Source organism: Nicotiana tomentosiformis, chromosome 7 (assembly GCF_000390325.3).
Source record: "Nicotiana tomentosiformis chromosome 7, ASM39032v3, whole genome shotgun sequence".
NCBI lineage: Eukaryota > Viridiplantae > Streptophyta > Magnoliopsida > Solanales > Solanaceae > Nicotiana > Nicotiana tomentosiformis.
Window position 1 is genome coordinate 49758698 of NC_090818.1, and position 72089 is coordinate 49830786.

The 72089-nt window shown below is 36.8% G+C and overlaps 3 protein-coding genes and 1 long non-coding RNA gene across 5 annotated transcripts; all 4 read left to right on the top strand.

Moving 5' to 3' along the window:
- The first annotated feature begins 23976 nt into the window (after positions 1 to 23976).
- LOC104110262 (putative glycine-rich cell wall structural protein 1) lies at positions 23977 to 25332 on the top strand. Its single transcript, XM_009619714.4, has 2 exons — positions 23977 to 24166; positions 24737 to 25332. The coding sequence occupies exons 1-2, from the start codon at positions 24160 to 24162 to the stop codon at positions 25108 to 25110; spliced, it is 381 nt and encodes a 126-aa protein (XP_009618009.1). The 5' UTR covers positions 23977 to 24159; the 3' UTR covers positions 25111 to 25332.
- Positions 25333 to 29539: 4207 nt separating this feature from the next.
- On the top strand, positions 29540 to 31609 carry LOC108947528 (uncharacterized). Its single transcript, XR_011409341.1, has 3 exons — positions 29540 to 29842; positions 29921 to 30335; positions 31541 to 31609. It is a non-coding gene; the product is annotated as an uncharacterized lncRNA (long non-coding RNA).
- An 11185-nt stretch (positions 31610 to 42794) lies between these two features.
- LOC104110261 (glycine-rich cell wall structural protein-like) lies at positions 42795 to 43803 on the top strand. 2 transcript variants are annotated; one of them, XM_009619712.4, is made up of 2 exons: positions 42795 to 43022; positions 43330 to 43803. In XM_009619712.4, exons 1-2 carry the CDS (start codon positions 42845 to 42847, stop codon positions 43587 to 43589), a joined length of 438 nt encoding a protein of 145 aa, XP_009618007.1. In that variant the 5' UTR covers positions 42795 to 42844; the 3' UTR covers positions 43590 to 43803. The 2 variants fall into 2 exon arrangements, with proteins under 2 accessions (XP_009618007.1, XP_033515609.1); XM_033659718.2 differs by having other exon boundaries at positions 42795 to 43013; positions 43330 to 43777.
- Positions 43804 to 50248: 6445 nt separating this feature from the next.
- LOC138895578 (uncharacterized) lies at positions 50249 to 50794 on the top strand. Its single transcript, XM_070180285.1, has one exon. The coding sequence runs from the start codon at positions 50249 to 50251 to the stop codon at positions 50792 to 50794; it is 546 nt and encodes a 181-aa protein (XP_070036386.1).
- The last annotated feature ends 21295 nt before the right edge of the window (positions 50795 to 72089 follow it).

The window sequence follows — 72089 nt, forward strand, 5'->3', positions numbered from 1 at the left end:
CGCCTCTCATCTCATGCTTAAATATGCTGAACAAGTGTGACTCCCTTAGGCTAAATCCACATATCATTATATAATTTTTCACAACATATACCATCTTCACAATGCTACATGTTAGAATTACACATCCTATATTTATGCCGCCATCATGTTCTTAAGCCGCATATATATATATATATATATATATATATATATATATATATATATATATATATATATATATATATATATATATATGAGATTTCGTAGTATATATCTCTGAAATTATATTTCTTGCTCTTAAGTCCTTTCGTGAAATTTTATTTTGATGGTATCCCACCGAGTAGGCTAATACTTATGATAAAGATGGCATGCATGTAGGGTCTTATTACCTCATGTCTTCATCACAATGTGAACTCTTTTGGTCGTAGCGAATACCACGTATTCATATCAACACGTTTCATACGATAATTGTATACTTGCATATTTTTCCATTCTTCATGGTATTGTTGACCTCGTCCATACACATTCATATAGGGATTTATGACACATTATCATGTAGTCTTAGAATTCTTGTAACTTCTCAATCTCCAAATACGTACCGTAACAGTTTTCAATCATTGTTTTGAGCCTTACGTCATACACCTTATATGTGTAACTTTCCAACAACTTTAACTTAGCCCATGATCCATTTCTATATTTATTCTTCTTGAATCATAAGGATCCGTTCACTCACAAGTTAACTGCTCTTTCAATATCGGGCACATATAAAGTTGCTTTGAGATCATTCTTGGAAATTTTCAATTTTTTTTATCAATTCAACATAACAAAATAAGACATACCTCGACTAGAAAAACTCAAGAGTATCATTCCACGTCATTTTCTTTTTCTTCTCTAACAACTTATATTGTTTCTTATACCCTCCAAGATTATGCCTTTTGCGCATCTCATGCTTTAATATCTTCATGCTTACCCATTTAAGTTCACGTACTTTATTCCCGCATACCTTGGTATGCATAATTAGAGATTAACTTTTATTTGTATCACATTCATCATCTGGAGGAACTCAAGGTTGTCATACACATCTTTTACATATGTCATGCTTCATCTATCCTCAACTCATACTTACACGTAGTACTTTATTTCTTATGTGTCACTTATATTACGTATGACACAATCATGATGATAACCGATCATTTTCAGAGGAAACCTGATGTCTAGTATAATTAAGGTTCATGTCCCTCATCCTGTAACATTCCCTTTTTGAATGATCAAGAAAGTCTTTTTGTCATTATTGACATTGTCTTAACTATGCCAAACTTCTTATGAGTCATACTATGTTTACCACAAATTTGACTGATTCACATTCACTTATCAATTAGATCCATATCACTTCTCTATATCTTGTCATGATAGTTTAAAATGCAACATCTTCACTTACAATATTTTATTTTTGTACCTTTGCTAAACTCATTAGTGGTGATTACCGTAGTAAACAGTCCCTCCAACATCTTGACCAATGATCTTGAATTTAAATCTATGGCCTAACATATGTGCCCTTATTCGTATCCTTTAGTAAAATTCTTTATAAGTCAGGACACCGCCCTGACAATACTAGCTGATATCATCACCTTATTGTTTTCTCATGATTTCTCAGTATTCGACTGATAATTCTTATTTACCAAAGTCATACATGTTGATTGTATCAGTCCCAATCTATTCTCAACTTATCCTTCCATTTTGAACAAATCTGACACTTTCTGGCTATTAGCCCAAACATCTTGTATTATAACTTGAACATTGAGCTTCGTTCTCGTCACTTCAATATCTTCCTCAACAGGAAATCAATACGATCGAGAATCCGTACTCTCACTTCAGGAACAAATGGACAATATAGAGTATGAAAAAAAGTGAAACTCCCTAGATGTCATTGTAGCCTCCCTGATATAAGTGTGGCCGGCAACACACCGATAAGAGGGACTCTACTTGACACGGCTCCATAGCCTTCCTAGGACTCGACTTAGAACCTAGTTCTCTGATACCAAGTTTGTCACGACCCACAATCCATGTGACCGGCACCCGGCACACTACCCGACCCGAGCGAACCAATCCATATGATGCACCCAAATCATATGCATGAAAACTAATTTAATTGCAGAAGCTCCTTGAAAATCATATACATTTTCAAGTTAAATGATAAAATATTTTCTAAATTCAAAATCAAACATGATGTCTTTCATGTTAATAACAATGAGACTAAGTAAAATAAATATACTTTCATGTATGTCGTGTACAACCCCGTTATTACAATATTTTACAACTATCTATGGAGCCACTATACCAAGAATAGAACCAATGGTAGGAGTAATTCCAACAAAATAAAATAAGAAAGAACAAGATAGCTACCATGAGATAAAAGTGGTGCTTTATAATACCTCGGAATGAGAGTCATCCTAGCTTGACCGTATGCCACGTATCATATCATCCTGAAATATGTAAAGTAAGCAGGGCCCTGGAGGGCCCCCCTAAGGGCTGAGTACACCACAGCGGTACTCAATAAGTGTCATAGACTCTCTCTAACTCACGCTCTTGGGACAAACTTTATGAAAACAATGCACCAATATTTGATATAAAACGATAAGAAATTCTATCAATTCATGACCCTTGTTATTTTAAATAACAACCAAGTGAAATATTGTCACGACCCAAAACCCCACTAGTCGTGATGGCACCTAACCCAACCCGTTAGGTAAGCCAATTACCAACTATCCAATTACAATGAAATTAATTAAAAAAAAATATCTAAAACCAATACATTTTCCCAAGAACTGGTAGTACAAATCATGAGCTTCTAAGAATAGAGTTTACAAATCGGAAATGAAATAAATACATAGTCTATTTTAATAGTACATAAACAGAGCTTTTATAAATCTAACCCTACCATGAACAAGAGGCAGCCACCGCAGGTACATCTTCAGATCCGAAAACCATCGAGCACAGTAACAACAACCGCCAACATCTGCACGCAATGTGCAGAAGTGTAGTATTAGTACAACCGACCCCATATACTGAGTAAGTAATAAACCTAGCCTTAGGTTGAAAGTAGTGACGAGCTTCTACCAAGGTCGGGTCCAAAACCGCTAGTTCACAATAGTCCATAACAATATAAAGCAAATAATACCAGAAGTAACTCAGAGATAAAATGCTCAGCTAAATCATGATTTAAAAAAAAATAGTTCTTCCTTTCAAGTACATCAGTGAAAAACCAAATCGTTTACCGAAGTTGCCGAAAATATGAATAAGTTTGAAAACAATAATTTTTCCCGAATATCCTTTCAATAATAAATGAGATGTTTCATTTTTCCTTCCAGATAACCCGTGTAAAAACAAATATATCACTATGACCATCTGTCAAAATGTGTGAGAAGTCATGAATGATGTTGTACATCATGAGGAAAATACATCTCTATGCTTGTATGTCATGCGTACATGCCAATGCGATGCAACTCAGTGATAAAATCATAAACAACCCCTCAGGCAGACCTCACAATCACCCGTATACAGCCCCTCGAGCTTACCTCACAATCACTCGTAAACAGTCCCTCGGGCATACCTCACCTTCTCTCATGCCTCCCAGCCACTCAGCACTCGGCACTCACACTCAATAGGCACATGTGCTCACTGGGGGTGTGTACAGATTTTGGAGGGGTTCCTTCAGCCCAAGCGCTATAATCTGCACGGACAACTCACGTGCTGTACGGACAACTCACGTGCTATAATAATAAAGTATATGAAGCATGCTGCAGGTGGGCAGCCCCGATCTACATAATAATCCTCATAATCAGACCCTCAGTCTCACTCAGTCCTCAATCTCTCCAGTCTCTCTCTCATGGGCTAAAAATGTCATGAAATATAAAATAGCCCAAAAATGATGATATGATGTATCAATAAATAACAACAGAGACTAAGATATGATATGCATTGAAATGAATATGACTGAGTATGAATTTTCAATTTAAAATAAATAATTCACAGTAATATGACCTCTGTGGGTCCCAATAATACATGCACATAGTCTCAACATGATTTTTAATATGCTTTTCACCTCAATTTCCTTAACACATAAAACTGCATGAAAAATGCCAAGATTATTTAACTACAAAATTCCACATACACAATTATGTCACAATTTCTATAGTGCACGCCAATACGCCTGTCACCTAGCATGTGCATCATCTCCCAATAATTCACATAATACATATATACAGGGTTCATACCCTCAACTCCAAGATTAAAAAAGTTACTTACCTCGAATAAGCCGAATCCAATGTCGAGCAAGCTAAACAATGCTCCAAAAATTTCATTCTGCGCTTATCGACTTCCGAATGGCTCGAATCTACCACAATTAATTTGATTCAATCCACACAATTTATAAGAATTAATTCCATAATAAAATACTAATATTTTCTCACAAAATGCGAAATTACGCCCCAAAAATCACACGTGGGGCCCACGTCTCGAAATCTGACGAAACTCAAAAAATACGACAACCCATCCAATTACAAGTTCAACCATACTAATTTCACTCAAATCGAACTACGAATCGGTATTCAAACTCGAAAAATTGGTTTTGTGACATTATAGAAATTTTCTTATATTTCTCTTGAAGATTCAATAATCTTACACAAAAAATGAAGATTAATTCATGAAATATAATCACAAGGGAGTTAAGAACACTTACCCCAAGTTGTGTGAAAAAATTCCTCTCCAAAATCGCCCAATCCGAGCTCCAAAATTCAAAAATGGTGAAAATGTCGAACCCTCGAATTTTAAGGTTCTGTCCAGTCGATTACCGCATCTGTGGACAATATTTGCGCACCTGCGCCTCCGCTTGTGCGAGCAAAATATCGCATTTGCGGAACTAAATCGCCTGCTCAGATTTCGCTTCTGCGCGCATCCTCCCGCATCTGCGCTCACGCAGGGGTGGAATTTTCCCTTGCACCTGCGACCAATGCTTCACTGCCCTCTGCCCGCATCTGCGCTCCTTCTCGTGCAGGTGCGATTCCGCACATGGGAAGTTCCTTCCGCACCTACCCACCTCGCTTCAGCGCACCCCTGCTCGCACCTGCGACTACTGTTCCGCAGGTGCGATTACACCAAACGGCTTCATTTCCAACAGTCTTCCAAGTTAGAAAATCAATCCGTTAACCATCCGAAACTCACCCGAGGCCCCCGGGACCTTAACCAATTGTATCAACAATTCCCATAACATAACACGGACCTACTCGAGGCCTCAAATCACACAAAACAACATCGAAACGACGAATCACACCTCAATTCGAAACCATTGAACTTTGAAACTTCAAATTCTATAACTTGTGCCGAAACACATCAAATTACGTCCGATTGACCTCAAAATTTGCACACAAGTCACATTTTACATTACGGACCTATCCCAATTTCCAGAATCGGATTTCGACCCCGATATCAAAAAGTCAACCCCCCGGTCAAACTTCAAAAAAATTCAACTTTCCGCATTTCAAGCCAAATTCCACTACGTACCTCCAAAAAAAAATTCGGACATGCTCCTAAGTCTAAAATCACCATACGGAGCTATTAGATTTATCAAAACTCCCTTCGGGGGTCGTTCACACATAAGTCGACATCCGGTCACTATTTTTACTTAAGCTTTAAACCTTGAAACTAAGTATTCCAATTCATTCCAAAACCTTACCGGACCCGAACCAATTACCCCGGCAATTCACACAACAACTGTAAAGTACAATTTGAGCAGTAAATGAGGAAGCGGGGTTGTAATACTCAAAACGATTGGCCGGGTCGTTACCTTCTCCCCCACTTAAACATACGTTCGTCCTCGAATGTGCCAAGAGTTATTTTCAAGCCATCAAATCACTGTTCTATCTTACCACACACGTACCTGGGGATGATCTCACATCACCCTATTCTATATAGGCCTGACAACACAATACCACTGAAATCAATGATTTAACTTTAGTCCATAAACCTTGGAAATTAATTTCCAACCTTTAGAATTCTTTCAAGACAAAAATCTTACATTTACACACTGTATGAGTTTGAACAAGCTGTATCAAGCCATAACCATCACCATAACCACGGACATAATTACCTAATATATTACACAACTCGCATGCTCGTAGCACCATTCCTGAACACAGTGACTACTCCAAAACCAACCACATACTAGTATTAAACCCATATCGAACCAAACCTCCTCCCAAAACCTTCGTACACTATTGATAATAAAAGAAACATGCGAAATTTCATGAGCACTTACCAGATCAACAAGTCACGGAGTTCTCTCGCCTCAACCAGAACAAAAATCACTTTCTGAGCTGACTTTCAATATTATACTCCCGAATATACCGAAATCAAACCTGATAGTACCCATTCTAGGTCCAATGACCTTATATTACTAAACACAACTATTCCATAGACATGTTGCACCAATATCACTCAGAGCCACAACCTGTGCCATCCGTGCACCAATACGCAACAATTCAAATATACCGAGTCATGGAAAATGACTCAAATGAGAGAACTTCCCCTCCAGATTAACAAGTACTACCACAACCAAAAGCTGAAAATTCATCATTCACCGTAGAACCATCACTCGATTCTAACACAAGGTTCATACCTTAACATAACTCTGCCGCAATGCGTGACCCTATCCAAATGTTGGTCCATAATATATATCTCGAGACACCCCGCTCAAAATCAATAACCACAGAGAGGCAAATGACAAAAATGCCACACAAAACCTAAAAGAACATAACCATTACGCAATCGATCATGCAATACCCAAATACTCATCATGCTCAAATTCCGCTACAAAGCTCAAATAGAACCGCACCATCTGTGCACATAACCAATGAATCACACTCCTCGTAGCATAAAGGAGTAACTCACGGATCATTTCAGAACACAAATAAGTTCAACATCAACCGAATGACATATCCCTCAACAATAACAGTATGGAGCCAACCATTCCAGCTCGATGTAGAATACATATCTTAATTGGGCCTACCAATGGACCCCCAAATCAACTCAGATTACTCACAAATAGAAAAAAAATCCCTCCAAAAATCTATAATGACTGAATCATAACACATTCTATCATTTGTCTAGCTCCGGCCACAACTTCACAGTCCACAACCATGAAACAATCTGCTTCTGAGGACTCCCAATCTCCAAATCCATAGAACACGCGAATCACCATATTTGATTCCATCTCCACCGCCCGAATGCCTAACACCTCTCTCATACACGATCATCCTACGAGAAATACTTTAAAAGTTCTTCCGTGCCACTTGGAAAACAAATTTGAATATCAGCAGTCTATCAATCATGTGAGTACCGCAATACTAATTTATACTTTTGTAAGTCAAAATACAATGCGCCTTTTGAAGTCCGCCCCCTTCTTATACAACACCAGGTAGTAATAGTATTTATCTAGTTATTTGGAACCGTCCATGTTATCCAACATTCGTTACCTTCTCTTTAAGACTGTACTGCAACCTCGTACATGTAAATCTAACTTTCGCACAACACACAACATCTATCTTGCCATCATGTGAAAAACACAAGAATCTTATTAATAATTTACATTCCCTATTAGTTAGAACCCCTTCTCTTGCTTATTCCAGGAGGAAACATAATACACAACATGTTTCCCACATCGATAGAAAAGTATCCAGCTCAAACCATCCAGAGTACTTTGGAATCCATTTGTACATAATCAAAACTTTAGAACTAAATTCCTCTAACTCAACCAAGCCTCGCAGGTCTTCAAACCCAAGAATATTGCCACCAAAACATATGTAATTACCCAAAGGACCGATCCTACCATTACCATACTGCTCCAATCTACTACCCAGTTGTCCTATTTTCTCCAAGTCCCTTCCGAATTTGCCTTCAGATTGATACTTCTCCTTGCTTAAATACAAAGATCTTTAGCCACAGCTCACCCCACAAACCTAGCATGGAACCACAACTCCCTACGGCCTATAAGCAACTGTATTCTTCTTTAAGCACCTTCAAAAATACCACAACTGTAACACTCACTCTGAGAATACCTTATGTGAATCTGAAATTGTTCTTCTTACCTTTCTTATTCTAAAATATAGAATCCATAGTAATAAAGAATTTCCGCAAGTCCAGGCACCATCAAATACAAATCTCAGATTTTATCCATACGCAAGTTCGGAAACATTCTCAATTGCTATATATAATTCTCAAACCCACTAGAATTTTCTCGGCAGTCACCCATTTTGCTCGAATCTAAATTGCACCGCCCAAATGGTCCAAAAGACACGTGCCCCATTAGCACAACAACACTCAAAGAAGTAACTCTATTTTAACACCACCCATAGAATTCATACTCCGTGCGCACTACATCATTCACTAATAATAACCCACTCATCCCACGATTTTCATATACTCATACGTGCAATATAACCCGTAACCAGGAATTTCCTTATTCGAGTCATCCCCGATCTCAACTTCTGCAAGTCATAACTAACCCACCAGTATGCCTCAGCCCAAAACTAAACCTTTATATATAACCATGAAATTGAATTATTAATAGCAGGCTCCCCCACTTGGCTCAAAGCCATAGATTAAAACATTCCATAACTCACAATACTAATACTCTATTACTGCCATAATGCCACAGTCAGTACAACAAAACAAAATTTTCTCAACTCATACAACGCCAACCATAAAAATACCTCAATCGTCCGCTAGACTCGCATTCATTATCTTAACCCTCAGGTCAACTTTCTCAACCAAATTCAAATTCAAATCCCAACACATACGCGCCGTCGGCAGAAAAGAAACTCTCTACTCACATGTAAGGAACATACCTACGTAGATTACTCCGCATGGGATAACCCACCTGCTTAGCCTCAAATTAGTATCTTATTATACCCTTTCACAGTCACAATTACTACGCAATCACTTAATCTTTCCAAGTCCAAACTTATTAACAAGACATGAGAATTTAGTTTGTCCCAAAACTTAATAATGTTAAAAATCCTTCAAAACATTCATACTTGAGACTGTAAGTCACATCAAATCGAAAATCAAGTACCCAATGGCCTTTCCTTTACATTTCAAGGAAACACTTCTCGTCATATTCCAATCGTCTTAACACATCCTGTGGTCACATCATACCCACCCCACCGCCATTCCAACGCTCATCGAGCCACAAATTCCACTGTAGGGTCATCATCAGACATATGAGCCCAATTGTACAAGTTACAACTGAAGCTACCAAGCTTAAGCTGCGGTCTAACCATGGCCTCAAGTCCTCCAAACTGGCCCATCACCAAAACACATAATACACCTCTCGAACCTCGTTCATAGAATCACAAGCCGACGATGCACAACTGATACTGAGCACTCATGTACGCATACGAATACGTGAAAGGAGTCCAAAGAGTTATATTTCAAGCAGAATCAATTTCGCACGATAAAGAAAGAAAGATGGAAAATTATCCTAAATGCCCTGTAGCCTCTCGAAGATAAGTATGGACGACATCATACCGATCCGCAAGACTCTACTAGACACTTGCTTATGACTTGTAAAACCTATGAACCTAGAGCTCTGATACCAATCTATCACGACCTAAAACCCCACTAATCGTCATGGCACCTAAACCAACCCGTTAGGTAAGTCAATTACTAACTATCCAATTATAATGAAATTAATTTAAAAAGAATATCTAAAACCAATACATTTCCCCAAGAACTGATAGTACAAATCATGAGCTTCTAAGAATAGAGTTTACAAAGTGAAAACGAAATAAATACATAGTCTGTTTGAATAGTACATAAACAGAGCTTTTATAAATCTAAGGCTACCATGAACAAGAGGCAGCCACCAACATCTGCACGCAATGTGCAGAAATGTAGTATCAGTACAACTGACCACATGTACTGAGTAAGTAACAAACCTAGTCTTAGGTTGAAATTAGTGACGAGCTTCTACCAAGGTCTGGTCCAAAACTGCTAGTCCACAATAGTCCATAACAATATAAAGCAAATAATACCAGAAGTAACTCATAGATAAAATGCACAGCTAAATCATGATTTCAAAAAAAAAATAGTTCTTCCTTTCAAGTACATCAGTGAAAAACCAAATCGTTTACCGAAGTTACCGAAAATATGAATAAGTTTGAAAATAATAATTTTTCCCGAAAATCCTTTCAATAATAAATGAGATGTTTCATTTTTTCTTCCAGATAACCCGTGTAAAAACAAATGCATCACTATGCCCATCTGTCAAAATGTGTAAGAAATCATGAATGATATGATGTTGTAAAGCATGAGGAAAATACATCCCTATGCCTGTATGTCATGCGTGCATGCTAATGCGATGCAACTCAATGATAAAATCATAATCAGCCCCTCGGGCAGACCTCACAATCACTCGTATACAGCCCCCCGGGCTTACCTCACAATCATTCGTAAACAGCCCCTCGGACATACCTCACCATCTCTCATGCCTCCTAGTCACTCGGCACTCGGTACTCACACTCAGTAGATACCTGCGCTCACTGGGGGTGTGTACAAACTCCGGAGGGGCTCCTTCAGCCCAAGCGCTATAATCTGCACGGACAACTCACGTGCTATAATAATAAAGTATATAAAACATGTTGTAGGTGGGCAGCCCCGATCCACATAATAATCCTCACAATCAGGCCCTCGGCCTCACTCAGTCATCAATCTCTCCATTCTCTCTATCATGGGCTCAAAATGTCATGAAAATATAAAATAGCCCAAAAATGATGATATGATGTATCAATAAATAACAAAGAGACTGAGATATGATATGCATTGAAATGAATATGACTGAGTATGAATTTTCAATTTAAAATAAATAATTCACAGTAATATGACCTTTGTGGGTCCCAATAATACAGGCACATAGTCTCAACATGATTTTTAATATGCTTTTCACCTCAATTTCCTTAACACATAAAACTGCATAAAAAATGCCAAGATTATTTAACTACAAAATTCCACATACACGATTATGTCACAATTTCTATAGTGCACGCCAATACGCCTGTCACCTAGCATGTGCATCACCTCCCAATAATTCACATAATACATATATACAGGGTTCATACCCTCAGCTCCAAGATTAGAAAAGTTACTTACCTCGAATAAGCCGAATCCAATGTCGAGCAAGCTAAACAATGCTCCAAAAATTTTATTCTGCGCTTATCGACTTCCGAATGGCTCGAATCTACCACAATTAATTTGATTCAATCCACACAATTTATAAGAATTAATTCCATAATAAAATACTAATATTTTCTCACAAAATGCGAAATTACGCCCCAAAAATCACACGTGGGGCCCATGTCTCGAAATCCGACGAAACTCAAAAAATACGACAACCCATCCAATTACAAGTTCAACCATACTAATTTCACTCAAATCGAACTAAGAATCGGTATTCAAACTCGAAAAATTGGTTTTGTGACATTATAGAAATTTTCTTATATTTCTCTTGAAGATTCAATAATATTACACAAAAAATAAATATTAATTCATGAAATATAATCACAAGGGAGTTAAGAACACTTACCCCAAGTTGTGTGAAAAAATTCCTCTCCAAAATCGCCCAATCCGAGCTCCAAAATTTGAAAATGTCGAACCCTCGAGTTTTAAGGTTCTGCCTAGTCGATTTCCGCATCTGCGGACAATATTTGCGCACCTGCGCCTCCGCTTGTGCAAGCAAAACGTCGCATTTGCGGAACTCACTCGCCTGCTCAGTTTTCGCTTCTGCGTGCATCCTAACGCATCTGCGCTCATGCAGATGCGAAATTTTCCCTTGCACCTGTGACCAATGCTTCACAGCCCTCTGCCCGCATCCACGCTCCTTCTCGAATCGCACCTGCGAAGTTCCTTCCGCACCTGCGCACCTCGCTTCAGCACACCCCTGCTCGCACGTGTGACTACTGTTCCGCAGGTGGGATTACACCAGAAGGCTTCATTTCCAGCAGTCTTCCAAATTCAAAAATCAATCTGTTAACCATCCGAAACTCTCCCGAGGCCTTCGGGACCTCAACCAATTGTATAAACAAGTCCCATTACATAACACGAACCTACTCGAGGCCTCAAAACACACATAACAATATCGAAATGACGAATCACACCTCAATTCGAAACCATTGAACTTTGGAACTTCAAATTCTATAACTTGGGCTGAAATACATCAAATCACGTCCGATTGACCTCAAAGTTTGTACACAAGTCACATTTCACATTACGGACCTATCCTAATTTCCAGAATCGAATTCCAAACCCGATATCAAAAAGTCAACCCCTCGGTCAAACTTCCCAAAAATTCAACTTTCGGCATTTCAAGCCAAATTTCATTACGTACCTCCAAACACTTTTCCGGACACGCTCCTAAGTCCAAAATCACTATACGGAGATTTTGGAATTATCAAAACTCCCTTCCAGGGTCGTTTACACATTAGTCGACATCCGGTCACTATTTTAACTTAAGCTTTAAACCTTGGAACTAAGCGTTCCAATTCATTCCAAAACCTCACCGGACCCGAACCAGTTACCCCGACAATTCACACAATAACTGTAAAGTATAATTTGAGCAGTAAATGAGGAAGCGGGATTGAAATACTCAAAACGACCGGCCGGGTCGTTACAAATATAACCCACAATATAAACTTTTAAAACATTTACATCAATCCAAGATTTTGGATAAAATCGTACAAAATCATTTTATTTGCTATAAGTCATCGAAATCACTTTCGGCTCCTTAGGCCTAAACATAAGAAAATCATACTTACCTTTCACTGGGAGTATTATACCATCACCGACACAAGAAGGTCAACTAGGTTATGTACCTAGCGGCAAGTATCATATACCCTACTTGCTTAGGTCGTCTCATTGTAGTGCCGTGCGAATCGACTCAACCATGCTAATAATAGCACAAAATAGTACTCTCTCGAGGGAGAGCACTCTGCCAAAGTCTATACCACAAAGTGGCCATCTTTATCTAACAAATATTTTCATAGGTTCATTGTATTCATAAATTTCATCGTCAAGATTACCATTCATCTTCTCTCTTATTTTCTCAAAAGTACTATTCATGCCATGAACTAGAGTTTTATAATCTAATCTTTCAACCATTAAAACTTGTAACAAATGCTTCAAATACTTATAACTACTCATAATAAACGAGTTTGATGCATTGGAATTACCTCTAGTAGATCAATCTTGAAATATCACAACTTTGGTAATTTTGTGTTCTTGAGGATTTGATGAAGAAATCTAATATTTGGATGTAAGAATGATGTTAGAACTCATGTATATTGAGTAATAATCTACCCAAAAAATCATTAACATCTTACCTTGGTTGATTGGACTTGATTTGAGCTCAAAATCGCCACTTCACTTCAAGAACCCTAACCCCCAAATACACAAAATATCTTCTTCCCCCGATTTTGTATTTATAGGCCCAGAATTATGGGTTTCGAATGCGGCCCTGGATGCTTCGCTTCCCCACTTCACTCTTCTTTGAAGTTCGGATGCGGACCTGGACGCTATGGCAGGACTTCATTGCCAGCCTCTCTTTCGGACACGGCCTCGGATGCTTTGCATCTGCAGGCTCCTCCGCCAGCTTTTGGTAATTTGGTCATAACTTTTTGTAGGAATGTCCAAATGACAAACGGTTTGAAGTATTAGGAACTAGACTCGAAAATATTTCATTTAATAGGTTTTACATCATATAACCATTTGTATATGTAGATATACTTGTCCAAATTTTTGTCTTGTGCGTACTCATTTGGAACTTTAGTCTATCGTGTAATTTTCAACTTGACTTAGACTTAGGGCTCTCCTTAGACTCCACATCACTTATAATATACCCCGTGCACTTATTATCATATCCAATTTATATCCATCATATTAATAATCCTTGTCTACGCACAAAGTAATATAATTAGCACACATCAACTTTCTTAATAGCGCTTAAGTACTTCGAAATTTTCCAGGGTGCTACATCTATGTACTCAGTAAGTATCTTGACTAACCTCGGTGAAATATTGACGAGGTTTTTAGGTCAATGATACTCACTAATGTAATCCGTGTAGTCAAATTTGTAATAGAAACAATACTGGTAATAACAAAAAAGAGTACAGGAACAAATATGCAAAGCAGTAAATGAGCACTAAAAGAAATCATGATCAGTTTCTCAATATCACAACCAATTCTTTTCTTAAAGCGATAACCACCAAAAAACATAGTAAATTTTTGAATCTTCATAGTGTGAGAAATGTGTTCAAGATATCAAATCAAATGGCATGGCAACACCCTTCATGCATGTATCTCATCCTCACAAAATATATGAATGTATGTCAAATCAATTGGCACGACAACACTCTTCGTGCATTTATCTTATCCTCACCAAGTATATGTATAACCGCACCAACCAGGTAAAGAAAATACTAATGACAACAATAACAAAGTAAAAAATATACAAGTAGCAATATCGAACTAGGCAGAGCATACAGACAGACAGGGTGGGAAGCACATGGGTAATGATAGTAATTAAGGTAGGAGCACATAAATTTCACTATCTAGCAAAATATAAAGTTTAGATGAGAGCACAATAAACGAAGAAAGGCATAGATGTAAATATAACAAACCATATGGAAAGCATGATTTTGACCAGATAAACAAATAGAAAGCGTGGATAGAACAATAACAATTAAAGTAGGAAGTAAAGACGTGACAAAAACAACAACACGTCACATAGAAAGCATAGTTGCAGCAATGACAACTTGAAATGAAGATATAAATTTATATGCAATGGTACGATATCACACTTCATGGTTTACTCTCTTCCTTATATGATAATGTATATTCAATGGCACAACATTATCCTTCGTGCATAATAATGTATATGAAATGGCACGAAATCACCCTTCGTGCGTTGCACTCTTCATCACATGATAATATATATGAAATGGTACGTCATCACTCTTCATGCTTTACACTCTTCCTCAGATGATAATGTCTATGCAATGGTACATCACCCTTAATACTTTACACTCTTCCTCACAAAGTACATGTATATCAACGACAAGCAAGGTAGTAAGCATGGATAACGTCAAGAAGGGTGGTTAAACAAATATACCACATGAACATCAATCACAACTCTCGAACCAATAAACAATTCAATAAACCTCAAGAACCCTATTGTTCAAGTATCTCAACAAGGCTCAAATATGCTTTTCAACATAAGTATGGAACCCAAGTACCTTAGAATTACGGTTATAGACATATATTCGTGATTAAGTATAGTGATGACAAAATTTAGCACATCAACAGTTTCACAAAAAGTTCGTCAAATTTAATCAATTTATAATAAGCTAAATCATGCTTTCTAGCATTGAAATTCATGTTCATATTATGATAGAAGTCAAGTAAAACATGAATCAAGAAATTCACATAGTCCAACAAGACACAAAGAATCATAAAATCTACCAGAGCATGAATAACCCTGGCACATGCATATACGCTTATCACCTCGCATATGTGTCACCCTCGCATGTATCAAACAATATCATTTTATTAGAAAAAAAGATTTCAACAAAGGTAGGCAAGACACTTACCTCAAACAAGCCAAATCGATACACTAGAAGCATCATCCCACACCAATCGACCTCCGAACGGCTCAAAACTAGCCAAAAATAACTCAAATATATAAAATAATGCCATAAGAATCGAACTCAAACGATAAAGTTCGAATCTTTAATCAAATACTCAAAGTTAAACAAAACGTTAACCCGAGCCCGCACCCCAAAATGAAACAAAACTCATAAATTTTGATAACCCATTCGAATATGAGTCCAACCATACTAATTTTATCCAATTCTGACTCCAAATCGATGTTCAAAACTCTATTATTCACTTTAGAAATGTTTAGACAAAAATCCTCAATTTCTCTTTTAGACTCATAAAATTGAATGCCAAAATCGAAGATAGAATCATGTAAAATAATCAAAACTGAGTCAAGAATACTTAATCCAATCCATGTGGTAAAAATACTCTTTAGAATCGCCCATATTCGAGCTCCCTAACTCAGAAAGGAATAAAATAATTTAAAGTTCGAAAATAGTGTACTTTATAGCACTGCCCACGTAAACCCTTCGCAACCGCGAAGTAAAAAAGGATATGGTTCAAAGACACCCTACGCGAATGCGTCCCCAGGCTCATGATTGTGATTGACATCTACACAGACCATCGCGAACACGAACACACCAGCGCGAACGCGACGAAGAACCCATCATGACCTACCCAACCTAGCTCAACACTACGCGAACGCATAGTCAGTCGCAAACGGGAAGTCGTAAAGCCTCAAACATCGTAACGCGATCCCTATAACACGAATTCGAAGAAGACCAGATCCTAGAACACTACGTGATCGCGGTTTCTTATTTGCGATAGCGAAGAACAACTGAAGCATCAGATATCAGCAGAAACCAGCAATAACCAACATGGCCCAAAATGGTCTGAAACTCATCTAAGCCCCTCAAAATCCCGTCTGAACATGACAACAAGTCCCAAAACATAAAACGACTTACTCGAGGCCACAAATCACACATAATAACATCAAAATGACGAATCATACATTAATTCAAGCTTAATGAATTATTTCAAATTCCAAACTTATGCTGAACACGTCTAAACAGGTCAAAATTACCTCAAATTTTGTACACAAGTTCCAAATGACATAACAAACCCATTCTAACTCCCGAAGAAACAATCTAAACCCAATATTGAAGTCAACTCTCAGTTAAACATATGAAGTTTCTAGATCATCAAATTGCCAACTTTCGTCAAATAGTGCCAAAACCTTCTAAAAATATCCAAATGCAAATCCGAGCATACGCCCAACTCCAAAATAACCATCTGTACCTAACAAAACTATCAAAACTTTGATCCGAGGTCAAATTCATAAAAGTCAAACTTGATCAACTCTTCCAACTTAAAGCTTCTAAAATGAGAATTATTGTTCCAAATCAATCTCGAACCACTTGTAAACCAAAATCGAAGATGCCCGCAAGTCATATTACACCATGTGAAGCTACTCATGATCTCCAACTATCGAACTGAATACAGTTGCCTAAAATGACCGATCGAGTCGTTACAGACCAGGTATGTTAAACGAACATTATTCCAAAATAACTCCACTATTAGTAAGCAGGGACACCCAAGACATTCACTTCCTCATGATGTTGTTCAAGTACATTATGTATTGGATTATAAGTCTTGTTGATATTTATAATGATGATGTTAGTATTCATAATATAATCAAAGATGTAACGACCTTACGTTACTCCGAAGGAAGACCTAAATATCTTAAAAGGTTCTCGAAAATTTTTACACTTTAGTGAGAATAAAAATTGATGTTATGCATACATATATAGCGCGTATAGAGATTCAGCTATTGTACTCATATCTTACCACCGAGAAATGGTTGATTGGGTAGTCATGCATTTACCACCGAGCCATGGCTGGTTGGGCAGTTATGCATCTTCATTTACTACCGAGCTACAACCGGTTGGGCAGGCACATATTTACCATCGAGCTACGGCTGGTTGGGCAGTTACGCATTTACCATCGAGCTACGACAAGTTGGGCAGTCACGCATTTAGTACCGAGCTACGGTCGGTCAGGCAGTTACCACTAATTAGTTGAGCAGTTAATGTCACGATAATGATGCAGTCAGAACTATGGTAATGTGTTTGTATATATATATGTGCCATATTGAACTTATTATACATATTATGGCCCTCAACAGCAAGTCATGGGTTACAAGTTAGATAATTATCCCTCTTAGTGATAGTATATTGTTATGTTTCATCTCTGCCTTATATACTTGGTAAATTCTTCGTACTGACGTCCATTTTTCTGGGGGAGCTGTGTTTCTTGCCACGCAGGTATAGATAGACGATGTGAGAATCCTCCACTATAGGCTGCCTTCAGACTTATGTGCTACAGTAATGTTTCTATAGAGGCTTTGCAGACAACATCATGTGTATAGTTTTAGTTATAATATGTTATTCCATCATGATGGCTTTGCCGGACCCTATGTATCTTTATAAACCCTTTTTGAGTTAGTTATGCGAGTTAAGTTCTAATGTCATTACACACACATACACACACACACATTGATGTGGCCTCTAATGGCCTATGACAAGTCTTATAGTAAAGAAGGATAAAGTACGTGGCAGTCGATTGAGTAGGCATCGGGAGACAGTCGTGGCCTCTGGTTTGGGTCGTGACAAAAAAGATGATCTTTCCCAAGATTTCATATCGATGGGAAGGTTTGGCGTAACAAAGGACCGTGTTGGTTGTAAGATATGTGAATCTACATGTCCAACAGATTTCTTGAGTGTGCGAGTTTATTTATGGTATGAAACAATCACAGTATGGGTTTAGCTTATAACTCCCTCCGTTCACTTTTACTTGTCCACTATACTAAAAATATATTTTCACTTTTACTTGTTAATTTTTACAAATCAAGAGAAAAATAATTTTTTTCCAGGGGGTGGGGGTGGGGTGGGGTTCTGCTAGTAGCATTTACCTTGTCCAATTTACGACCTGCTTCTTTCTGATTTTAATTTTGTTAAACTGTACAAAAATACCTTCACAAATTAATTAGGAATTTCAACACAATAAGTAAGAAGAAAAAGAAAAATAATCAAATTCTGATTGTCTAAACGTTGAAGTACTGTAGCATCTTGTATCCTCAATGAATGGGAATAACTTATATTCAAACTTTTGATATAGGCAAGTTAAGAAGATCGGGGCAAAACTAGTGTTAGACTGAAAGGCAATTAAATTACGATTACCTTTTCATGTATCTTTGTCCTTGAATTTTGAATTTTTTTAAATGTCAAACTTCTCCGAAGAATTTGAACAATACATTGCATAGGGTAAAATATATTCATATTTTAATTTATGATCGCATTAGAAAGCGACACGTGGAACCGAAGACAGAAGATAGTTGGGTCTGAAGTCAACGATCTCGTTTGTTACCGGAGAGAATGACATTCATAAAGGCGAAATAAATGCCCGCCACCCTGTAGCATTCAATGAAGAAAATTTTATAGCATTAAGTGCATGGTCCGGTACAAAGAATATGGCCTTTACTGCCTACCGTTACATATTCTTCAATAGCTTTCATAATTGTCATTTAAGAGGGGTTTGATCCTAGGACCCTAGATGCAGATATAAATAGTGCGCTCTACCATCATTGTAAGGGGATGAATTTTCTCACAAGCATATACTAGACTTTGTTCAAAGTTTAATAACATTTTACTTTCTTGCTCTTTTATATTATTCTTACTGCCTCCGGAAGCTCTGTTCCCGGGCTCAATATCTCTATTATCTTATCTCGATTTTAATGCTAAGCCTTATATTTTTGTCTAATTCATTTATCATTTTAGGATCAAATCGATTCACTTGTCTATAAACCACGTATAAATTCAACTGTACCATTTTACAGGTAAGTAGTTTGGCGCCCACCGTGGGGCATAGACAATTGTGTACTAATTGAATTGATCCCTGTATCTATTACTAACTTGTTTGATTCTTTGTCCTTAGCAAGAATCATTAAAATGGAAGATAACGATATCAACATCCCAAACAACGTTGAGGCCCAAGGAAATCAGCCTTAGCATGAATATTCCATCAACGATACCCGCAACGAGGGGGATGAGGCTACGCCGGTTCACGGCGAAAAATATCCACAACATATTCGAGAGACGACTCCTGATGATGCTGAAGACGAATACGTCGTTGAAACATTAAGGATCATGAGGGAGTAACAAAGGGCCATTATGGGCCATCTCTAGTGGCAGGATCAGGTCATGACGAAATAGGCAGCCGTTGTCGGGTGCTTCCAACAACATTTATGGACGAGGTCCAGTTCCTCCTGGTGCTCTCGCAAATCAAACAAAGCCAAGGGTCAATAATAACACCTCAAGGGGCGAAGTCAGTTTTGACAGGGTCGGGGGGAACGGTAGCGGTTCCGGCAACAACAATGAGAACGGTCCCTTTAAAACCAAACTTATGTGGTTCATGAGAGAAATAAATGCCCGAATGGATCAAATTCCGGACGCACCACCAGTAATGAAAGGACTGGACTCAAAGAAATACACCCACCTGCCGTTCAAACCAAGCGCGATACCAGAGTTGATCCTGAAACAGTTCAAAATATCGGATGTGCCAAAGTATAATGGGACTTCAGATCCTTAGGAGCATATCACCACTTATATAAAGGCGGTGAAATGGAATGATTTGGCTCCGCACGAGATCGAGTCAGTCTTATTGAAGAAATTCGGAGAGACCCTCACGAAAGGAGCCCTAACATGATATTCACTCTTGCCCAAGCATTCCACAGATTTCTTCGAGATGCTTGCAGATTCTTTCATTAAGGCTCATGCCGGGGCTAGGAAGGTACATGCCCAACAGGCCGACATATTCAGGATTGCACAAGGAGAGTCTGAATTGCTGCGCGAGTTCTTGACCAGATTCCAAAAGGAAAGAATGTTGCTACCGGCCATACCAGGCGAATGGGCAGCTGAAGAATTCACTAAAGACCCGAGTCCGAGGAGTTCCGATGCTTCCTGGAAATTGAAGGAAAGTTTGCTCGAGTTTCAGAAAATAACATGGGCAGATGTTCACAACCGGTACAAATCAAAGATAAGAATTGAGGATGATCAGCTCGTTTCCTAACATCAACCAAGGGTCAAGACTGGGAGAAGAATAAAGAGAAGTCAAGAGACGATTTTGATTCAGATCGACGGTCTTCAAGGGGTCAGTTTTTGCTCTATGAATGAGTCGAATGATGCGACGAAGGTTTTCGGTTGGTGGATAGATTCTCTACCGATAGGAGAGCTGATCGCGATTGAAATAACTGGTCATTGCAGGACAAAGAAACATCAGGTTCTCGAGATTCCTCCAATCCCAGGCTTTCCGAGTACAACTTTAACATCAGCGTAGTGGAGCTGGTGTCAGCTATTAGGAACATCAAAGAGGAACGGTTCCCGAAACCAATGAGATCCGATCCCAGCCAAAGAGATCCTAATTTATGGTGTGAATATCATAAATTATGCAGAACTCCACGATAATAGAGTCAAGCTCTCCGCTCAAAGAAAACGGCCCTAACTTGAAGGGATACATATAAAAATACGTGAAACTCTTCTTGGGTAAGGTTATCTATTCCGCTCAGGAGCGATAATGTCTAAATCTTGGCAATGGCAGTCTTCCTTCACAGCAGGAATTCTGGAAGGATTGATGGATGAAGGGTATGCGCCAACGGCCCACGTACGAGGGTTAGCGGAAGGATACTTCTATTCGAAGTCTTTAGTTATTACAAGATTTCTTGGGATGATGGTGCTCACCATAAGAGGAGCAGAAGCATCAGCTTTACCTTTATTTTTTAAAGAACTAGGGTTTCTGGAAGAAGAAGCCATTTTTATCAGAAAGGAAGAAAGGGTTTCTCTAAAGAAGAAGGTTAAAGAAAGGTTGAAGACAGAGTACGAGTTGAGTAAAGAGAGTTTGAGAAATTTTGGACAATTATGAAGTGTAAATGAAGAAGTTTGATGCGTATAAGTAAAGGAATATGCGGCTAAAATTGTGGCCATAATTACCTCGATAACCGACAAAAGTGATGCTAAATCGTGGGATGACGTGTGTTCGGGGCATTAAATGCGGAGAGGCATACGTCTAATCAACCGTCAGAAACTTCTGAGAGGGAGTCAGAGAATTTCTCGCCAAAAAAGGTATCTCTATCAACTTCCCGGTGACACAAAGTTATGCCACCAGAAAGCAGGGGGTCTATCTGTATAGGGTAAAATATGTTCATATTTTATGATCGCATGAGAAAGCGACATGCGGAGCCAAAGAAAAAAGATAGTCGGGTCCGAAGGCGACGATCTCGTTTGGTACTGGAGGGAGGCGAATAAATGCTTGCCATCCGGTAGCCTTTAATGAAGAATATTCTATGGCATTAAGTGCATGGTCTGTTACAAAGAATATGGCCTTCACTGCCTATCGTTACACATTCTTCATTGGCCCTCATAATTGTCATTTTAGAGGGCTTGATCCTAGGACTTTGTTCCCTAGATGCAGATATACATAATGAGCTCTACCATCATTGTAAGGGGACGAATTTTCTGACAAGCATATACTAGACTTTGTTCAAAGCTTAATAACATTTTACTTTCTTGCTCATTTATATTATTCTTACTGCCCCCGGAAGCTCTGTTTCCGGGCTCAAGATCTCTATCGTCTTATCTCGATTTTAACGCTAAGTCTTATATTTTTGTCTAATTCATTTATTATTTTAGGATCAAATCGATTCACTTGTCTATAAATCACGTATAAATTCAACTGTACCGTTTTATGGGTAAATATACATATGCCTTCATCTAGCGAATACTTATCATAAAATCTAATTTATTATATAAAGAACATTGAAATGGACCAAGGGCGGCTCGACAAAAGCGGGGCCTAAAACCTAACTACCATTAGAGGCTTAAATTTTTTATAATTATTTTTTAGTAATTATTTTTTAATTGATAGTATAGCTAACCGATTTAATCACTCTTGAGACGTTGTTGATCGTATGTATTTTTATTTTGAAAAACGTTTTTCCGTTGCGACAATTGTTAGGCATTTGAAATAAAGTCAAGACTTTTTATGTAATTAAGTATATCGATTAGAGTACTATATTCTATTTGTACTATTTCCCTTTAACACTAACTCAATATAAGTCTAAGCCATCAATATTAGAGTGACTGCTATGCTTTAAGGATCATCAAAGGTTAATACAATATATTTTTTTTCCTTCAAATTATCATCATTTAGCAATCTCAATTTATTAAAATAATACTTATAGGTTTTAGTGGTTAGAATGTAAAAAATACAAAATGAAAGTTACATCAAGTTTAAGAAAATTATAAAGATGTGTTTACTTTAACCAAGATGACTTTTTTTATCCCTCAACACTCAAATCAACTTCACAATGACAAACTTTTAATATAAAATGCTTAAACATTTTTAAAAAAAAATTAACACATAACCTATTCCTTTATAAAATGGGCCCCTCGAAAATTGGGGGCCTGAGCATATGCCTAGCTTACTTGCCAAGCCGTTGAGCCGGCTCTGGAAATGGCTAATTGGCTATATTTACATGGAATTATATACACGATTAGCTTACCTGATCACTTTATTATATTTTTTAGTTTAATTAGGATTAAGAGTATGTACATCAAACTTGGTGAAGTCAGAAACTTAAAATTGACAATATCAATTTTAATTTGTAAGTGTACTTAAAATGAATTGCCAATTTCCTCGAAATCTTCAGTGTCTACAAGTGTTAAAACGTTAAAAGTTAGATTTTATGTAGTTAGCTTTATTATTATTAGTTGTTTTAGATTAAGTTAAAAGGATAAGAAAATTCAGAACAATTATCACATAAACGAATACTCTATGTTATATTAATATGCTAAGTGAACCGAAAAGTAATTTTGAAATTCAGGTCATCATTTGCATGTAGTAGATAAATATTCTTAAAACCGAATTAAGAAATTATATATTGTTCAAGCCATTATTCTGGATGTGTATTTTTATATTATAAAAATACAATATAGATTATTCTAGAACTCTAGCAATTATGTTCGTCTCAGAGTTTACGTCAAGTATTAACGTAAAATGCGTAAAGAAATATTAAAAGGCAAATTTAGTCATTATAGAGTTGTAGGTTTGGTCAACCGTTAGATATTTAATTAGTCAAGAGGAAAAAAATGTACGTTATTCAAATTTTAGGAAGTTTAAATATTAAACAGGGGTCATGGGAACATTATTTTCACCCATTAATTAAATATTACTGTTACAGACGCGAGTCATAACTCATAACCTTTCTCTAAGATGTTCAGTTTTATGTTATCGCATTAATTAGCGAGAATTTAACTTATGAGTTATTACACATCTTCAGCTATCTCTAGTATTTAAACTCCTGGGACTTTGTACAATTCTATCTTGCAAAACCATCTTATCTCTTCCACAGAATTACAGACACGAAGAATGAAAAGTAAGGGATTCCTAAACCTTTTTTTCCTTAAACTAATGATGCTTACGTCTACAAAGAAATTGTAGTACTTGATTATTGTAAGTCTCTTTGTTTTTGGTTTTCTAAACCATATAGCAGTGAGTTCCTCATATTTCTCTAAAATTGATTTTTTAAAATAGTGAAAAATCTAGATTTTTTTTTACTCGTGTTTCAGATTGGTAGTTAATTTGCCATGACAGTGTCCTATTTGTCATATTATTTTAGAACACAAAAGTGTCATGTGTGTTTGTACACTGAATAGAAAACACGTAGAAATACAACCTATATGTTCGGCCGAACTCAATTGTTTTTATTCAAACTTCATATTTGTCTAAAAAAATTCATTAAATATGTACAAATTATTAATTTACAACTCAATAACTTAAAAGAATTAGAATCCCAAACTTATCAGCTTCAAATTCGAGCATCGTCTCTCCTAGAGAGCAATTTTCATATTGTAGCACATAATTTATATTATTTTACATGTTACTAATCTCATTATTTTTAAAGCTTCGAAAATAAAAACTTATGATGGATGTTATTTGCGTGCAGTGACACCACATTCAAAGGCATTCATTATTCTCATTGTTGTGGGGGTATTTGTACGTGACACTTCAGCTAGGAAGCTCCTGGGAGATGCAGTAGCTACAATCTTTGACTACAAGATCCCTGCAGCAGATGGCTTCGGACTAGGTGCCCAAATTGTAGGAGGGTCTGGTGGAGGAGGAGGAGGCGGTGGCGGTGGAGGAGGTGGAGCTTTTACTAGTGGATTTGGTTCAGGATTTGGATTTGGCTTCGGTAGCGGTCAGGGATCAGGTTTAGATGGTACCGGCGGAGGCGGCGGCGGTGGTGGCGGAGGCGGAGAGAATGGTGGTAGCGGTTATGGCTTTGGAATAGGAGAAGGTTTCGGTGGAGGCGGTATCTGATCCAATAAATTTGCCGCATTGAAGAATAATTGGAAGTGAAAAAAAAACCAAAAAAAAAATAACAATTTGAAGTTGGCCGAAGCTTTAATTTTATGTTTTAAGCTTAGTATGTGAGAATATTCACCATTTGAAGCTAGCCAATGTCCCATCTGATTGTAGAAAGTGAAGATTGAAGAATAAAGGCATGTTTATGCTGACAATTCATGAACTTGTTTGTTTTAATTGATCGTTGTTTCCTTCCTGTAATTCACTTTGAACAATTTGCTCAATGAAAAAAAGAAATCAAAATGACAGATTATGCGCACATGAAAATATAAAAGAAACGAGGAAGAATCTATCAAATTTTCAATGTCAATTTGAACATCAATTTTTTATCTTTTGAAATAAATTACTCCACTTATGTTAAAATTGCATGCATAAAGTGTAATCACAATTTTTTATAGTTAAAATGAAAAAGAATCTTAGTCATAATTTGTTTAAATCTTCAAATAGTAATATTGTTTAACAAAGAGGAAACAAAAAATAAAAAGGAGTACTAATTAAGGGAGAGTAATTTATTTTTAAACCCCACTATCTCATATTTTTCTTTAAAATGTTTACTTATCTATACTAATTTTGAAACTTATTTACTCCCACTATTAAGGTTTTAACTTAATTACAACTTCGTATATAAATTATCAATTTTATATATTTTTAGTATTAATTAAGTGTTCCCTAATTAATTCTTGCTTACAATCCCCAGGTATCTTCTAAAAAATCGAATCAGTCGAATTTTCAAGTTAATCCAATAGTAGTCATTGTTGGATGATAAAGGAGGGAGTCTAACTGAAACATTTAGCAATAATTGGGTCTAAGAAGAAACTAAATTCCCAGAAAAGTTTTCGTTTTGCTTCTCCGGTTAAAGAAATGCCAGTTTCAGATCTTTGTGCGAAGCTTAAAAAAATTCTTGAACAACAACGTGCCAGTAATTAGATGAATCTGTTAGGTTAGGTATTTTGAAACAGTAAAAAAATGACATATATTAAAAATTAATCTCCATTGACAGCCATTATAATGCTTTGAAACTTTGAATTCAAAAATCAAATTTTGTGAAATTGTTATTTGTTTGAATTGGGTATTGTTGCAAATGAATGAAAATATCTTTTAAAGTTTATATCTCAATTTTGAGAGATTTTGGTGAAGATTCGAGATGGTTTAGGTTAGAATTTCAGATTGAAACTCGAAAAAGTCATAAATAAATTATATATATTTTGTATATAGGGTGTAGAAAAGGCGTACACAAAATACAATTAACATAATTGTATATAAGTTGTATATAAATTATATGTAAATTATAGTTTTTGACTGAATTCTATAAAAAAAAAAAGAATTGTATTTAAGTTGTAGATAAATTGTAGATTTTGACCGGATTGTATATATTTTGTAAAAAGAACTTAAGCTACTTTCTGCAAATAGAAAAACTTAAATAAGGTGGGTAAATAAGTTTAAATTTTCGTATATATACGAAAAAATTCCTTTTCGACAAAGAATACGTTTAATCTCAACTAAATCTTGCATTTCCTAGTTTTCATGACCCGAGGCCCCAGCCCATTAAAAATTGAACTCAACGCATTGACAACGAGAAACATGGCGTATATGTTACTCCTGATTCCTAGTTTTCATATCCCAATTCATTCGTTTAAGAGACTGAATGTCTGTTTGGTTTAGTGACTTCTGAGTTGTTATATGATTTTCAGCTACTTATAGAATTCAAGAAATTCACTGCCGGTATTTCGTCGGAACTTGGATTAGACAGTGGACGCACTTGGTTTAATTTTCAGAAAACAAAGCCGTAAATACACTACATGAAAAAGGATTTTTAGTGGCAGGTATCAGTGGCGACTCTACTAATCGCCACAAAGGCTAGGGATTTAGTGGCGGCTCTAGCAAATCGCAATAGAAAGGTAAAGTTATATGTGACGACTATAATAGGTTGCCATGGAAAAGACACTATAGTTACATGACAAAATTTTACTTTCCCGCTAAGAGAGAAAATTTGGCGCCAAAAAATTAGCTCGTTGACTTTGTGGCAATTTGATCGCCACTATTCTTTTCATTTTAAAGTTACAAGGATAAATTAAAATACAAACACTTTAGAAATATATAAAGTTATTTATTCTACTTTTTAAAGTTAAAAGAATTTGCTCTCAATTCTCAAAAATCTCTCACGCTCAAAAAGGGAAGAGAACTCAAAAGTAGCCCTAACTCAAAAGGGTAGAGATCTGCTCAAGAGACCAATTTGTAATCTCAAAAGCTAAATGGAAATTCTCTCTTCAAAAAAGCCCTAAGCCAGAACACAAAATCGACGAATCCAAGTGACCATTCTCACCCAAATGGCGATTTTTACCCTGCTGCGCTGAAGAACCCAACGAAGGTGTATTGTTTCTTTGATTTTCTGAGGTTTTATTAAAGGATATTAGTAAGCTATTTCTTCTCAATCAGTTTAGGAATTATTTGTTGCTTGAGTTCAACTTTATTGTTGAACTTGATTGTAGAACTATCATTAGTTTGACCAGTTCAGATTCGTTCAAAGTATTCTGTCAACCAGAAATCATGACTTAGGCATAACCAAATAGGTAATAAATTTATGTATTTAGGACACCATGCCTTTAGGACCAAAAGATTAATTTGGTACTTCTTTAAATGAAAAGATTATGCCCAAAAGATATATGCTTGCTCTCTGTGATTTAATCTTGTTACCAGAGTTCGTTTGCCATATTTAGGTTCGAACTAATGAATTTTGAGTTGGTGGATTCCAGGTGTAGTGATATAACTCATGAATTTTGCCCGAATTTTGCTTAGAATCTTCCTTGCTATTGTAAAATCTCTACTACATGAACATGCCTCAATGTCTAACTAAGCCCAGATATCATGTCATTAGGATACTTATAACTTAAGAGTGTCTTATATATTTTCCTAATGTCTTGAGAGTTAGTAATTATAAGTCAGTGCTACATTTGTGTTCTGCAATTGATATAAGCCAAATTTCATCAGATATCATACTTTTAGGAAATAAAAAAAGTTAGAGGCTGATTTTTGTGGTGAATCTCTCCGAGATACCTATTTCTTTTGGTATGTCTTTGTATGATTTATGATTTGCATGGGTCTTAACTTAAGAAATTTTGGCCAAAGCTCGACTCTTGGGCCAAATTGGAGTTGCCTGAGTATTAGTTTCATTCCCTATATTTTATAATATATGTTCTTTATCAGTTTGTCTTCATTGAAATTCCATTAACTAATCTATTTTATTTTTACCGATAATACAAAATGATTAAATGTGTTAATTTAACGAATTCTATATTAAATCGTCTTCTGAACTATGAGTCTTAATGAGAGTTCATTCATGACATTTAAAGTTAGATAAGTGGTTCTTCACCTTTTGAGAAGGGGAAAATAAACTTAGTCTAACCTTACATGACAATTAAATTAATTTTTTTGGGGACTTGTCTTCTATAAGATCATTTTATGGTATTTAATTATTTTTTAGCATATCTAATGTATTTTCATTATTATAAAAAAAATTGATGTCCTATATCCTAGTGTGTGTATGTGTGTAGAATTATTCAGTTCAAACATTATTTATATAGCTTGTGTTTCCATTATTGATTTCTACTCGTGTAGAATCATTGAGTTCAATACTTGCTTATAATTGGTTTGCTTTAATTATTGATTCCCTTTAATTGGTTAATTGATTGCATTTCTTTTTGTAGAAAAGATATGGATAAAAGTTGGTTGAATATTAGGGATAGATATGACAGAAGGTATATTAAAGGAATAGATGACTTTCTTGGTTGGGCATACAGTCAACCAAATGTGAGCTCTGTAATTCAGTGTCCTTGTAAGGGTGTAGAAATACTGCGTTCAAGACAAGAATCCAAGTAAGAAGAGACTCAGTGGGGAAAGGTTTTTAGGACAGTTATAAAGTGTGGGACTTGCATGGAGAAGTATTAGTAAGAGTTAAAAATTCTAATAATGTATGCAATGTCGAAGTAGATGATGATACTGTTGAAACAGATGATATTCCAGAAATAATTCATGATGCTTGTGGAGTTACAAATATGGAGAATATGAATAATTATGCTTTACATATTTGTTTTAGGATAAATTTGAAGTTAGTGGTATGCGAGAACATGTGTTGCAAGCTCTTGTTGTTGATACTATGCGAAGGCTTTTTAGAGCATGGAAGACTCGATTGCATAAAGAATACAATCTCTATAATACTTATAAAGAGAGATTGTCTCATAGGCCGGATGATGTTCCGCCTGAGGATTGGGTGTTTCTTGTAGGACTTTTTGGGAGTCCGAAATTCAAGGTAACGTTGTAATAAAAATTCTTGATAAATCAATATTTAATTATTGGTTCTTATGTATTGATTTAATTGCTAGGCTGCAAGTGAGAGGAACAAACTTAATAGGGGAAAACAGATAACTAAGCACTCTTGTGGCTCAAAATTATTTGTCGAAGTGGAGGAATCGACGGTAAATGCATTTACCACAATCACTATAAAATTATTCGTCATTAATTTATAACATATTATGTGCTTATAAATATTTTTCACTACTGAAATATATTTTAGAGAGATCATGTTAGTGGAAACAAAGCAACACCAGATCGAGTTTGGGAGCTCCAACATACTCGTAAGGATGACAAAGGAGAAATAGTGTGGTCGGATCCACCGTCACAACAAATTCATGTAATTTCTTAGAATAATTATTTTGTTATTTTATTATATGTTTCCTATTTTATACTATAAATTCATACATATTTGTAGGGCCAACTCAAGAAAATTGTAACTCAACAACAATCTGAAGAAAATGAGCAGCCAATGAGTGCAGATGAGATTTTAGCCACTGTACTTGGCCAACGAACTGGCTATGTTCGTGAAAAAGGGTATGGAAAGAAGCCTAAAAAAAAAAAGCAGTTTGCAGCAGGTAGACTTAGAGGTGAGTATGCCTTCTCAAATGGAAAGAATGCGTCAAGAGATGCAAGAGGAAATGGATAGAAAATTACAAGAAGAACGTGCGCAAATGGCTGCCGAGTTGAAAAGCAAGCTAGAAGAAGAAATGGTTGCTGAGTTGCAAAGTAAGCTAGAAGAACAAATTGTTGCTGAGCGTGCACGGATGGATTTGCATGTTGACAAAAAGTTTGAAGAAAAGATGGATGCATGGCTGATCAGAATGCAACTGGTAGGGATTTCTCTTGAAATCAGTTTTACTCTATATTTTATTAAAACTGAATGAGTTATTATTGAAAACATAAGCATATATAAGAATTTCTACTGAGTCCATTCTGTAATTAAGTAGCTTTTCTTATTAAAATTTAAATATCAAGAGTTAGTAAGAACAATTGACTACTCCAGTTAAAAGCACTAGTTAGAATGTTTAGACTCTGCTCTTTTAGATTTGGGAGTATATGACATGGTTCTCTTTTTCTACTAATTTAACTTGATTATTTTTCATATCAGTGGAGATTGGACATAGCAATTATTCTTGTCATTTTATTACATTTACTAAGACATGGACAATAATACTACTATAAAGCTACTCTAGAGAAAGAAACATACCTTTACCTAAAAAGTGACAGACTATATACTGATTTTTCATTTTATATGTATCCATTTTTTTGAAACTAAACTTAGCACAATGTCTAAATTCAAAAGCAAATACATGGGGACTCCACTGTCCCCGCCCTCTCCTTTCACATTCAAGAAAATAACCCCCTTTGCTTTGTTGAGTGCTAAATCTGCTGACAAAACCAATCTAGACGCTATGGGGACCAACTAATTACTAAGAAATTCTCAAATTTATCTATGGCCATTTTGGTCGCTAGTACATGTCCCTCTCTGCTCAATGCATAAGTAGTTTTTTGGTGATCATGTGAAGTGTGTGTTTACTCACCATATCAAGGGAATGAATAAATCATTGTTAGGTGGCTGACTGCATAGAATTCAATTATGTTATTTTATTGACCGGTGATTGATTGTGCATTATAGATGGTTTCAGTAGATTCTTAATCAAATATTACGTTGTCGTGTTACTTTCAACAATTTGGACAAAGATTATGTAATACGACTATGTGCATTCAATTCAATTCGTGCACTTCAGATTTATTATTATTAGTTTTGGTTTTGATAACTGAATTTCATAAAGTATCAATTGCATCTCACACTGATTGAAATTTTTTATAATAATTTAGACTAAGCATCTCACACCGCAAGGTTGATGTTTTCATGCTTTAAAAAGTTATTGCTTGTGGGGGTTTAGAATTTTTTTAGAAATACCTTTCTTTGCTTTACTTATTCTCGCTCTTTTCGGCTAATTTTCTCTTCAAACTTACAGTCTTTTATGTACATATGCGTATATTAATGATGTTCATCTTTATTTTTTAATAGCAAGGACAAGATACTTCAAGAACGAGGAAGTGAAGTTGCTCAAGGTGTAGTTTGAAGATATTTTTATGGACAAGATACTTCGTGAAATGGCATTGTATATACATTGACTACTTTTGACCGTGTAGACTTTTTAACATTAAAAAGACTACAATTCTTTATTTTGAGAATTGTTATCGGGTTGTACAAATATTTGTAGTTTTATATTTTCTTTTATGGAAAACTTGTGTTGTGACGAATAATAAGAGCTTTTGCGATTATAACCTACTGTCACTAAAATAAAATATAATTAGTAGCGACATTTTGATGCCACAAAAAATGTCGATTTGGTGGCAATACCAAGTTGTCACTAAAATGTAATTTTTAGTAGCCACCAAAGTCAGGTTTTGGTTGCACCCAGAGTCGCCGCTAATGATCTGTGGCGATATTAGGGCTGGCAAGTGGGCCGGTCCCGGGCCTAAACGGGCCAAGTGGGCCGGTCCAAACGATCCCGGGCCCGGGCCGGTCCCAAATTAAATGGGCCAAATGGGTCCGGACCAAACAGGCTTTTTGTAGGGACCAGCCCGGGACCGGAACCGGGACCGGAACCGGGACCGTTTGGTCCCGGACTAAACGGTCCCGGCCCGTAGGCTAAGTGGGCTAAGTGGGCTCAACATATTTTTTTTAAAAAAAAAATTAAATAGATATTAGAGACAAAAGGATGTTAAAAAAAATATCTTAGATAATGCTTTGTAAATTTTATTATAGAATTGTGACCTAAATTTTAATATTCAATATTTAATATCGAATATATATAGTATATAAGATGTATATATAGTATATCGATATAAGATGTATATATATATATATATATATATATATATATATATATATATATATATATATATATAAAGCTATATTCGATAAGCTATATATACATCTTATATACTATATATAAGATGTATATATCATTTTAACAGGATCAAGTGGCGGGCGGTAATCCGCACTGCCTTCTTAATTAAGCTAAAACAGAAATCACCGTTTGACCGGGAACTGAAATTGTTTCGCACCTCTGCTGACATTTATATGTCCACCGAGGTTTCCACCAGTTAAAGATTTCTATTTTAACATACTTGAGAATTTTTAATCTAGCTAATTCAGTATCCTTATATTTAAAGACTGGCAGTGATCCGCACAATCAGTAAGGATATAAGAATTGAAATATACTTGAATTTTATATATAGTTTAATGACTGTATGGAAGGTTAAAACCTTTACTCAAGCAAGGGGTCTATCGTAATATAATACTTACTTTTATTGAGCCCATGTGTCTAGCAGTTCTAACCATGAAAGAAGATGCCCTTTTTAACTCCTTTATCGGGCTGAGGTTCACGACTGGCTAGACGAAGCCACTAAGGCAAAGCCAATAAGAGCAGTGTTACATTAGACTGTACCAACCATCTTGACACCAAGTCAAAACTCTATATATAAAGTTCATTTATATTTAAATAGATGTGTCTCTTTCATGGTTTATATAGGAGAGAAGTTAGATACTCAACATAGATATGAAGTCTCTTAGTTGGACATCGTCACGGCCAGAGAGGAGAGAGTAGAAGAAAAACTAACTAAGAAAGAAATCAGTACCCTTTGGCCGGGATGCAAGGCTTGAAGATGAAGAACTGAAAACTTTATTTACTTTGTTCTTCTGTTTTCAAACTACAAATTACAAACTCTTAATTACACTTTGAAGAGAGAGAGAGAGAGAATTCTAGAGAGAGAGGGTCTCGCTTCCTTCTTCTTTCTTCTGAACGAATGAAACGTATAAATAGAAAAGAAAAGAATCTATGAACAGTAAAAGTGGGTCCCGTGGGTCCCTGTTACAGTCTTTTTACTATACAAAACAGTATTTCTACTGTTGATGAACAGTGTATCTACTGTTTGAGTGGGGTCCGACGGCTTCACTGTGCTGTGGGGTCTAGCTGTTTCACGGTGCTGGTCTCTTGTCTGATTCTTTCATTTTGCGGAGGAATTCTTCCGCATTCTGCAAATCTTCATCAGATAGTATTTTCTCTGATTCAAAGGGCTGAGAATCTTTAGCGATATCATCGTTGTTGGTTTCACTTTGCATAAAAGTGTCTGATTTCTCATATTAATTAATGGAACGAAGTAAATTTCTTTTGACTTCTTCCAAGTAGTTGTTAATCAATTCTTCTTTATCTCCTTCCTGAAAGGAGATCTTTCTGGCAATATGCCGTACTGAGCTGTCATCAATTACCTCTTTCTGAGGTTTACTAGAATATTCTTGGATTTTTGTTTTGATTGAATCTAAGAGTTCTTGACCATATAATGTCTTCGTTTTGGGATCCTTTTTCATTAGTTTATCCCAAAAGTTGTTGTAAAAGGTCTTGTATAAGCATAGGACTTGTTCTTCAGTGAATCCAACTTTTGGAGTCCATTTATGAATCCAAGGAATAGAGAATTCCAGAAAGAAATAAATCTGGTCAATTTTTTCTGGGTAACAGATATGATCTGTGTGATATAAATTGTTTATAAAGGGGAAAATTTTTATCCATTCTTTGTATAACATGAGAAATAGATCAGGTAAATTTTTTACTGTCGGACCGTGGTATGACCACCAGTTTAGAAACCAATTAGAAATAGCCTCTGCAAATATCTTTACACATACTTTAATAAACCAAATATGTTTGTGTCGATCATTATTGTAGTATAATACTTTATCAAATGCCTGGATATAATCTCAATAGGTAAAATTCATTCGAGATTTGTTAAGGCTTATCTGCCTTTCTTTCATTGTGGATATACCCCAGTTTTCAACAGATATAATCTGTTTAATTATAATCTTCGAGAAGTTATAAACATTCTCGTCTGTGCTATAACCAGAAAAGTGCTGAAACTCTGCACTGCCAGTACTGGTGAGTATTGTTTTATAATAGGAGCGGGTTTTGTATGACTCACCCGGATAATACAATCTATTTATTAAATATCTTTGGAATATCTTCCATGGCTCTACCTTTCTCTGAATATCAGAATTTTCTAAAAGAAATATCATTTCTTTTTTCGACACTTTCTCATATGACTTGATATCATCATTGTCATCTTTTGTAATGGAAGCAAAAGTATCACTTTGCTTAGCAGAAGTATCTTTCTGTTTTTGAGCAGTCAAATATGCCTGCAAATGTGGGTATAACGGATTATCTTCTGAAATATCTTCCAGATGGACGGATAGTCCGATCGATGATTCTTCTCTGAGAGATATCCTCTCATTGGTTAAACTCTTTTTTCCCATTTGTATAACTGAAAAGTCTGATGTGGATCCGTATGACGATCCTGAAGGTGATGATCTTCCTCTGGACTATGGGGATGATCTTCCCCAACTTCTACCTCTTCCCCTACCCCGGGGGGTTCCATCCTGTAAATATTCACGAGATAAGAAATCTGGCAGAGAATTATCAATTCCCTTTTTGTATTGTATCTCAAAATCAAAAGGGGCTAATTGAGCGTGCCATCTTGCAAATATCATTTTTGAGGCATCATGTTTAAAGTCTTTGTTAAATATATATTTAACAGATTGTGCGTCCGTTTTTATCAAGAACTTTTGATTGTATAAATCATCTTGAAATTTTAAAATACATTTTACTATGGTTAACATTTCATGTGCCACAGTAACGTATTTTTTCTGGGCTTCAGACCATTTACCAGAGTAGAATCTAATCAGATATTCATGCTTATTATTGGGATTTATTTGGGTCAAAATCCCTTCGTAACCAATATTAGACGCATCAGTCTCGATAATCTTTTGTCATGCAGGATTAGCAAGGGTCAAGCAAGGTAAAGATTTAACACGTTGCTTAATATTTTTAACCAAAGTAGTATGACTATCAGTCCAAGGGTTTTTATAATCCTTTTTTAGCCTATCATATAAGGGGGCTAAATCACGTGACAAATCTTTATAAAAAGGTGATATATAATTTAAACTTCCCAAAAATCTTTGTAACTGAGTTCTATCAGTAATAACATCGGGAAATTTTGAAGCAAAATCGATCGATCTTTGAATAGGAGTAATCTTTCCTTGACAAATATAATGTCCTAAGAATCGAATGTTAGTTTGGAATAAACTCATTTTTTGTTTTGAGATAACCAAACCATTTTGTATAACAATTCTTTTGAAAATATCTAAATGCTTAATATGCATTTCAAGTATTTTGGAAAATACCAAAATGTCATCGATATAAACAATGATAAAGTCTAGATAGGGGTTGAAAATATCATTCATAATTTTTTGGAATTCAGAAGGGGCATTCTTCAAACCAAAAGGCATAACATTCTATTCATATTGCCCAAATGGAACATTAAAAGCAGTTATGTAAGTATGTTCTTTAAATATTTGAATCTGCCAATATCCAGATTTTAAATCGAATTTTGAAAATATATTGGCATCATATAATCTAGACAATAAATCTCTTTTATTGGGAATAGGATACCTAACCCACTTCAAATATTTATTCAAGGGTTTATAATTAATGACTAATCTAGGAATACCACGTTCCTTTTCAGCTGCGTTATTAACATAAAAAGCTGTGCAAGACCAAGGAGACTTTGAGGGTTTTATCAAACCCCTTTGTAACAAATTATCAATCAATTTTTTTTTTGCAGAATTTCACTAATTCCGCGTTCATCTGACAAGGTCGAGATTTAGTAGGAATATCATCCTCAGAGAAATTATCTTCATAAGGCAGAGTGACAATATACTTTTTCCTATTCCAAAAAGCACTGGGATGTTCTGCACAAATATCAATAGCAATATTCTCGGAAATTCTGTACTTTAGTGGAATTCAAAGTATCAAATATATTCATACTAAACAATTCTAATTGCAAAGAATCAATATGTTTCTGCTTCATATCAATTAAAGCATTAATATCTCTGGTTACTGGATCTGTAACAAAAGTATAACTTATCTTTTTATCCTTATAAGTAGCAGTAAAACCTTTCGAGTCTATGCTAGTAAAAGGATAAATGGCATTAATAAACGGTGTTCCAAGTATAATAGGAGGGTATAACTGATTTTTAACCAAGAAAAAAAAGTGAGGAATACAGACTTTATTCTGACAAATGCCCGTATTAGGAAGTTTATACTTTATATTTAAAGCAGGTCCGGATGCAGATCTAACCATATGAGTAGTTTTTTGAAAATATTTTGTAGGTATTAAACCTTCTTAAATGCAGCTAACATCTACTCCACTATCAATTATAGCAATGTTTATAATGAAAAAACTATTATCAATGAGAATAGTACATTTGATATACCATTTATGAGCAGTAATAATCTGCATCATTCCTAAAAACATATCATGTTTAGGATCAAAATTAATAGGTTTTTCTTCAATATCATTTTCAAAAATACCTTTGTTTTTATCATTAGATTTCTCAGCTGGAGAATTGATTTTCTTAATCTTAGTAATCCTATGATCACAAATCATTTGATTTTGTTTAAGAGATTTGATCTCTCGTTTCAAGTTTTCAACTTCAACCTTTAAATCATCGAAAGAAGAATCTCTTGCTGGAGTTGCATTTTTATTTAAAAGACGGTTATTAACCTCTAGTAAAGAATAAGGCGGGGAATATTCAAATTCTTTTTCAAAAGATTTTGCAAAACTAGAACTTGAATTAGAACTTGAACTAGCAGCCAAATTAATAATTTTTTCACGAAATTTTTTATCAGTAACTTCTTTTAAAAGTTCTATTACATTATCATATGTAATAGTTTTCATGTTCAAATCTTGAAACTGTGATTGCAATTTATAAAATTTATCATCATCACAAGTACATGTATTACCTTTGCAAGTTGTACAAGTATTATCAATATTTTTATCACTATCAGATAAATCAAGTAAATCTATTTCAGCTTCGGATTCTGACTCAGAATAATAATCAGATTCTGATCCAGAAGTGTATAACAAACCATAAACCTTATCACGTAACTCATCGTCTAGTCCTAAGGTTTTCAGCTTTTGAAGCTTACAATTCGGGGCTATATGACCAAATTTACCACACTTGTAACACTTAATGTCAGCTAGATCTCTCTTAGATCTATTTTTGGTAAATCTAGTAGCCTTACGATGGGATTTCTTAGCTTCTCATTCTTCTTTGGATCTATATCTAGATCTCTTTCTCCTATAAGGACTATCTTGGTTGGGGTATCTATGATACTTATATTTCTTCTTCTTATGAGTAGAAGTCTCGGTAGACCGAACTGAGTACAGAAATCTCCTAACTGGGATTTTTCTTTAAGTTTATCCATCTTAAGCTGTCTGGATAATTTTAACTCATTGCACAAGTTTAATCCTTCTTGTGTGCATATCCCTATTAACTTACCATAGGTATAATTATTGTACGGGATTTCACCATAGCTACCTCTTAGAACCTTTTTAACTCTTTCAGCAAATAAAGAGGGAAGGCCATCTATAAACCTGGCTTTCCAATGGTCAAATTTGTTTTCGGGTAATTCCATAACCCTGCTCATAAAGGTATCTTTATACCATCTGAATTCACCTAATGCCTTACATCTAAGACCATTAAGAAGAGTGCGTACTGTCTCATGCTGGTTGGTAAATCTACCGTTGAAGTGTTCTAATATAGTAAGAATAAGAGTATAAACAGCATCTTCTCTATTTGCCACTAGGGCCATGCCTAAGTTATCAACTCCTTCGTCAGGGGCTTGAGCATTAATAACCATTGCTCTTTCTTCGACAGTCAAATAATTATCCCACCAGCCACGAAGTTGGCCAATAAAACCTGCAACAATCATTTTGCAAATAGTTCTATCTGTATTTTTTACACTTTTATAGATAGTTGCATACATAAACATTCTATGCACAAGAATAGTCAATTGTCTATCAGTCAATCCATCAAGATTCCATTCGTAAATTTCGGAACCACTGTAAGATGTATTAATCTGATTTCAATCACGTTCCTCTATTAAAATATCTTGAGGAGTAGGATGATTATAATAATAAGTTTGTATTTTGGGTTTATCAGCATATATGCTATCAGCAAACTTACTATTCTTTTTGGGATAACCTCTGAGTTTATTAAACTCTGACAAAATATCCTTTTTATAGTCAAAAGTAGTATCTAATTTATCAGCAAAATCTTTTGATAAATCAATGGGTTTGATATTCAAACCGGATAACTTTTTATCAAGAAGTTCTTCTAAATCATTTAAAGATTTGAATTTAAAATCCTGAATCTCAGGAGGTCTTTGAACATGAGTAAAAATAATTTGAGGTTCTGATTTGCTTCCTGACGTAGAGGCAATATCAGTTATTTTCTTGCTAGTACTCATCTCTTTTATCAAAGCTGTCAAATCAATAAGTTTTTTATCAAGAGAACTTATGTGTTCACCCAAAAATTTAACGTATAAACTCAAATAATTATTTTAAGAAATTAATTTATTAATTTCTGCGATGCTGACTGCAGCAATATCTTCATTAATAAATTTTTGAAATACAGTAAAAGTAATACCTGTATTATTAGGTAAAACAAAAGGTGCTTGAGGAGGGTAGGTGGCTTTAGTAATATTGCCACTTCCGTCTTTATATGATCTTTTCAAAACTTTTATAAAAAGTGGTAAATATGTGGTTATAAACCAAGGAATAAAATACATAATTTGATTATGTAAAGCACAAGTTTCATAAAATTCTTGAGAAATATTGTTTAAATCCTCTTTATTATAAGTATCAAAAAATCAAGTTTTAAACCGGTTCCATTTATTACTGAAAAATTCCTTTTGAATATAACCTCTAGCTTGTGACCCTGGACTAAAATCAATTTGGTGTGGAATCATTTAAACATCATTTGGGTCAAAATCCATCTCGGACGCAGAAGGAATATCCTTATTAGAAATATTATTACTATCCTAAACAATATTTTTCTGGGGGTTAATCTTAACCCTTTCAATTGGCTTATCACCCACTTTAGTAGAAATTGTGTGTAATGATGCAGCACGATTTCTAGCTGGTCCATAGACTGGTTTAACAGGAGAAATGTGTTGAATATCAGGCAACAACCTACGACTAGTAAAAGAATGTCTATTATAATTAGAACTAGTAGCAGACAAAAGTCTATTATTAGAAAATGACTGCCTATTATAAGTGGAATTATTTTCATCAAACTGAATGCAAATCCTACCATCCGAATTTTGAGTAATATGGGAATATTCAGTATTACTAACAGCATTTGTAATCTAACTTGGTGATATAACTGAGTCCAAAGTCCAGGTAGTTGGGAAATTAATTTCTTCTCACTTAATAGGTCTCCTCGTGGTGACCTTAGACTTTGTAAAATTGGTTTTCACTAATATAGTCTGATCAGATGTATCATATAATTTACATCTAGGGTTTAACGTAGATAACAATTTAAAATAAATTCTATACGATAAATATATAAGTTCGGAACCAGGCGCATAATTATAACCATGCGTTTTCACATTTAATGTTAATGCATCTAGTATATTAACATCAGATAGAGATAATTGCAGATTGGGTTGAGTATTAAAATATACTGGGCCGTAGGCAACAATAGATTCAACAGTAGGCAATAGTAGATTCAATAGAACTCATCAGAGACTGTCTAAAATTCAGATTTCTGGCATCTCTGAGAGCAACCAAAAACGTCTCCGGTAGCCCTTTAAGGGTTAATGGCTTAAAAGCAATTTGTACCATACTAATATGCAGATAGTTATACTGGTGTTTACAAACCTCTATATCATGCTTGTTTAACAAACGAATTGTCTGTTCAGACGAATTTAAAGCTAAAGATTGCTCAGTTGTTTTAACAAGTTATTTAGAAGAGAGTTTATCAAACTATCCATAATCATAGATTGTTCTAATAGGGACTTTAGGAATAGTCTATTTGTTTAACAAATCAAGGTTTTGAGGTATATCTACCTCTTCCAACCTAGTATTCTTCATACTAGTTTCTCCTAAATCCATATTTCAGAAACATATCTATGTCGAATATTTCATATCTATCTCATATATACCATGAAAGTACCTAGGCTCTGATACCATTTTAATAGGATCAAGTGGCGGGAGGTAATCCGCACTGCCTTCTCAACTAAGCTAAAATAGAAATCACCGTTTATCGATATATATATATATATATATATATATATATATATATATATATATATATATATATATATATATATATATACACACTTTTTAGTAGTAATATGAAATGACCAAAGTATGGTACTTCTTAGCTGGTATAAATATGGAATGATAGAAGATTAAGTTTTAGCTCAACTCAGATTACAGTTTCAACTAAAACTGAGTTGAGCTAAAACCTTTTCTTCTATCATTCCATATTTATACTAGCTAAAAAGTACCATACTTTGGTCATTTCATGTTACTACTAAAAAGTATATATATATATATACTAAGTGTATAGTATATAAGCTATATAAGATGTACGTATAATAGTATAGTATAATATATATATATATAAAAGCTATATTCGATAAGCTATATATACATCTTATATAGCTTATATAAGTTGTATATATAGTATAGTATAGTATATATACTAAATATATAATATATAAGCTATATATATATATATATATATATATATATATATATATATATATATATATATATATATATATATATATATATATATATATATATATATATATATATCGAATATAGCTTATATATTATACACTTAGTAACAATAAAGTAAGCAATAGTAGTAATTATAGAAGAAACTTACAGAGAGATTGTGATAGATTGATGATTTTGTAAGAAAAAATGAAAGAATGATGGGGTATTTATAGTTGAAAATAGGAAAAAAATATAATTATAAAAAGTTTGGGATTAAAACAAAGTTGGGGGAGGAGGGGGATTAAATGACTATTTTATAAATAGCCAACAGCTATTTTTGACACCCCAACGACATATATATATATATATATATATATATATATATATATATATATATATATATATATATATATATATATTTTTTTTTTTTTTTTTAAAAATAGCCGTTGGGACCGTTTGGCCCGTGAAGGGACCGGGCTCTGGCAGGCTAAACGGTTCCGGGCCTGACGGGCCCAAATCATAGGACCGGCCCACGAGATCGGCCCAAGCCCACTAAAACCGGGCCAAACGGTCATGGCCCGTTTGGCCCGCGGTCCCGGGCCTGGACCGGCCCTCTTAGCACCCTTAGGCGATATGAGTCGCTACCAAAGGCTAGCATTTAGTGGCGACGGATTCTCTAAAGTGAATTCTAGTGGCAATCCAAAATAAGTTTTGTGACGACAAATATCGCTACGAAAGGTGGACCTTTTATGGCGACCATTATAAGTCGCTATCAATAAGTATCTGCCATTTAGTATGGTCAACGACCGACTTGGTCGCCGCGTCGTCGCCACGAAAGGTATTCTGCGGCGACAATTAAACTTTTTGTGACAAATTTTGTCGCCACTTAAACCCTTTTTCCAGTAGTGATAAGTGGAGCATGACTTGTTGCATGTTTAGCTCCTTAACCATATAAAGCAATAAGTTTATACACTAGCCGTATAAAAAAAATTAATATAATCGAGTCACTTATTAGATAGTATAACACAGTTAATTCTCTATGACAAGTATCATTGGCGACATAAAAAAAAATGGTACTCCATAACCTACTATAAGAGGTTAATTTTATTACACTGATAGCAATATATATTTATATTTTTCCATGTGTATAGTACACTAGCTGCAATATAATGATCATGCGTTTTTATACTATTATTGTATATATAGAATTTATTTGAAGTTACCAATTAATGTTATTTAAAATTTGTTATCTTTTAAATGAGAAAATTATATAAATATATTTTGTACGGTCAATGGGTAAGATCATAAAGAAATTTGGGATTCTAGCTGTAGGTTATTAATTAGCATAAGATCATCCAAAACTTTTGTCTGTACTATTGGCTGATGAGTCAAAATCCTTCTCCTGTCCGAATTAAGTACTGTTCATCATGTTTCTGAGGAGCCTATTCTCTTTTTCATGTAATACAGTTGCAGAGTTCTTTAAGTTGTAATCATAACACTGTATTTCGACGTGCATGGTTTCCAGATGTCCACATAAAATTCATGCACACATTTACACTGAATGGTAATAATATACAGTAAACGGTTGGTTTTTGGATTCTTCTTTGGGCGCAAACTTCCTATAAAATCCCTTCTACAATCCTTCACTTCTCACAAAACTCTCGAATATCCCTTTTGAATTTTAAACCTCTTGCTCGTGAAAATGTTCACTAAATTTCTACCACTTGTATCTGTCCTCTTAGTAGGAGCTTTTGTTGGTGCCAGGAAATTGTCAAACGAAAATGTTTCTCTTGTTGCGGCAAATGTGACCACGTCTGATTACCAAGGCGGGATAGATGACAATGGTATTGGTGGATTTGCTGCAGATAATGGTACTGCAGGTGGTTTTTAAATAACTTGTGATAATATATATATGAAGTGGCATGTCGAAATCAAAAGGCAAAATTGATCAGTTTGAAGGCCTCTAAAAATTAAAAAAACAAAAAGTTTGAAGGCTTTATATATAAAAGCACTCTTGGTATTTTCAGTTTCTAAATAGAAAATGTTTTTTTGGCAATATGTTTTGTTGCATCTTGTCAGTGCTTTTCTCGAACATTATATACATGGAGATATAAAGAAAAATAATTTTCACGCTTCGAATTGAGCCTTTATTTTTACTTACTAATATTCTGTTTATTTATATAACAGGTGGCACTGGGCTTGGTATAGGAGGATCCATTAGTGGGGGAGCTGGAGCTGGAATAGGAGGGAGGTTGGGTATTGGGGTGGGGCCCATTGGTGCAGGAGTTGAAGGTGGTGTTGGGGTTGGGGTTGGTGCTGGTATTAGAGCAGGTGTTGGTGCTGGCGGCATGGGTGGGGGCGGTGGCAGTGGCGGCGGCCTTAGTGGAGGAGTAGGCACCGGGCTTGGTGGATCAACTGGTGGAGGATTTGGCGGTGGATGGCCATGATTCTTGATGGAAAATTTGTAAACCAGTTAATTAGCAGTGGCGCTATTGTATTATTACCCACTTGCGTTTTGATTTCATGTTATGCTGCTAAGGTTTAGGAGATCTATGAGTATGTAGAATGTAATGTCGTGTTGGCTAATTAATAAATTGAAGGGAAAAAAATGTTTGGTAAGAAGTTATTTAAAAAATTGATTTGGGTGAAGTTTGGTTTGGAGATGAAAATCTGTTTGGACATAATTTTTAAAAATTTATTTCACTTTTTAAAAAAAAATACATGAAATGTGATAAGTTCTAAAAATAATCAAAAATACCCCACAAAACCAAAAAAACAACTTGCTAATCTTGTATATGCAGAACCTTCATTGATGCCATTCATTATCGTTATTACAAACCATAGTCCTGAACATAAGTAAGTTTGGAAATTATTATTTTTATAATGAACTACATAATACACTATCCTAAAATCATAACTTGATATTTTAATATCAACGGCTAATAATACAATTACTAGATACTATAATTCGTCAAATTGTAATAATATGACAAGATCCATCAGTTCAAAAAAAAATTATAGAAATTAGCTGGTGGATTAGTTGGGTCATAATAGATGGTGAACTTTTTATAAAATATAAAAATTTGGGGTAATTTTTAAAATTGTTAAAAATTCCAACAGTTATATTTTGGGCCAAAAACAAGTCAAGAGCTAGTTTTGGAATTTGAAAATTTTATTTTCAAGATCTGCCAAAACATTGATAAATTCTATAAACAAATATGTTTTGCCAATTTTTTTTTTTGGAAAAAACTTGCAAAATCTAGGACCAAATGGGCCCCAAGAATATTGCTAGTACTTAATTAATTGTGCCGTAGTAATTAAAAACTATCGTTAACGAAAAAGAAAACTATCCTTATGTAAACAGTAAATACCACTAAATAATGTACTACTAGTCAGCAAGTGTACAAAATAAGGATGTGGCTCCCTCCAGTATATTATCTTTCCGGTTGGTCCAATTGATTTGGCAAACCTCTTAAAAGTTTATTCATTACTGATTTATTTTACTAAATTATCCTTATTAATAGTAATTAAAGTTATAACTTCAGTAAATTTAAGAAGTGTGTATACTTGATACTAATGATAATATTGGAGGAAAATAACTTCAGTATGAAGAAACAACCATTGTGTAGATACTGTTAGTAAATTGTGTTCGATACTAGAAAATCAGAAAAAAAAAAAAGAAGAAAAAGAAATGTTAGTTCGATAAAAGAGAATATAAATAATTTCCGAGCCCACAAGTTGCTTGCATGTGTGTCCTTAAGAAATTTAATCCCCTCACTGTTGCTCAAGGTTATGGATTACTTTCTCTCGGGATAGAACGGAAAAAACTATTCTGTAATACTTTCAATCGAAATTACAGAACTTCAGCGAATTCAACAAACAGAGCATATCACACTTGACACTTTGTTTATATGGAAAAATAATGTAACAATATAGAAAAAAGGGGGAAAGTTTTCAGATTTTCCATCAATGAAAAATGAGATTAAGCCTCTAAATATATAGATAATGAAAGGATGAGATGAAGAGGTGCAATTCAAAAGGTGCCTCTTCCATTTTTTATTCACACTCATTCACGAAACCTAACAATCCCCCACATGAATGGGGAATGGCAATATATTTAAAAACATGCAAAAAACTTGTGTGATTTGCAAGTAAAGATTAATCGCATCTGGATAAGTAGGGTTTCTTTTGAAATTTCTGTAGTGAACATATGTCGGATATACTCGGTCAATCGGTAGATTTGATATCTTCGAACCGTCGAGCTTTGGTGTATACCTAGACAACCATAAGTCACATAATCAACCCTTAACCATCTTTGGTTCTCATTGTTGTGTTCGTTTCAACCATGAACACCGCCTGGTTTCATAAGTGCATAGAGAATTGGCCTTACAAAATTATCCTTGAAGAGGCTTACACTTCACACTTACATAGGTGATTCCTAAACGTGTTATACCGTAAATACACAAGTTGATATACCCCGTATCAAACTTAGAAACCATCAAAAAGTCTTAACACTTTATCCTTGGTGCTGAACATTATATCATCACGAGAATAGACCAAAATTTTATTTGACAATGTTGGACAGTCATCAATGACTTTGTTTGATCACCTTGAACATAGATCTTGGTATTATGTCTTCGCCGTATGTGACGAGATTTTCTGTTATACATAACGCCCCCAACCCTTCCTATTGCCGCTTGACTATCGCAATGTATTCATATAGGTGCCAAAGATTTGGGCCAAAATGAAATATCTTCCAAGAAATTCCGGAGCCATTCAGCTTCTTCACCAGCCGTGTCTAAAGCTATGAACTCAGACTCCATTGTAGAGCAGGCGATGCATGTCTGTTTGGACGATTTCCAAGACACTGCTCCTCCACCAATGGTTTAGAATCAGTTCAACCAATGATCTAATTTGTATCACTATACCCCTCCATTATCGCGGGATACTTATTGTAATGCAAAGCTTATTTTGAGTATGTTTCAAATATCTCAAGACTTGTTTCATTGTTATGACAGTTTAATACAAACTTTCTTATGTCGTAGACTAATACGTCTCGATTTTCTATTGCATATCAGATTATTGACTACACTTAATGTAGCAATAGTATATTATAATAACAGCCAGAATGATTGGCATCAGTTATGGCCACAACCTTTTAATATATAACATATTTCGCAATCACTCCGCTATTTTCAAGAATTTGTATGCTATTTATTCATACATCTATATGATATGCAAATTATAGCACCTTCATTCATGAAATAAATCCAACTTACAATGGATTTTGGTCATGTTTATCAGTTGGTTCACCTCATTATAGACCAACGTATTAATATATTCGTTCATGAACTGTCATGTTTATACAAAACATGCAAACGCACGTTTCATGAAAAGTCATAGTCTTCCAGGTTACAACCTTTCATAAAAGAGCTAAACATTATAAATGTTCAACAAAGAACACATCATTTCTGGAATATTCACTAAGGATTGGTGGGGTTCAAAAATTATATTATTTAGACATTACGTCTAACATTATCTTTTATCATGTATAAGCTAAAAACCTCCATATTTTAAATATTTCATCAACATATCATCCACATTTAATCAAATAATGACTATATGATTTGAAGTACGTAAACACATTTATTTACACTCATTAATTTTAAAAACATTTGACAATATTATTTGGTCAAATCTCGCATGTCATTATTTGGGTGCTTGTTTTAGTCTGTAAAGTGACTTAACAAGTTGACACACCTTTTTTCTTCCTTCAGGAACCACAAACCCTTCAGATTATTCCATATAAATTTCTTCCTCTAAATCTCAATTTAATAAGGTTGTCTTAATATCCATGTGATAGATTTCAAGACCATACACTGTAGCCAATGCTACTAACATCCATATGTACGTAATACTCATAACCGAATGTATTAAAATAGTCAAGGCCTTCTCGTTGTCTATACCCTTTGACAATAAGTCTTGCCTTGTACTTGTCAATAGTGCCATCGGTCTTTTATTTTCCTTTTAAAAATCCATTTGGAACCTAACGGTTTGTTACCAGGAGGAAGATCAACCAGTTCCCAATTATGATTGTTCAATATGGATTCTATTTCACTATTGACCGCCTCTTTCCGAAATAATAATTTAGAAGAAGACATAACTTCTTTAAATGCTCGAGGCTCATTTTCCAATACAAAAGTCACAAAATCGGTCCAATGAAGTTGACGTTCTTTGTCGTTTACTATGTTGTGGATCCTCCTTATTGAATATACCTTTTTTTTGTTCCTTCTTGAGGTCGTTTGAATCCTTCACCAATCGACTCACATTCCCTTTTATACGGACATATATTTTCAAAGAATTCAGCATTATCTGGCTCTATAACTGTATTATTATAAATGTCGGAATTTTTTGATTTATGAACCAGAAATCGATATATTTTCTATTGGTTGCATATTCTATGAAAATACAATTAACAGTTTTCGGTCCTATCTTTACCCTTTTTGGTTTAGGAACTTGCACTTTAGCCAAACATCCCACACTTTAAAATATTTTAAGTTGGGCTTTCTTCTTTTCTATTTTTCATATAGAATGGATAGCATTTTGCTATGGAAAACTCAATTGAGTATTCGGTTGGCTGAAAGAATAGTTTCCCCCACAAGTTCTGGGGTAAACCAGAACTTATCACAAGGCATTCATCACCTCCTTTAACATTCTATTCTTTCTTTCCGCAATTCCATTAGATTGTGGTGAGTAAGGGGCAGTTGTTTGGTGAATAATGTCATATTCCAAACATATTTCTTTAAAATAGATTCATACTCACCACCTCAACCACATAAACTGTTGTTTGTGCCATGACAGAGTCAGAATTAATAATGGTGAAGTTTTAAATATTTAAACCAATCTGACACAATCACAATTTAACGGTGAAGTTTTTAATCTTCAAACCGAGTAATATCTGATACAACCAGATCTAATATACGGTGAAGAATTTAATTTTTACACCGAATAATATATTGGAGTAGAAATCACTAAGACTTTAATCTCCAAAACAAGTAGAAAGTCACTTAGACTTCAATCTAAAAAAAAAAAGTAAAAATTAAATCATGCAGATTTTAATCTCGTAGTAGGAGTTGAAAATCACGAAGTAGAAAATCTCTAAAGTAGGGATAGAAAATCACAAGTCGTTTATTTTCTTTTCAAATGGATTTCCAACTAAACCATTGTAACCCCTAAATATATCAATACTTTGATATATTATTCTTATCAAACTAACATATGTATATCTTTATTGATCCAAAATAATATACATATGAAATATGATCTCAAACTAATTTTAAGTAAAGTAAGTTTAATTCATACTTACAACCTTAGATACTTTATTTTAATGCATGCCACCAAATTGTATACCGACAAATTAGACATCATTTGTCACAATTTAGAAATAACTAGTATAATCTGAGTTATTCCTAATCACTGCATGCAAAACGTATAAGATCTTGACCATCTATTCTAGCATTCATATCCATGGAACTTAGAAATTCATAAATAACAATAAGTGGAGTTTATAAAAGTAGACCTCGAGTTTGTAACTTTCTTTCAGAATCGTCACTTTAATTTAATCTCCACTACGTGTAGGTTCTTTTGTTACACCAGAAATACACAGGCGAGTCATTTGATCACTTGTGCTTGCGCACAAATCAAGTGTCCAGCGTTCCATTCAAATCTTTGGCATAACTCATAAGAGTACCAAATTGGAGTCCCGTATCAGCTTTCTTTGTTTCTAGCAATGGCTGCCTCACTTTCAGTATGTTATCCATTCTTTGACCATCAAAGACACATTGCGGCAGATGATTTGTGAACCACGGATTGAAAACTGATGATGCTTATTTTCAATTAAATTCCTCTTGTTAGTCACAAAAAGTAAGAAATTTAAAAAGAAAATGACAGAGTCAAAGCCAAGTGGATGCCTCAAATTGGAGTTTCCTAATCATTTTAAAACTAAAACTCCACTGAATTCCTTGGCTTATTAGAAGACTATGCGAGCCTTAAGATAATAAATTCACAAGGCCTCTCAATAAATCTTAGATCAAGACGCAATCTGCTCAACGGAAAGAATATATATGACCCTGTTCGTTCATCCAAAAGTCAACATAGATATCTCGTTCACAACAGAAAAAATATAACCTCAACACTTTCTCGTATCAGTAATCAATATTGACTTTGATATTGGCTTTCCTCCAACAATATCATACTGATTATCTCTAAGAAGAGTCGCCATAATGGATGATTTTGCTAAAAGAAATAAATACCAGAATAACTACCTTAGTTATTCCAAATCATAATAGGCATGAATTAAAGACAATATATTATGTGATGACGACCCTGCATCCTAACATTAATTTATAAAATCCGAAATTTATAAATCATCGAGCATAGAAAAATCAAAGAATATGAGTAGAGAAAGTTGTTAAAGGTGTCACTTGATGATGGTCCACCTGGACCTTAGCTGTCAGTCCATTAAGTAGTTAGTGTGGGGGTAATTATATAATTAGCCTATTAGTTAGTTATAATATATTGTAGGTCGGTTACTTGATAGCTAGCGTGTATTTATATACACACAATACTGTACAGTACTTTGGCTTAATGAAAAAAGAAAAAAAGGAGCTTAGTGTCTGCTCATCGTCTCTCCCTCTCTTAGCTTAACAGTGAAGCTTCAATGGCTGTCACTTAATATGGTATCAGAGCAGAAGTGATCAATTCTTCACATCGATTGCTCAATTCTTCTTCATTTCTTCTTCGCCCAGCTCAGTGTTCTCAGAATTGAGAGATTGAAAGCTTGATTCAGTGATTTTCAATGGGGGATCAGAAAATAGATCACACTCATCTGCTTTTTGTGCATCCATCTGACACTTCGAGCTCCGTATTGATTCTGGTTCAATTGATAGGATCCGAGAATTACGGACTATGGAGGAGGTCGATGAGAATCGCATTGCAAGCCAAAAAGAAGCTAGGGTTCGTGACTAGTACATGCAAGAAGGAATCATTTAAAACAGAGCTACACGAGGACTAGAAAACTTGTAACGCTATTGTTCTATCATGGATTATGAACACAGTGTCTCCAAACCTTCTCAGTTACATTGTTTATACTTCAAATGCACATCTGGTTTGGGAGGACCTTAGGGAACAGATTGACAAGGTAAATAGAATGAGGATTTTTCAGTTGCATAGGGAAATAGAAACAATTTTACAAGGAACAGATTCTGTGTCAATGTATTTCACAAGATTGAAGGAGCTTTGGGCAGAATATGATGCAATGGTACCTTCTCCAAATTTGAAGGATTATGTGGATCACATTCAGCGACAAAGACTACTTCAATTTCTGAGTGGATTAAATGATACATATTCGCAGGCAAGGAGGCAAATCCTAATGAAGTTAGTAGAATCCACACTCAATCAAGCTTATGCTATGATAGTTGAAGATGAGACTCACAAGGCAACTAACACAGGATTGAATCCAGTTGTTGATGGAAATGACATTACTGCCTTATGGAGTGCAAAAGCACATCAACAGAAGCCTAAAAGGAATTACAACATTCAGTGTGAAATTTCAAACTTAAAGGTCATAGCAAGGAAAATTACTATCAGATAGTGGGATATCCACCATACTTCAAAGGAAGAAGGAGGTCTGGACCACAAGGTGCTACATATGGAACTAATTCCCCGGGAGCACATACTGCCACATATGCCATAGGTGGTGCCCATACTGGACCATAGGGTGCCTCAAGTCACAGTTTTGGCAACTATAATACAAGACAAGCAGGGGTCAATACAACCTTTGGAGGTGGAAATGCAGGAACCTCAAATGTGATGAATAACATCAGCAATAATGTACAAGATCAGGGATACATAACTGGAGTGACAGTGACCTTCACACCAAAGCAATATAGCTAGATTCTGAAGCTTATCAACAAGGAGAACATGCCTGAACCTACAGCCAATATGGCAGGTATTATCTGTGCTTTTATGCCAAGTAAGCTTGAGCATAGTTGGATTGTTGAAACAGGAGAAACAAATCACATGGTGTCCACCCCTGAGATGTTGTCCACTATCACTAACACTACTAGTTTTGGAAATGGAAGTGTACATTTGCCATATGGAAATAGGTTGCCAATAACACATGTTGGTACATGCATTCTAGCTCAAGGAGAAATTAGTAATGTACTATGTATTCCTGATTATAAATATGTAATGACCCGACCGGTCATTTTGAGTATTACAACCCTGTTTCTCCATTTACTTCTTAAATTGTACTTTATAGTTATTGTGTGAATTGCCGGGGTACTTGGTTCAGGTCCGGTGAGGTTTTGGAATGAAATGGAACACTTAGTTCCAAGGATTAAAGCTTAAGTTAAAATAGTGACCGGATGTCGACTTATATGTAAACGACCCCGGAATGGAGTTTTGATGATTCCAATAGCTCCGTATGGTAATTTTGGACTTAGGAGCATATCCGAAAAATTATTTGGAGGTCCATAGTGGAATTAGGCTTAAAATGCCGAAAGATGAACTTTTGGGAAGTTTGACCGGGGGGTTGACTTTTTGATATTGGGATCAGAATCCGATTCTGGAAATTGGAATAGGTCCGTAATGTGAAATGTGAGTTGTGTTCAAAATTTGAAGTCATTCCGGATTGATTTGGTGTGTTTCGGCACAAGATATAGAATTTAAAATTTCAAAGTTCAATGATTACGAATTTAGGTGTGATTCTTCATTTTGATGTTGGTTGATATGATTTGAGGCCTCAAGTAGGTCCGTGTTATGTTATGAAACTTGTTGGTATGTTCGGACCGGGTCTCGAGGGATTCGGGTGAGTTTCGGATGGTTAACGGATCAAATTCGGACTTAGAAGAAATCTGGAAAATTTCTGTCTTCTGGTGTGATCGCACCTGCGAGGAATTGGCCGCAGGTGCGGTGCCGCAGATGCGGCCATTTTTATGTAGAAGCGAAGCTGGGCTAGCCTGGTCAGGGCATAGGTGCGAAGGAGTTACCCGCATCTGCGAGCCCGCAGGTGCGAGCGAGGCTACGCAGATGCGGAGTTGAGGGAAAGGCAAGTCCGCAGGTGCGAACCTTTTAGCGCAGAAGCGCGACCGCAGGTGCGGTCCTTGGCATCGCAGAAGCGACTATGACTAGCCAAGCTGTTCTCACAGAAGCGAGATTTTTTCCGCAGAAGCGAAGGTCGTAGATGCGACCCCTTATCCGCAGATGTGGAAATCGCTAGGGCAGAACCTTAAATTCGAGGGTTCGACATTTTCACCCATTTTCGGATTTTGGAGCTCGGGTTGGGCAATTTTGGAGAGATAATTTTCCACACAACTTAGGGTAAGTGTTCTTAACTCCCTTGTTATTATATTCCATGAATTAATCTTCATTTTTGGTGTAAGATTATCGATTCTTCAAGAGAAATAGAAAGAAATTTCTATAATGTCACAAAATGAATTTTTCAAGTTTAAATATTGATTTGGAGTCGGATTTGAGTGAAATTAGTATGGTTGAACTTATAATTGGATGAGTTATCGTATTTTGTGAGTTTTGTCGGATTTCGATATGTGGACCCCACGAGTGATATTTGGGGGCGTAATTTCGGATTTTGTGGAAAATATTAGCATTTTGATATGGAATTAATTTCTATAATTTTTGTTAGATGAATCAAATTAATTGTGACTAGATTCGAGCTGTTTGGAAGTTGATACACGCATAATGGAATTTCTGGAGCATTGCTTAACTTGCTCGACATTGAATTTGGCTTGTTCGAGGTAAGTAACTCTTCTAATCTTGGAGTTGAGGGTATGAACCCTGAATATATGTATTTCGTGAATTGTTGGGAGGTGACGCATATGCTAGGTGACGGACGTGTGGGCGTGCACTATAGAAATTATGACATAATTGTTTCTGTGGAATTTTGTCCTTAAATGATCTTGGCATTGTCCATGCGGTTTTATGAGGTAAAGAAATTGAGCTGAAAATCATATTAAAAATCATGTTGAGGCTATGTGCCAGTATTATTGGGACCCACAGAGGTCATATTGCTGTGAATTATTTATTTTAAATTAAAAAGTCATACTCAGTCATATTCATTTCATTGCATGTCATATCTCAGTCTCTGTTATTATTTATTGATACATCATATCATCATTTTGGGCTATTTTCATGACATTGTGAACTCGAGAGACTGGAGAGATTGATGACTGAGTGAGACCGAGGGCCTGATTAGGGGAATTATTGTGGATCGGGGCTGCCCGCTTGCAGCATGCTTTATATACTTTATTATTATAGCACGTGAGTTATCCGTGCAGATTATAGCACTTGGACTAAAGGAGCCCCTCCGGAGTCTCTACATACCCCCAGTGAGCACAGGTACCTACTGAGTGCGAGTGCCGAGTGCTGAGTGACTGGGAGGCATGAGTGATTGTGAGGTATGCCCGAGTGGCATGAGTGACTGTGAGGTATGCTCGAGAGGCATGAGTGACTGTGAGGTTTGCCCGAGGGGCTGTATATTAGTGATGTTCTGCTCGAGGGGCTGTTTATGATTTTATCACTGAGTTGCATCGCATTGGCATGCACACATGACATACATGCATAGAGATGTATTTTTCTCATGCTGTACAATATCACATCATTCCTGATTTCTCACACATTATGACAGATGGGCATAGTGATGCATTTGTTTTATACGGGTTTTTCGGAAGGAAAATGAAACATCTTATTTATTATTGAAAAGATTTTGGGAGAAATTTATTATTTTCAAACTATTCATATTTTTGGCAACTTCGTCAAATGATTTGGGTTTTCACTGATTTATTTAAAAGGAAGAACTATTATTTTTAAAATCATGATTTGGCTGAGCATTTCATCTCTGAGTTACTTCTGGTATTATTTGCTTGATGTTGTTATGGATTGTTGTGGACTATTGGTTGTGGATCCGACCTTGGTGGAAGATCGTCACTACTTTCAACCTACGGCTAGGTTTGTTACTTATTCAGTATATGGGGTCAGTTGTACTGATACTACACTTCTGCACATTGCGTGCAGATGTTGGCTGATGTTGTTGTTGTGCCCGATATTTTTAGGATTTGAAGATATACCTGCGTTCCTGTTGTAGCTGCCTCTTGTTTAGGGTGGCCTTAGATTTATAAAAGCTCTGTTTATGTATTATTCAAGCAGACTATGTATTTATTTCATTTTCGCTTTGTATACTCTATTCTTAGAAGCTCATGATTTGTACTACCAATTCTTTGGGATTGTACAAGATTACGACCTTTATTCACTTAAATTGCTTTAATAATTATTATTGAAATTGGATAGTTGGTAATTGGCTTACCTAACGGGTTGGGTTAGGTGCCATCACGACTAGTTGGATTTTGGGTCGTGATAAGGTAGTATCAGAGCTCTAGGTTAATAGGTTCTACAAGTCATGAGCAAGTGTCTAGTAGAGTCTTGCGGATCGGTATGATGACGTCCATTCTTATCTTCGAGAGGCTACTTGGCATTTAGGATATATACTTCCCATATTTATTTCTTTATCGTGCGAGATTGATTCAGCTTGAGACATAACTCTATGAATTTCTTTCCACGTATTCGTATGCGCACATGAGCGCTCAGTATCATCTGTGCATCGCCGGCTTGTGATTCCATGAACGAAGTTCGAGATGAGTATTCTATGTTTTGGTGTTGGGCCAATCTGGAGGACTTGAGGCCAAGTTTAGACCGCAGCTTAAGCTCGGTAGCTTCAGTTGTAACTTGTACAATTGAACTCATATGTTCGGTGATGACCTTACAGTAGAATTTGTGACTCGATGAGCGGTGGAATGGCGGTATGATGGGTATGATGTGACCGCAGAATGTGTTAAGATGATTTGAACATAACGAGAAGTGTTTCCTTAAAATGTAAAGGGAAGGCCATTGGGTGCTTGATTTTTGATTTGATGTGACGTACAATCTCGGGTGTGAATGTTTTGAAAGATCTTTCACGTGTTTAAATTTTGGGACAAATTAAACTCTCATGTCTGGTTAATGAGTTTGGACTCAGAAAGACTTAGCGATTGCGTAGAAATTGTGGCTGCGAAAAGATATAACAAGATGCCAATTTGAGGCTAGGGAGGTGGGTTATCTCTTGGAGAGTAATCTACGTAGATGTGTTCCTTGTAATATGAGTGGAGGGTTTCTTTTCTGCCAGTGGGGCGTAAGTGTGGATATTTGAATTTGAATCTGGCTGAGATAGTCGACTTAAGTGTCAAGGGAATGATTGCGAGCTTAGCGGATGATTTGAGGTATTTTTATGGTTAGTATTATATGAGCTTGAGAAGAATTTTGTGGATCTGACTACGGTATTATGATAATAATAGGGTATGGGTATTGTGAATTATGGAGTGTTTTAATTTATGGCTTTGAGCCAAGTGGAGGAGCCTGCTATTGACAATTTGATTTCATGGTTATGTGTTAAATTTTTGTTTTGGGCTGAGGCATATTGGTGGGAGAGTTATGACTTGCAGAAGTTGAGATCGAGGATGACTCGAGTAAGGAAATTTCTGAATACGGGTTATGTTGTGCTTTATGAGTAAAATCATGGGATGAGTGAGTTGTTATTTTCAAAATATGTAGTACGCACAGAGTCTAAATTTGATTGAGGGTATTAAAGTAGAGTTACTTCTTTGAGTATTGTTGTGCTAATGAGGCACGTGTCTTTTGGCCCATTTGGGCGGTGCAATTTAGATTTGAGCAAAGTGGGTGACTTCCGAGAAAATTCTAGTGGGTTTGAGAATTATATATAGCAATTGAGAATGTTTCTGGACTTGTGTATGGATAAAATTCGAGATTTGTGTTTGATGGTGCCTGGACTTGCGAAAATTCTATATGACTATGGATTCTACATTTTTTGTATAAGGAAGGTAAGAAGAACAATTTAAAATTCACATAAGGTATTTTTAGATTGAGTGTTACAGTTGTGGTATTTTTGGAGGTGCTTAAGAAGAATACAGTTTCTTAAGGGCCGTAGGGCATTGTGGTTCTATTCTAGGGTTCGTGGGGTGAATCGTGGTTAAAGATCGTGGTGTTTTAGCAAGGAGAAGTATCAATCTGAAGACAAATTCGGAAGGGACTCGGAGAAAATAGGACCACTGGGTAGTAGACTGGACCAGTATGGTAATGGTAGGATCGGTCCTTTGGGTAATTACGATGTAGTAGGACTTTGTAGATATTTTGGTGGCAATATTCTTGGGTTTGGTGACCTGCGAGTCTTGGTCGAGTTAGAGGAATTTAGTTATAAGGGCTTGATTATGTGCAGATGGATTCCAAAGTACGATGGATGGTTTGAGCAGGATACTTTTCTACCGATATGGGGAACGTATTGTGTATTATGATTTCCTCCTGGAAGAAGCAGGAGAAAGGGTTCTAACTAAAAGGGTATGTAAATTGTTGGTGACTCAAAATTTATAATAAGATTCTTGTGCTTTTCACATGATGGCAAGATAGATGTTATGTGTTGTGCGGAAGTTAGATTTACATGTACGAGGTGGCAGTACAATCTTGAAGAGAAGGTAATGAATGTTGGATAATATGGACGGTTCCAAATAACTAGATGGATACTATTACAACTTGGTGTTGTATGAGAAGGGGGCAGACTTCAGAAGGCGCATTGTATTTTGACTTACGTATGTATAAATTAGTATTGCGGTACTCACACGGTTGATAGACTGCTGATATTCAAATTTTGACAAGTGGCACGAAAAAACTTTTAAAGTATTTCTCGTGGGATGATCGTGTATGAGAGATGTGTTAGGAATTCAAGCGGGGGATATGGAATCAAATATGGTGATTCGGGTGTTCTATGGATTTGGAGATTGGGAGTTCTCAAGAGCAGATTGTTTCATGGTTGTGGACTGTAAAGTTATGGTCGGAGCTAGCCAGATGATAAAATGTGTTATGATTCAGTCATTATGGATTTTTGGAGGTATTTTTATCTATTTGTGGGTAACCCGAGTTGATTTGGGTGTCCATAGGTAGTCCCAATTAAGATGTGTATTCTACACCGAGCCGGAATGGTTGGCTCCATACTGCTATTGTTGAGGGATGTGTCATTCGGTTAATGTTGAACGTATTCGTATTCTGAAATGATCTGTGAGTTACTCATTTATGCTATGAGGAGTTGTGATTCATTGGTTATGTGCACAGATGGTGCGGTTCTATTTGACCTTTATAGCAAAATTTGAGTGTGATGAGTATTTGGGTATTGCATGATCGATTGCGTAATAGTTATGTTCTTTCAGGTTTTGTGTGGCAGTTCTGTCATTTGCCTCTCTGTGGTTATTGATTTTGAGCGGGGTGGCTCGAGGTATATATTATGGACCAGCGTTTGGATGGGGTCACACATTGCAACAGAGTTATGTTAAGGTATAAACCTTGTGTTAGAATCGTGTGATGGTTCTACAATGTGTGATGGATTTTTCAGCAATTCTTTGTGGCGGTACTTGTTAATATTTTTGGGGAAGTTCTCTCATTTGAGTCATTTTTCATGACTGAGTACATTTGAATTGTTGCGTATTGGTGCACGTATGGCACGGGTTGTGGCTCTGAGTTATATTGGTGCGGCATGTCTGTGGAATAGTTGTGTTTTGTAATATAAAGTCATTGGACCTAGAATGGGTGCTATGAGGTTTGATTTTGGTATATTCGGGAGTATAATATTAAAAGTCAGCTCAGAAAGCGATTATGGTTCTGGTTGGGGCAAGAGAGCTCTGTGACTTGTTGATCTGGTGAGTGGTCATGAAAGTTCGCGTGTTTCTTTTATTATCAACAGTATACGAAGGTTTTAGGATGAGGTTTGGTTCGATATGGGTTTAATACTAGTATGTGGTTGGTTTTGTAGTAGTCATTGTGATCAGGAATGGTGCTATGAGCATGCGAGTTTTGTAATATGAAGGTGATTATGTCCGTGGTTATGGTTATGGCTTGATACAGCTTGTTTAAACTCATACAATGTGTAAATGTAATATTCGTGTCATGAAAGAAATTCTATAGGTTGGAAATTAAACTCCAAGGTTTATGGGCTAAGGTTAAATTAATGATTTTCAGTTGTATTGTGTAGTCAAGCCTATGTGGAAAAGGGTGACGTGGGTTCACCCCCGGGTACGCGTGTGGTAAGATGGAACAATGATTTGATGGCTTGGAAACAACTCTTGGCACGTTCGAGGACCAACGTATGTTTAAGTTGGGGAGAATGTAATGACCCGGCCGGTCGTTTTGAGTATTACAACCCCGTTTCCCCATTTACTGCTCAAATTGTACTTTACAGTTGTTGTGTGAATTGCTGGGGTAATTGGTTCGGGTCCGATGAGGTTTTGGAATAAATTGGAACACTTAGTTTCAAGGATTAAAGTTTAAGTTAAAATAGTGACCGGATGTCGACTTATGTGTAAACGAACCCAGAATGGAGTTTTGATGATTCAAATAGCTCCGTATGGTAATTTTGGACTTAGGAGCGTGTCCGAAAAAGTATTTGGAGGTCCGTAGTGGAATTAGGCTTGAAATGCCGAAAGATGAATTTTGAGAAGTTTGACCGGGGGGTTGAATTTTTGATATCAGGGTTGGAATTCGATTCTGGAAATTGGAATAGGTCCGTAATGTAAAATGTGACTTGTGTGCAAAATTTGAAGTCATTCCGGATTGATTTGATGTATTTTGGCACAAGATATAGAATTTGAAATTTCAAAGTTCAATGATTTCAAATTTAGGTGTGATTCGTCGTTTTGATGTTGGTTGATATGATTTGAGGCATCGAGTAGGTTCGTGTTATGTTATGGAACTTGTTGGTATGTTCGGATGAGGTCTCGAGGGACTCGGGTGAGTTTCGTATGGTTAACGGATCAAATTCGGACTTAGAAGAAATCTGGAAAATTTCTGTCTTCTGGTGTGATCGCACCTACGAGGAATTGGCCGCTGGTGCGGTGCCGCAGATGCTGCCATTTTTACACAGAAGCGGAGCTATGCTAGCCTGGGCAGGGCAAAGGTGTGAACGAGTTAACCGCATCTGCCAGCCCGCAGGTGCGAGCGAGGCTCCGCAGATGCGGAGTTGAGGGAGAGCCAAGTCCGCAGGTACGAACCTTTTAGCTCAGAAGCGCGAACGCAGGTGCAGTCCTTGGCATCGCAGAAGCGATTATGGCTGGCCAAGCTGTTCTCGCAGAAGCGAGATTTTTCCCGCAGAAGCGAAGGTCGCATATGCGACCCCTTGTCCGCAGATGCGGAATCGCTGGGGCAGAACCTTAAATTCGAGGGTTCGATATTTTCACCCATTTTCAGATTTTGGAGCTCGGGTTGGGCGAATTTGGAGAGAAAATTTTCCACACAACTTGGGGTAAGTGTTCTTAACTCCCTTGTGATTGTATTCCATGAATTAATCTTCATTTTTGGTGTAAGATTATCGAATCTTCAAGAGAAATAGAAGAAAATTTCTATAATGTCACAAAACGAATTTTTCGAGTTTGAATACCGATTTGGGGTCGGATTTGAGTGAAATTAATATGGTTGAACTTGTAATTGGATGGGTTGGCGTATTTTGTGATTTTCATCGAATTTCGAGACGTGAGCCCCACTCGTGATGTTTGGGGGCGTAATTTCGAATTTTGTGGAAAATATTAGAATTTTGATATGAAATTAATTTCTATAATTTTTGTTAGCTGAATCAAATTAATTGTGACTAGATTCGAGCCGTTTGGAAGTTGATACGCTCAAAATGGAATTTCTGGAGCATTGCTTAGCTTGCTCGACATTGGATTTGGCTTGTTCGAGGTAAGTAACTCTTCTAATCTTGGAGTTGAGGGTATGAACCCTGAATATATGTATTTCGTGAATTGTTGGGAGGTGACGCACATGCTAGGTGACGAGCGTGTGGGCGTGCACTATAGAAATTGTGATATAATTGTTTCTGTAGAATTTTATAGTTAAATGATCTTGGCATTGTCCATGCAGTTTTATGAGTTAAAGAAATTGAGCTGAAAAGCATATTAAAAATCATGTTGAGGCTATGTGCCAATATTATTAGGACCCATAGAGGTCATATTGCTGTGAATTATTTGTTTTAAATTAAAAATTCATATTTAGTCATATTCATTTCATTGCATATCATATCTCAGTCTCTATTTTTATTTATTGATACATCATATCATCATTTTGGGCTATTTTCATGACATTGTGAGCCCGAGAGACTGGAGAGATTGATGTCTGAGTGAGGCCGAGGGCCTGATTGTGAGGATTATTATGGAACGGAGCTGCCCGCCTGCAGCATGCTTTATATACTTTATTATTATAGCACGTGAGTTGTCCGTGCAGCAGGTGAGTTGTCCGTGCAGATTATAGCGCTTGGGCTGAAGGAGCCCCTCCGGAGTCTGTACACAACCCCAGTGAGCGCAGGTACCTACTGAGTGCGAGTACCGAGTGCTGAGTGACTTGAAGGTATGCCCGAGTGGCATGAGTGACTGTGAGCCCGAGAGACTGGAGAGATTGATGTCTGAGTGAGGCCGAAGGCCTGATTGTGAGGATTATTATGGATCGGGGCTGCCCGCCTGCAGCATGCTTTATATACTTTATTATTATAGCACGTGAGTTGTCCGTGTAGATTATAGCGCTTGGGCTGAAGGAGCCCCTCCGGAGTCTGTACACACCCCCAGCGAGCGCAGGTACCTACTGAGTGCGAGTGCCGAGTGTTGAGTGACTGGGAGGTATGAGTGATTGTGAGGTATGCCCGAGTGGTATGAGTGACTGTGAGGTATGCCCGAAAGGCATGAGTGACTGTGAGGTTTGCCCGAGGGGCTGTATATGAGTGATGTTCTGCTCGAGGGACTGTTTATGATTTTATCACTAAGTTGCATCGCATTGGCATGCACACATGACATACATGCATAGAGATGTATTTTCCTCATGCCGTACAACATCACATCATTCCTGATTTCTCACACATTTTGATAGATGGGCATAATGATGCATTTGTTTTACACGGGTTATCCGGAAAGAAAATGAAACATCTTATTTATTATTGAAAAATTTTTTGGAGAAATTTATTGTTTTCAAACTATTCATATTTTTGGAAACTTCGGCAAATGGTTTGGGTTTTCACGGATGTATTTGAAAGGAAGAACTATTATTTTTGAAATCATGATTTGGCTGAGCATTTCATCTTTGATTTACTTCTAGTATTATTTGCTTTATGTTGTTATGGACTGTTGTGGACTATTGGTTATGGACCCGACCTTGGTGGAAGCTCGTCACTACTTTCAACCTACTGCTAGGTTTGTTACTTACTCAGTGCATGGGGTCGGTTGTACTGATACTACACTTCTTCACATTGCGTGCACATGTTAGCTGTTGTTGTTGCTGTGCCCGATAGTTGCAGGATTTGAAGATGTACCTGCGTTCCTGTTGTAGCTGCCTCTTGTTCAGGGTAGCCTTAGATTTATAAAAGCTCTGTTTATGTATTATTCAAACAGACTATGTATTTATTTCATTTCCGCTTTGTATACTCTATTCTTAGAAGCTCATGATTTGTACTACCAGTTCTTGGGGATTGTACAAGATTAAGACCTTTATTCATTTAAATTGCTTTAATAATTATTATTGAAATTGTATCATTGGTAATTGGCTTACCTAACGGGTTAGGTTAGGTGCCATCACGACTAGTTGGATTTTGGGTCGTGACAAAATACAACCTGCTGTCAATATCCAAATTGACTAGACAGTTAAGATGTTTCATGGCGTTCTATCCTGATTTCTGTCTACTGCAGAACCTTCACACTGGAAAGGTGAAGGGGACTGGTAGATACATGGAGAACTGTACTACTGGGATCATAGTATCAGTACTAGACTTCAACCATCAATAGCTCTAAGCTTGGCATCACAGGAGGACTTGTGGCAGAAAAGATTAGGGCGTGTGCCCCATAAAATTCTACAACAAATGCAGCTGTGTAAATATGACTAAAGAAATAATGACAAAGACACTACTTGCTCAATTTGTCCATTGGCTAAACAAACCAGGTTTCCATTTCCTCAGAGTACTAGTAGATCAACTAGAGTTTTTGACTTAGTTCATGGTGATGTTTAGGGACCATATAAGGTTCTTACTCATGATGGTAATATATATTTTCTCACGTTAGTTGATGATTGTAGTAGAATGGTTTGGATATTTCTGTTGAAGCTTAAGAGTGATGTGACAGTTGTTTTGAAAGAGTTTATGACCATTGTAAATACTCAATTTGACAATCGAATAAAGATGTTCAGAAGTGACAATGGTTCAAAAAAATTTAATTCATATTGTAAGGAATTATTCAGTGTTGCAGGAATTGTGCATTATAGTTCATGTGTCTACACATCCTAAAAAAAATAGGGTGGTAGAAAGGAAACATAGGCAGCTTCTAGAAGTAGCCAGAGCAATTAGGTTTCAAGGGTCCATTCTTTTGAAATTTTGGGGAATCTGTGTTCAGAATGCTGCATACTTAATTAACAGGATACCTTCTACTGCATTAGCAAGGAAGTTGCCTTTTGAGAAGTTTTATGGGAGGAGTCCAAACCTTCATCATCTTAGAGTGCTTGGTAGTCTGTGTTATGCAACTAATGTTGCAAACATGAATGATAAGTTTGGTGCGAGGGCAATAGTTGCTGTGCATATGGGATATTCTATCACACAGAAGGGATACATACTCTACAATCTTGCTGACAGAAATTTCTTTGTAAGCAGGGTTGTGTCCTTTAAAGAGAACATTTTTTCTTTCAAGTCTGCACAGTCTTAAGTCTACACACAATGTCACACTCTAGGTGATATTGCACTACATGATCCTTTTATCATGGCTGATATAGAAGGTAGTGAGGCCATAGACCAAGCTGCTCCAGCAAGTCCTACACCAGTTCCTGTAACACCAGCTTCTGATACTTCTAGTTCTCCAAATGCAGGGGTTGCTGATCCTGTGGCAAGCACATATGATACACCTTGTGATGCTCCAGTCACACCTATACACATACCTACTGTTGAAACACCAACACCACCCATTCATACAGAGTCCACCAATACTTAGACTCTATCTTTTGAAGGTCTTGATCAAACCTCAAAAGTACTAATTGTACCTAGGAAGTCAGCTAGAACTACAGAAGTCCTTGTATGGCCTCAAGGAGGCAATGGAGTCTGAAGCTCAGTGAAATTCTTATCTCATCTGGTTTTGTCCAAAGTCACCATGATTATTTCACTTTCACAAGGAGATCTGGTAGTGATTTAATGATTATTTTGGTCTATGTTGATGACCTCTTGATCACAGGCTCTTCCTCTTCCCTGGTTCAGGAGGCTAAATTTATGCTACAACAACATTTCAAGATCAATGACTTGGGGGAGATGAGATACTTTCTTGGTCTTGAAATTGCTCGCAGTCAGCAAGGGATACTAGTCTGTCAAAGGAAGTTCACATTGGACCTCATTACAGTCTTAGTCCTTGGTGGATCAAAGCCTTCCAGTACACCTTTAGAGGTTAATCAAAGACTTGCCAGTGTAGAGTTTGATCAAGGGTGATCTTGTGAAGGCAATGGTGATGATCTTTTGTCTAATCCTACAGGATATCAAACACTGGTAGGGAAGCTGCTTTACCTTAACATGACTAGGCCAAATATTAGCTATACAGTCCAGACTGTGAGCCAGTTCATGCATAGGCCCAAAAGATCACACATGGAAGGTGCATTGAGAGTAGTGAGGTACTTGAAGAATGCACCAGGTTTGGGCATATTGATGTCTTCTAAACCTCCCAAGCAGTTAACAATGTATTGTGATGCAGACTGGGCTACATGTCCTATGACAAGAAGATCAGTGAGTGATTTTGTGATGAAGTTTGGAGAATCCCTGATCTCCTGGAAGTCAAAGAAGCAGAGCACAGTATCGAGAAGTCAGCTGAAGCTGAGTATAGAATCATGGCAAATGCGATTGCAGAAGTGGTCTGGCTAGCTGGTTTTTTTGCAGAATTGAAGATAGAGCTGGAAGTGCCTGTAAAGTTGTATTATGATAGCAAAGCAACACTTCAGATAGCTGCAAATCCCATCTATCACGAGAGAACTAAACACATAGAAATCGACTGCCATTTCATCAGAGAAAAGATTCAAGGAGGTCTCATGAGGTCTCATACACACTGAACATGTCTGTTCCACAATGCAATTGGCTGACATGCTGACCAAAGGTCTAGGAAGAACACAACATGAGTTCTTATTGTCCAAGCTGGGAATGTTCAACTTGTTCACATTACACAGCTTGAGGGGGAGTGTTAAAAGTGTCACTTGATGATGGTCCGGTTGGACCTTAGCTGTTAGTCCATTAAGTAGTTGGTGTGGGGGTAATTATGTAATTAGCCTATTAGTTAATTATTGTGATGACCCAAAATGTCATCTTTAAATTTAATAATTAATTCTGTGTTCTAAGACCTCAAAAAGCACTATTTATCATTTCTCGACTTGCGTGCGCAATACGTAAAATTTTTTGGAAAGTTTTTATGTGAAAAATGGATTAAAATATGAGTTAGAGCTTTAAAACTCAACTGAGTTTACTTTGGTCAACATTTTGAGCAAAAGGACTCGGATTAGTGTTTTGACAGTTCTGGTAGGTCCGTATCGTGAATTGGAACTTGGGCGTATGCCCGAAATCAAATTCCGAGGTCCCTAGCCCGAGATATGGAATTTTGATGAAAAATTAAAAATTTAAGTTCAAATAGTGACCGGATGTAGAATTATGTGCAAACGACCCCGGAATAAAATTTTCATGATTCCAACAGCTCCGTATGGTGATTTTGAACTTAGGAGCGTGATCAGAATTTTATTTGGAAGCCCGTAGTGAAATTAGGCTTGAAACGGTTAAAATTGAAATTTAAAGTTTGGAAGTTTGACCGGGGAGTTGACATTTTTGATATCGGGGTCGGAATCCAGTTCTGAAAATTTTCACATCTCCGTTATGTCATTTATGACTTGTGTACAAAATTTGAGGTCAATCGGACTTGATTTGATAGGTTTCGACATCAAATCAAGTTTCATTAAGCTTGAATTGGAGCATAATTTGTGGTTTTAGCGTCGTTTTTATGTGATTTGAGATTTCAAATAAGTTCGTATGATGTTTTAGGACTTTTTGGTATATTTGGTTGAGGTCCCGAGGGCCTCGGGTGAGTTTCGGATGGTTAGCAGATCAAAAATGGGACTTAAACAACCGCTGCAAATTTTCTTCTGCTGTGCAATCGAGCCCAAAAATCGAAGGCCAGAAATTGAGCCGAGGATCGAAGGCAAGATCGAAGGCCAGTGATCGAAGGCCATAAAGATCGAAGCCATGATCGATAGCCAGGATCGATGGTTGTGATCGAGCCCCAGGGTAGAGGGCCATGATCGGAGCTATGATCTTAGGCCATGACCGAGGTCCATGATCGGACTCCCCATGATCGGACTCCTATGATCGAGGTCCAGGATCGGACCCCATGATCGAGGTCACCTTGGACAGATCTGTAAGTTATAAAAACAGGGGGGGACTTCGTCCCATTCGCCATTTTTAACAACTTGGAGCTTGAGCAGAGGCGAGTTTTGATATAATTTCAAGGAAAAATATTAGGGTAAGTGTTCTTAACTCAATGTAGGTTAGATTACCTGAATCCATCATTGTTTTTAACATTTAATTGGTGATTTAAGTTGGAAATATTTGAAAACCCTCTTGGATAGATTTGAGGATTTGAGGGTCGAATCGTTATTGGAATTTAGTCATTTTGGTATGATTAGACTCGTGGTTGAATGGGCGTTCATATTTCGTAACGTTCGCCGTATTCCAAGACGTGGGACCCACGGGCCATTTTTGAGTTAATTTCAGATTTTTATTGAAAAATATAGTATTTTCTTATAGAATTAATTCTATAATTTTTGTTGACTGTATCGAATTAATTATGACTAGATACGAGTTGACCGGAATCGAAAAATCGAGGAAAAAGCATACTACTTGGTTAAATTGGAGCAAGTCGAGGTAAGTGACTTGTCTAACTTTGTGTGGAGGAAATTTTCCCTAGGATTGGTATTAATTGTAATGTGTTGAAAATCGTGTATACGAGGTGACGAGTGTGTACACGGACTAAATGTGAAGGATTATGTGTTTAAATTAAGAAGATCACTGTTGCATATTAATTAAATTATTAAATCTTTTTATATTCTCCATCATTGATTTGATTTGTATACTTTAAATTTGTTTGACCTTTTCCTGCTAATTGTTTTATCTATTTGGTTGAAACTTGGTTTCTTTTATTCTGTGCATTATTTAAAATTGATTTTCTTTAAATTAAATATTATTAATATGAAGTATTTGACATTTTAAATTTGGTATTGAAGCAACGTATTAAAGATTTTGAAATATTATTTTGCTAAATTATTTATTTCTGAATATTTTTGTAAGATTTTTGTACTCATTGTGATGGAGCCGTGAGCTCTTTATTGTGAAAAAGTATTATTGATGATTTATGTTGGCATAAGCCGTGAGCTCTTTATTGTGGAAAAATATCTTTGATTTATTTTGGCAAATTAAAATATTTGGGCACTTGAGGTGCAAATTATGATATATTGTGATATTGATACGCATGCGGTGGTATAAGGTCTGGGTATTGAAACGCATGCGGTGAGATAAGGGTGGCTTGATACGCGTGGCTAGTAGGGAAAACTACTAGAAGTCATGCGGTGTGATAAGGATGGCTAAAACGCGGGATGCTATTTCGGAAAAAAAATATTTTCTTTAAAATAAATTGTGAAGACTCCCGTGGTGAAATAAGGAAATGAGATATTGTGAATTTATTTATGATTTGGGACTACGAGGCGGTACCTCGGTAGTGCCCTTGTTGATAATGATTTATGGCCATAGTTGCCTTCGATTAATTATTGTGATTTTCACAAAGTTGAAAGAAATTATGTTTTGATTCCACCAGATATTATTTGCAATTATTTGGTGTCATTAAATGTGACATACTATTTGATTCATTTCCATAGTCATTTTATCTTATTAAATTATTTAAATATTTTTCCATGTCATTATCTATTCTCCAGTAGGGCTTGACCTGACCTCGTCACTACTCTACCGAGGCTAGGCTTGACACTTACTAGGTACCGCTGTGGTGTACTCATATTACGCTTCTGCACATCTTTTTGTGCAGATCCAGGTACATCTTACTAGTCTAGACGTCAGTGAGTTACCTGCGCACGGAGACTTTGAGGTATATCTGCCAGCGTCCGCAGACTCCGGAGTCCCTTTCTATCATTTTTATGTTGCTTCCTTATTTTTTTCTTTAGACCTTGATATATAGAGACATTGAGAATAAATGTTTAGATGCTTGTGACTTACTTCTACCGGGTTTTGGGAGTTGTAATTATTTAAATTGTAGTTTATTTATTTTAGATATTTATGATTATTCCGCATTAATAGGCTTACCTAGTCTTAGAGACTAGGTGCCATCACGACCTCCTACGGAGGGAATTTGGGGTCGTGACAAGTTGGTATCAGAGCACTAGGTTCATAGGTGTTATGAGTCACAAGCAGGTTTAGTAGAGTCTTGCGGATCGGTACGGAGACGTCTGTACTTATCTTCGAGAGGCTATGGAATTATTAGGAAATATTCACTTCTTTGATTCCTTATCGTGCGCCTTTGTTGATTTCAAAGTTCTAAGCAATTGTCTTTCTATTCTCTCACGGATGGTGAGGACACGCACAACTGGATCCGATGATCAAACACACGTGCCCTCTGTTGGAGCCGCAATAGGCCAGGGTCGGGGAAGAGGCCGAGCCATAGGCCGAGAAAGACCATGTGGTGCAGCCAGAGTACTTGCACGAGCTGCTGCACCAGAGCCACCAGTAGCTCCAGTTGGAGAACAGGCACCTGAGACACCTATTACTACTCCTGCACTTCATGAGACTCTTGCCCAATTTTTGAGCATGTTTGGCAATCTAACTCAGGCGGGGTTAATTCCACTTGCTCCTGCCACATCTCAGGCCGGGGGAGGAGCACAGACTCCCGCCGCCCGTACTCAAGAACCACGGGCCCAAATTGACCATAACCCAGAGATTATACCAATGCAGCCAATTGTCCCAGTTCGGCCTGAGATTAGGACAACAGTTTCAGAGGGGGAGCAGCTCAGGCCCGAGAGGTATAAGAAGTACCACCCTCCCACTTTCAGCAGTTTAGCTTCAGAGGATGCTCTGGGTTTTCTGGAGGAATGTCACTGTATCCTTCGTACTATGGGTTTCTTTCACGGCATTCCAGTTTAGAGGAGCAGCCTACCAGTGGTGGCGGGCATATGAGTTGGATAGTCCCGCTGAGGCATCTTCACTCACTTGGACTCAATTTTTGGATATGTTCTTAAGGGAGTATGTTCCTCAGAGTATTAGGGATGCATGGCATGCAGAGTTTGAGCAGTTGCGCCAGGGTTCTATGACCGTGTCAGAATATGCAGTCCGATTCAGTGATTTGGCTAGGCATGCACCAACCTTAGTTGCTACTGTTCGAGAGCGGGTTCACAGATTTATTGAGGGTCTTCACCCTAGTATCAGATACAGTATGGCCTGAGAACTAGAGAAGGACATCACATACCAATATGTGGTGTCAATTGCTAGGAGATTGGAAGGTAGGTGGACTCAAGAGAGGGAAGAGAGGGAAGCTAAGAGCCCCGAGATTCTGGCATATATAATAATTCTCGTGCCCCAGTTGCAGCCCGTCATGGTAGAGGTTACGTGAGCCGTCCTATTCATTCAGCAGTTCTAGCTTCCAGTGGTATTCCGACTACTCCCATACCTCAGGTTCCAAATTATGTACCACCAGTGTCTTCTGTACCTCCTGTACAGGGTGCTTTCAGCGGACAGTCTAGTTGATCAGGCCCGAGCCAGTCCCAGTAGCCACATCCTCCGAGGGCTTGTTTTGAGTGTGGTGACACTCGTCATATCATGAGGGATTGCCCCATACTTAGGAGGGGTTCACCTCCATAGAATTCTCAGGCCCCACCTATTCCACAGGGTCCTCAGGCTTCTCAGGCCATGATTACTGCACCAGTTGCCACTCCACCTACACATCCAGCTAGAGGTGGAGGTCGGGCAGGTAGAGGTCGCTCTAGAGGGGGAGACCAAGCCAGATATTATGCCCTTCCTGCTAGGACAGATGTTGTTGCATCCGATTCTGTTATCACAGGTATTATTCCAGTCTGTCATAGAGATGCGTCAGTCTTATTTAATCCAGGCTCCACTTATTCTTATGTGTCATCTTATTTTTCCCCGTATCTGGGCGTATTACGTGATTCCTTGAGTTCTTCTGTTTATGTATCTACACCCGTGGTTGAATCTATTATTGTGGACCGTGTGTATCGGTCGTGTTTAATTGTTATCAGTGGTTTTGAGACCAGAGCTGATTTATTATTGCTCTGTATGGTGGATTTTGATATTATTTTGGGCATGGACTGGTTGTCTCCTTATCACACTATTTTGATTGTTATGCTAAGACGGTGACGTTGGCTATGCCAGGTCTACCACTGCAAGAGTGGAGAGGTACCTCGGATCATGTTCCTAGCAGGGTTGTTTCATTTCTTAAAGCTCAACGAATGGTTGAGAAGGGGTGTGATGCGTATCTGGCCTATGTGAGAGATGTTAGTATCGATACTCCTACTGTAGAGTCAGTTCCTGTAGTAAGGGATTTTCCTGATGTATTTCCAGCAGATCTTCCTGGTATGCCACCTTATAGGGATGTTGACTTTGGCATTGATTTGTTAACGGGAACTCAACCCATTTCTATTCCACTATACCGTATGACCCCAGCAGAGTTAAAAGAATTAAAAGAATAGTTACAGGAGTTGCTTGATAAGGGTTTCATTCGACCCAATGTATCGCCTTGGGGTGCACCTGTCTTATTTGTAAAGAAGAATGATGGTTCTATGCGGATGTGTATTGATTACCGCCAGCTGAACAAGGTTACCGTGAAGAACAGGTATCCATTGCCACGTATTGATGACCTATTTGATCAACTTCAGGGTGCCAGAGAATTCTCTAAGATCGACTTACGTTCAGGCTATCATCAATTGAAGATTCGGGAGCCAGATATCCCGAAGACTGCTTTCAGGACTCAGTACGGTCATTACGAGTTCCTTGTGATGTCTTTTGGGTTGACCAACGCCTCAGCAGCATTTATGCACTTAATGAAGAGCGTATTTCAGCCCTATCTTGATTTCTTCATCATTATGTTTATTGACGACATTCTGGTGTATTCCCAAAGTCGAGAAGGTCATGAACAAAACCTGAGGACTGTGCTTCAGATTTTGAGAGAAAGGAAGTTATATGCAAAATTTTCAAAGTGTGAATTCTGGCTTGATTCAGTGGGATTTTTGGGTCATATAGTTTTGTGCGAGGGGATCAAGGTAGATCCAAAGAAGATTGAAGCAGTGCAAAGTTGGTCCAGACCGTCCTCAGTTACGGAAATCCGGAGTTTCCTTGGTTTGGCTGGGTATTATCGCCGATTTGTAAAGGGTTCCTCTTCTATTGCTGCATCTATGACCAAATTGACCCAAAAGGGTGCTCCTTTCAGGTGGACCGAGGAATGTGAGGAGAGCTTCCAAAGGCTCAAGACAGCTTTGACTACAGCCCCAGTATTGGTATTACCTATAGGTAGAGGATCTTATACTGTGTATTGTGATGCGTCACGTATTGGTCTCGGTGCAGTGCTGATGCAAGACGGTAGGGTGATTGCATACTCGTCCAGGCAGTTAAAGGTGCATGAGAAGAATTATCATGTTCATGACCTTGAGTTAGCAGCTATTGTTCATGCCTTAAAGATTTGGCGGCATTACTTATACGGTGTCCATTGTGAGATCCACACCGATCACCGGAGTCTACAACATCTGTTTAAACAGAAGGATCTTAATTTGTGGCAACGGAGATGGTTGGAGTTGCTTAAGGATTATGATATCACCATTCTCTATCATCCTGGGAAGGCCAATGTGGTGGCCGATGCCTTGAGTCATAAGGCGGAGAGTTTGGGCAGCTTAGCATATTTACCGGTAGCAGAGAGGCCTTTAGCCTTGGATGTTCAGGCCTTGGCCAACCTATTTGTTAGACTGGATGTTTCCGAGCCGAGTCGAGTTTTGGCTTGCGTGGTTTCTCAGTCTTCTCTTTATGATCGTATCAGGGAACGTCAGTATGATGACCCCCATTTGCTTGTCCTTAAGGATACAGTTCAACACGATGATGCCAAGGAAGTCACTATTGGAGATGATGATGTATTACGGATGCGGGGCAGGCTATGTGTGCCTAATGTGGACGGTTTGTATGAGTTGATTCTCCATGAGTCTCACAGTTTGCGGTACTCCATTCATCCGAGTGCTGCAAAAATATATCAGTACTTGAGACATCACTATTGGTGGAGGCGGATGAAGAAAGACATAGTGGGGTATGTAGCTCGGTGTCTAAATTGTCAACAGGTAAAATATGAGCATCAGCGACCGGGTGGATTGCTTCAGAAGTTAGAGATTCCAGAATGGAAATGAAGCGGATCACTATGGATTTCGTTGTTGGGCTCCCACGGACTCAGAGGAAGTTCGATGCAGTTTGGGTGACTGTGGATAGATTGACCAAGTCAGCTCATTTCATTCTTGTGATTACTACTTACTCTTTAGAGGAGCTGGCTCAGGTATATATTCGCGAGATTGTCAGACTCCACGGTATACCGGTATCTATTATCTCTGACCGGGGTCAACAGTTTACCTCACGGTTTTGGAGGGCTGTACAGCGAGAGTTGGGTATTCGTATGGAGTTGAGTACAACATTTCACCCTCAGACGGACGGGCAGTCCGAACGCACTATTCAGATACTGGAGGATATGCTTAGTGCGTGTGTG

What these genes read in the sequence shown, in the direction of transcription:
- LOC138895578 (XM_070180285.1), top strand. Translation starts at nt 50,249, where the DNA reads ATGAACACAGTGTCTCCAAACCTTCTCAGTTACATTGTTTATACTTCA.
- LOC104110261 (XM_009619712.4), top strand. Translation starts at nt 42,845, where the DNA reads ATGTTCACTAAATTTCTACCACTTGTATCTGTCCTCTTAGTAGGAGCT. An exon ending in TGCAGATAATGGTACTGCAG is followed by an intron (nt 43,023 to 43,329) that starts GTGGTTTTTAAA and finishes TTTATATAACAG; the next exon opens with GTGGCACTGGGCTTGGTATA.